This window comes from Rhinolophus sinicus, chromosome 18 (genome assembly GCF_057876585.1).
Source record: "Rhinolophus sinicus isolate RSI-liver-muscle chromosome 18, RSI-T2T, whole genome shotgun sequence".
NCBI lineage: Eukaryota > Metazoa > Chordata > Mammalia > Chiroptera > Rhinolophidae > Rhinolophus > Rhinolophus sinicus.
Window position 1 is genome coordinate 114,362,499 of NC_142518.1, and position 71,554 is coordinate 114,434,052.

General features: G+C 49.7%; 1 protein-coding gene across 1 annotated transcript; it reads right to left on the reverse strand.

The window, feature by feature from the left end:
* Positions 1–23,067: 23,067 nt before the first annotated feature.
* PJA1 (praja ring finger ubiquitin ligase 1) lies at positions 23,068–27,582 on the reverse strand. The gene is made up of 2 exons (XM_019753614.3): positions 27,433–27,582; positions 23,068–25,264 (listed from the first exon to the last, which is right to left on the reverse strand). The coding sequence occupies exon 2, from the start codon at positions 25,201–25,203 to the stop codon at positions 23,503–23,505; it is 1,701 nt and encodes a 566-aa protein (XP_019609173.2). The 5' UTR covers positions 25,204–25,264; positions 27,433–27,582; the 3' UTR covers positions 23,068–23,502.
* Positions 27,583–71,554: the final 43,972 nt, after the last annotated feature.

The following is a 71,554-nucleotide window of genomic DNA, read 5'->3' on the forward strand; positions in this document are numbered from 1 at the left end:
CACAAGGCCCTGGAGGATCTGGCCCTGCTCACCTACCTCATCTTCTGGCCCTGGCCTCTTGTTCAGCGGGCAAACTCCTGCTCACATAGGCGGCTCGGAGGGGTGGCTAAGAGGGTGGGCTCAGGAGCCTGACTTCCTGGACAGGCAAGTCACTTACGTTCTCTGTGCCTTGCTTTCCCTATCTGCAAAATGAGGATAACAACCGTATTATGTCAGAAGGTTCTATTCATCTCATAAGGGAGTAAATTAGATCATGCTTGTAAAGCACTTAGAACAGGGCCTGACACATATTAAGTGCTGTGGAAGTGTTAGCTGTTATTAGCTATTATTCCCCTTTGAGGACCAGCTCAGACATTACCATCCTTGTGAAGCCAACTCCTCCTCTGAGACTAACAGAAGTGGCCCTCTTCTGGGCCCCTAGAGCCCTGGCGAACTTCCATCATGGCACTTGAGACCACCTGCCTACTGCTCGACCTTCCTCCCCTGCTACTTGCTGTCAAGCACTCAGGTCGGTTTGTTTTGCATCACTATCCCCTAGCCCAGGACTTTTCACTGGAGCCTCCAACCACCCTGGTAGTACTGATATCATCTCCATTTTTGCAAATGAAGAAACAGAAGCTCAGAGAGATACGGGGAACCTTCTAAGATCACACAGCTAGAAGTGGACCGAACATGGATTTAAACCCAAGTCTGCCTGATTCCGAACCCATCACCTTTCTCTTTTACCTCACTGCCTCAGGGGAGGGGATCTCAAAGACTTGTCCTAGACGGAAGGATTAAAGGAGCGAGGGGATGCTCTGCCTAGAGGAGCAACGGACAACTCAGGGGCAAGGACAGTCCCTTCCCCCATCTGTTTGAAGCTTACCGGTGCTGGTATGTGAGTTTCAATGGTGGTGCCAGCGCATGTGTTGGACACGTGTGCAATGAGGTCATGCCAGAATGCTAGGGATGGAAACCCGGAGATGAGTCCCTTGGCCTCAGAACCCCCACTTACCTCTGTACAGTCCTCCTGACTTTACCAAATGCTTTCCCATCCCAAGTTGTCACTTGACCAGCCTCACACACCTGGGATGAGTTAGTAATGGCTCAGACGGGGCAGAGACTTACCCCAAGTCGCCCAGCTCAGGAGTGGCAGAGCCGGGATGCCAACACTTCATCAACACGGAAAGTCTTCAACAAGCCTCATTTCCTTCCAGCTGGACATCTGAGGAGAATGAAACTGTGGCTAGGGAGGGTTCTGCCCAAACAAGTGGGTATGAATGCTGTGATGGCTTGGGGGTGGCCCACCTGTACGGAGGAGAAACAAAATAGAAGGTCTCTAAGACTCAGCGTTCTCATCTGCAAATAAGAAAGACACTCCTAACTTCACATGGCAGGTGTAGTCTCAAATGGGATGATATAGGTAAAATAATCAGACAAAGTCCTGGTGCGTGGTAAGCATCCAACGTTGCACCTGAATTTGTGGAATGCTTGGGACAGTGCCAAAGGTATTCCAGGAAGTCAGCCTGTCAAGAAGCAGGGCAGAGCCCCTGACCAATTGTGGGGACTTGAGAAAGGCACGTAACCCCTGTTCCGTCCTGCCTGTCTCGTTTGCATGACGGAGATGATCTCGTTTGCCTGCCCTGCAGAACTGTACATGAGAGTACATGTGTGGAATGACAGTGATTGAGACTTTGAAGCCATACCACCTGGGTTCCAAGCCCAGCTTCTTTACCTGCCAACTGCGTGGTAGTCAACAAGTCATTTAACTTCTCTGTGCCTCGGTTTCTTCCTCCAGAGCTGGTTGCAAAGATTAAATGAGGGAGTACATGTAAAGTGATTCAAACTGCTTCCGGCACAGACGTGCTCTAAGAGTGCTGACGATTATTGTTATTTTCAGATAAAGGACCCAGAGTGCAATGAAATACTGCTCCTCTTCTCCCAAGGCAGCACACCCCCTCCATGAACAAAGACGTTAGTGGCGGCCAGTCAATACAGCCTAATGGGGTTCCTTTCACTCCACTTCCTAAAGGCACAGAATGACCCCTCCAGAGCTGGGGCCCTAGTTGCAGGGGTTGCCGTGCGCAGGCCAGACTTTACCAAGATGCCCCAGACTCTCTCCCAGATTAGGCCAGAACTGTTAAGAGCCACTGCAAAGAGCTTTGCTGGGCTTAGAGAGCTCAGAGCCATGACCTGTCACTGCCTCCCTCCTTGGGGGATCAGTGGTAGGAATTAGGGAATGAATCCCTCTTTCAGGCACCTAACCATGGTCCCCACATCTGCACCAGCCGCAGAGGCTTGGCTCACTGGACCCAGAGGCAGCAGGAGGCAGGGCTGGGTTGAGGGTCAGCCCCTGGGGTCCAGGCTTAGCTGGCTTGAAGTAGACAGTGCCCCCTAAAGTTCCTGTTCTGGGCCCATTTACAATGGGCTTCCTGGACACCCCTTCCCTTTTCCCAGGAGCTTGCTCTAGGCTTTCATAGCTTCTCCCAGCCACGCAGGCCCAGCTAGGCCTTTGGGAACCCGGAGGGAAGCAGAAGCCCAAGTCCTGGCCCCCTTGGGCCAATGCTCCAACTAGGCTCAGGCACTTCTTCCACTCGCAAAGCTGCAGTGGCAAGTAACTGACTCTGCCCTTTCTCTAGCCCCTCCCTATTCTGGCCCCGCCCCGCCCCCAGTGCCTCGTAGAGGAAAATCTGGAGAAGCTGAGGAATTGTTTGTAATTAGTATGTTTTTAAAGGCTTTTCCGTGAGCCTTTAGCAGATTTCTGGGGAGGGCAGCTTGCCAGAGAGCATTGAAATGGAAATCCTGTGTTCTAGCTGGACCCTCTCGAAAAAGAGATTCTTCCCAGAGAAAAGGCCAGAAGCCCCGCCCTCCTCCCCCAGGTCCCCCATGAACTGCTGTGGTCATGGCCCGGCTCAGTGATGTGGGGCGGCTTTGTGGGATTGCATTCCTGTCCACAGGCCCCAGCTCTGCCTCAGGACCCATCGGTTCAGCCCCCACATGAAAGGCTGCTCCACAGGCCCCCAGCTCCCACTCTCCCGCACCCCAACAGCACATCCCTTTACCACCACCCCCTCAGAATAGATCATCAAGTGCTGTCCCCACTCTCCCCAAACAGGAGGCACGGGCCCTGGAATATGGCGGCACCTGCAGGGCAACCTCCTCTGAAGTTACCCAGAGGTCATACATACACGCAGCAATTCTAAGAACTGAACGCTCCCTCCCGCCTGTGCAGCGAGTCCAGTTATTCCTCCAGCAGCCCTGTGAGGAGGTATTGTCCATTGTTACCATTTCACAAATGGGGCCGGGGGATAACTTGCTCAAGGTTCATCAGCTAGCAAAATGTTTAACAGAGTTAGGTCTAAAGCCGAGGTCTGTAGGCTGCCTTCTTCCTCTCCCACACGCTGGCTGACACGCAAGCAGGACCGCTCTGCTGCAATCCTGGGCCTTGTGGTCTGGGATCATTTCCTGTGGCCTGAAGTACTTATTTGCAAGTTGTAAGGACGGCCTGGTTTCTGGAGGCCTCAATGAATGCTTCCAGCTGGGAATTTAACCTTCTCAGACCCAGCTGTGGATCTGGAGCGCTCTCTTAGTTCCCACCCATTTTCCTAGAACCCCAGAGGTAAATCAGTTGTGTCTGGGTGGGGGACAATGGAGGAGTGCTGGTCTGTGACGCACAAGACCTGGTCTGGGGCTCGGCTCTGCCTCCCACTGGCTCTGTGACCTTGGGTGAGTCACTTCACCTCTCTGACCTGAAATCAAGGCTTAGAAAATGTGCTTCCCAGCCTGGCCTCTTGTTTTCATTGGAATATGAATGCTGCTGACCTCCCCTTCCTCAGCTCCTCCAGAACTCAAGGTCCTGGGAGAACTGTGAGGCTGTTGCCTGTGAGGGCTGGCTAGGTAGGCCCTTGGGGACAACGGAAACCACACCCTGCATTGTCCAGATGGGCAAGCTGATGTACAGGGAAGCTAGTGGTAAGGCCAGGATTAAAATCTAGCTCAGTACTAATGGTACCAAGGGTGGTGTGGGAGATTTTAACCTCCTCTAAGCTCCCACCAGCCCCTTCAAGCCATTCCCAATAAAATAGTAATAAATGCATATTTTAAATCCTGCGTGAATAAAAGCATCTTCAGAAAACTTCTCTATTTTCATTGATCTGTAATACCCATCCTCTAAGCAATCACAGTGTTTGCTGGCCCGCAGCGATGTCCAACTTTCCACTACGTCACTGACCTTCAGGCCCTCCTGGAGAAATGCTGGCAGTGACGTGGCAGATGGAGAAACTGAGGCCCAGAGAGGGGGAAGCTCTTTAGAAACCTGGCAGCAGAGCTAGGACCCGAAACCTCTTCTGCCCCTGCAGCCAACGTTTTGGGTTTTTTTCCATGCTCCCCTGTACCCTGCTGCCTCTTGCACCCACGTGCAGGCTCACCCATGTGTGTGCTAATGCAGGCTGACGGCTGCTGGGAGGGTCACACATGGAGCCACACACCGGCCCATTCACTCTGACACATACCCCAGCTGGCTGTCCCCTGACACGTACTCCTCTATCCCCACTCACCAGCACCTACCCACCCCCAACCACCCCCCCACCCCACAGCCCCTCCACCATCCTCGCCCAAATACACAGCCAGTGCCAGACTGAATCACGTGCCCTCCCTGCTGGCTGCCCCTTCCCTCTGTCAATATGACTACCCACAGCTGCGCAGAGAAGAGCGGACTCGCTGGTGTCCAGGGAGGGGTGGGGGGCTCGGTGCCACAGAGCTGTGTGCGTGTGTGTGTGGTGTTTGTACAACTGTAGGCAGGATCCAGAAGTTTTGGTTGGGAGGCCTGTGTCCCAGCCACACCTTAGATAAAGCGAAGCAAAGGGAGGAATCTTTCGAGGTTAGAGAGAGAACAGGGGAGAAAAAGGAGACAGGGCTAAATAGCCTGTGAAAGATAAAGCCAGGAGTGGAGGTCTGGAGGCCTATTCAGGCAGAGGTGGGACCTGTCCTGGAAAAGCCGCCAGGCTGCCATCCAGAAGGTATGTGCTCAGGGCCCACCGCACATTAGCCTGGGCTGGGGTGGGGAAGGGGTGGAAGGGAGGTGGTCTCTGTAGAGCCAGGGGGTGAAGTTGCTGAGCTGAGAGGAGGAGAGGCTGGGGAGGGGCAGTGCGTCTGACCACAGGGGCCTGAGGATGGTAAGTCTCTAGGATTGGGTGCCAACACATGATGACTAGATGAATGAATGAGTTCCTGGATGAATGGGCTCTATCTCCATTGATCATGAAGGAGCCTGGGCCCAAGCCCGCCTCACAGCCAGGGCTGGCTGCGTGAAGAAAGGTTAAAGGAACTGCTGCCTTGACAGAAGAACCTGAGCCCTTGGGCACTGCTAGCAGTGCCAGGCGGCCTGGCACAGTGACACACAGCAGGTGGGACCCAGCTCATCATCTGCCTGGGCTGCAGCGCCCCTCATGGCCATCTACTCTAACCTCCCCCCACACCCATATTTTACATGGGGAAACTGAGACTCAGATTGGGGGATGAATTTTCCAAGATCCTGCAGCGCCTCGGGAGCCAGAGCTCAGCCTCGAGCTAGCTTTTCTCACCTGGTGTGGGCACCCTTCTGTTTCCCCAGCGACCGCCTCTCTGTGTTGTGTCTACAGCAGCACTCTTAGCCGCAGACTCCATGGCTTCTGGGACTACGAGAGCCTCGGGGAAACCAGGAAGGGTGGAGAGAGAATAGAAATGGCAGAGGAACTTCTCTGGGGAATCAGAGCAGGGGCTGCCTGGCCATGAACAGAGACGGTGCAGATAGGAGGGAGACGTCTGCCACAGCGCCCTCGGTCCACCCTGACACTGCCGAGGTCAAGCCAGGTGCCCCTCCCTCCTGAAGGTCCACAGGGCGAGGTATGTGTCCCCACACACACATACACGCACATACACACACAGACCCAGCATACACGTCCCATTCTGTGGCAGAGGCGATGATTATGAAGAGTCTTCATCCCCACACCACCCAGCAGGGCCTGGCATTGCAGCTAGAAGGGACGTACTGGGTGGCTTGGGGGACAAAGGCCCTTGGATCCCACATACCACCAATGGATATTTTTCTTGTTAACACACAATGCTGCTTGCATAACTGGAACTGGCTAGACGCTGTGAGAAATGTTTAGGGTTTGAAAAAAAGCAGGAGGAGGAATAAATAGCCACAAAGCCACAGGGTCCCAGCGGCTGCTTTCCCGAGGACATTCTGCTCCCCCACCCGCCCGCACTCCCATGAATGGGGGTCTGGAAAGGAGGGTAGAACCAGCTCTCACGTCAGCTGCTCAGATTGGGCCTGTCGGCTCACAGGGCTTTCCTCTGTGAATAGAACCCGAGGTTCTCTGTCACCTCTCACCTTTTTGCCCAGCTGGTCTAGCACCCCATTGCCCTCCAGGCCTGGCTTCCCACCAGGTCCAATCTTTAGGCAGGGTCCAAGCGGGGAGAACAGTGATCGGACAACTGTCACGGCCAGGGACTAAGGGATGTCTCCACACACCCTGGTTACATAGTGAAGCCAGCTGTTTCAATTCCACCCTGACCCTGACCCCAGTCTTAGCCCTAATTCCATTAATAAAGTGATCCCTGAGATGGGAGGCAGTGGCTTACGGGCCTGGAAAAGATGGGGGGGGGGGAGGTAAATGATACAAGAAAACCAACTTTATCAGATGATTTGGCCAAAAAGTGGCCAACTTCTTCGTCTCTTCAGCTGGTCCCTCTGCATTGCAGAACATACAGGTATTATTTTTAAACAGAGGGCCAGGATAAAAAGGTAAAGGTAAATGAGCAACGAGAAGATGCCCGCCCTTGGTGGCCCAGGGCCAAGCCATCCATCACTGGGACTGCCTTTTAGGTGGACACTTGTTCCCTGGAGCAAATAGACGTATCGTGAATGGCCCCATGGCATCCCCAATTCTCCCATTCTCAGATTGGAGGTGGGGTTGGGGGTCAGAAACATTGCCTTGCCTAGACCATGCTGCTCTGGGATTTTGCAGACACAGCTTCCTGTCTCTCCGTACCCTGATGCCTTTTCTGGAGCCAAGACTTCCCGGAACTGCCTTTCTTCCTGCTCACCTGTACCCTTCCCATCCCCAGAAAGTCCCCAGCACCTTTCGGGAGTGAGACTCCTTGAATAAAGCCCACTCTAGTCCCCAAGCATCCCCAGTCCAATTCTCGCTCTGCCTGCCTCTGGAAAATGGGTAAGGGGGATCTGGTGACTGGCACGCCTGGGTCCCTAAATGAGAAGCATGTTTGTTTATAGCCAGATGAAATCCATCCGGACTGCCACCCCCTTCTCCTGGCCACGTCTGTGTATACGGCTCAGAAGTTCCTGCCACGGCCTCTGCACCAAGCTGGCTTCTCCTAACCTTCCCAGCCCTGGATCCCTGAGAGGCGGGGCTGAGGCAGCTGCCACATTCAGCGTGGCAGAGCCCCTAGCTCAGTACAAATCAGAAACACATTGGGGGAGCAGACAGGCCGGGGCTGGGGCCCATTAAGGCCAGAGCCCGGCCACACTGTTTGCTGTCTGAGCACAAGGTTTCAGGTCTGCCTCCTGACTGTTTGTTTGTCTCGGAGATGAGAAAGGCCCGAGAAGGCAGCTGACAAGGGCCATGGGGGTGGGGGTGCAGGGAGGCCCTGGCTCTCAGTGCTTCTCCCCACCCTGGGACTCATGGAGTACAGGAGAAGAGAGCTGCCTCATTTCCCTACCCCCACCCCCAAATTCCAAACAGATGTGCAGTCAGATTCTTCCTCTCCTTGGTTGGGGGAAACAAAAGAAATTAAAAATGGGACCCTAGAGACACTATTTTCGGGAGAACCCTAATATAAAAAAGAGATGAAAGGGAGACACAGGAAGGACTTCCGGAGGTGCAGGTGATATGGGAGAGGTGGGGGGCAGCTCACCCCTTCCCCTAAAGACAAGTTCTTAAAGATTCCTATCTGAGGTTGGGCAGTTGTCGGAGGGAGGGGGTGTGCCTGGAAGGATGATTGCTCTGGGAGGTCCCACTGAGTCTCAGATGTAAAGGATCCAAAGATGTCTGCAGACATGAATAGAATCTATATATCTTGATTCACTGAGTCCTGACTTAATCATCAGACACAGAGGCCCAGAGAGGGGAAGGCATTACTCAGGGCTGCACAGCAGATGAGACTTCAGACTAAGTCTAAACGGAGGCCTCCTGACTCCTTGTCCAGTGCTCCTTTCATTTCACACTACCCCCTTTGCTCGTCGTTCTGATTTTGTAGGCAAGCGGACTCCCTCCCCCTCTCAGTCTGTCTCCATCCCACTCAAACCTAGGGTCTGGGCATCGTCTTTGCTGGATCTCTGCGAAGTCTGAAAGCTTTCTCTGGATGTGCTTAGGAACCATGGGCCACTATGAGGAGGTTTTGACTAGTGGCCCCCTGGCTAGGCCAGCTGCAAATACCCACTGTTGGTTGCGGGCAGCGTGGTCAAATGGTGAGCACCTGGCACCTGGGCTTAGGTTGACTGGGCCAGTGGCCTTGTTTCTGGCAACGGTGCTTCCAGCCTGCCCTTAACTAGGCCTTGCCCAGGAGACTAAGAGTCTCATGCTCAGCCCCACACGGCCTCTGCCCAGCTCCTTGCCAAGTCTACCCTAGCCCTCATCTCCATCCATGCCCACCAGAGGCCAGGCTGAGGCTCTCTCTGGATGCCCTCTGGGCTCCTGGCAGCCCTTAGCCAGCAATGTTCCCTAGTACACATACGCATGTACACACGCACACACACTTTGTCTGAGCACACGCATACCGTTTCCAGAAGCATGTGGCGATGGTTGTTCTGCCACTTGGGCCTAGGGACTGGCGAAGCCTCACTCTACCATTAAGAATCCCAGCCGGGCAGGAACCAATGGCACATTGTCCATTCAAAGCCCTTGCCCTAGGGAACTTGGAAACGCCTGACTGTTGGTGTCCGTGCCAATGCTGCCAAGGGTCAAGGCTAAGGAACAGGTTTGGGGAGATAGTGGCCAAGGAGATGAGATTCTCTTTCAGTGTATATTCTCTCCATCTCTCTGTGTCTCTCTGTGTCTCTCTCTGTCTCCCCCTCCCTCCCTCCCCATTTCTCTTTTTTCTTGCAGTAAATTCCAAACAGATGGGCAAGTCTTCTCTCCCACTTCTGAAGTTGCAGGGGAATAGCAGCCATGGGGGAAGCAGAAATCCCTCCCTCCCTCAGAGTGGGTCATCCCAGCCTCGCTGGGTCTCCCGTCCCAGTGCCTCATGCCTCACTGGATCAGGCCAGACATGAAAAACTATTCCCTGCATCCTTTTTGTTCCGAGTCTACTATTGACACGTGTGCTCTCCTCTCTGCAGAGCTGCAGACATAGAGGGGAGGGGGAGGCGGGAGGGGAGCAGGACACAGTTTCTAGGACTCAGCTATCCGCAGGGCCAGACCCAGGCTGCAACCCCATTAGCAGGGGAAGAAGAGCTCCGCTTGTGGGCATGGCTGAGGGTATCAATGGAGTGCTGTGTCTGCCTCTCGGAGCTCTCTAAGCTGAGAGCCAAACATGAACAGAAACGGCAGCCTTTGGAGCAGTCAAGTGCTGCTTCTTGCTTTGCAGCAAGAGCTGGGCCTTGTTATTTGAGCTAGAGACAGAGGGATTTATATGTCTCCATGTAATTTCCCCTTGCAAAGCTGAGGCCCAGAATCCCTGTGTATGGCAGGGCTGGGACGAAGCCTCTCACAGCCAGGGATGGTCCCAGAAAGAGCAGTGGGGACCCGAGTTGGGCCAACCCTCCTGCTTTTCTGGGCTTGCAGGTTCTTATGCCCGCAGCTACAGACACATAGCCATCACCTCGGCCCCTAGGGTTGACTACTAACTTCACCTGACGCTTCACCCAGACTCCTGGCTTGGGGGTCAACATCATCTGCCACCGGTCTCTGCCTTGTAGCCCAGATCCAACAGCCTGGGCCTGTCCTAGAACTGCAAAAGGATGCCGTAAGAGGGGCACAGTCCTGGCTTTCTTCCCTGACAAGTAGGGATAACAATGAAACTAGCACCTTTGGAGTAGTTACCATGTGCCAGGCACTGTTTCAAGAGCTTTCCCTGTATCCTGACACTGAGGAACTCTTAGCATCACTCTCATTTTACAAATGAGGAACCTGAGGCACAAAGAAGTTAAGTAATTTCTCCAAGGCCACACCGCTAGCAAGTGGCAGAACTGGGATTCAGCTCACCATAGAGATCAGGCCCCCAAGAATATAATCACTGTTGCCCTCTCCCCCTCCTGTCAGCCTTCCCCGGATTGCAGTCAAGCCTCCCAACTCCACAGCCTGTGCCTCTGCCTCTAGGATCTGCCTACCAGACTCTCCTCACCAGATACCTGCCTGCCAGTCTGGGCCTCAGCTTCTTGCCATCTGCTGGAACTCTCCTCCATTATCTGCCCCGCCCTGGGCAGGCCTGGCTTTGGAACTGATAACATGGTTACCTCTTCTGGGAATTTAGCACAGTGCTGCCCAATAGAAATCTAACGCAAGCCACATAGAGAATTTGCTAGTAGCAAAGTTCAAAAAGTAAAAGGGAAATTAATTTGAATAATATATTTTATTTCACTCACTATATCCAAAATATTATTGTTTCAATGTCAAAATTATTCATGAGATATTTTACTTTCTCTTTTTCACAGCCAGTCTTCCAGGTCCAGCGTGTGTTTTATATTCTAGCACATCTCAGTTCCTTCGGGCATGGGGAGGTGCACTGTCGGGGAGGGGGAAAGGATACTAAGTAGGGGGTTCGGAGACCTGTTTCTGCTCCTGATGCTGATGCTAAGACACTGGCGAGCTCGAACACCCTACTCCCATACCCCTCCTGTCTCCCTGACATGCCCGTGGTGTCTAGTTATCAATGGAAACGGGGTCCAGAAAGTGACGAGCACTGCCAGAGCCCCTTTTGTCCAGAACCTAAAACTGGCCTCTACTGCCTCTTCTGGAAATATCCCTGGTTAAGGGGAACTGGGCCCTTCATTCCTCATGATCAGTGGATGCTGAGACTTGGCCTTGGACTGTCACAGACGGACTCCTCAATCTGTGCAAATCGAGTCAGGCCATCTTTCCAATAACAGAAGCACTCTGAGTAGAAGTGAGCCCAGCGGTGTCCCAGGCAGTCGGTTCTCACGTTTGTAGAGAACCCAACTGGCTCAGTCTTCATTCATGCATACCCTCTGGTGTTGGTATGTAGCCCATACCAACCAAAAAGGTTTTGATACAAGCTTGAGTTTCTGGAGGTTACACCATGGTGGGGTAGGGGGTGGAGAAATAGGTATATTGAATATGCTTTTATGAACTATACAACCCTTGGGAATTCTGCCACCCACAGCCTCCACTCCCCTACCTCTTGGCCCAGCTCAGAGTCACTGGCCTAAACTGATACCCTATAGCCATTAGAGAAGGGTTTTTACTAGGGTTCTGAGCCTGAGATTTGAAGTGACAAGGGAGTTTCCAAGCGATTTAGACTACTTATAATCCAATTAGAACAAGGTTGGCCTATGAGAATGACTCTTCTACAGAAAATATAGCCTGTTTAAAGTCATCCTTGGAGTCAAGTGACCTTCTTATCACCAAGGTCACATGTCTGTAGAATTGAAATAAGTATTTTACTTCCAGTTCATGAAATGATTTTTCTTTGGTGATTCAAGACTTTCTTTTATGAGGGTGGAATGGGCCAACATGTGTGGCTAGAGGAGCAAAACCTTGCAAACAGGTACCAGAACACAGAAGGGGACATTTTGCTAGGATATTACCCCTGAGAGGATTGTTTCAGACTTCGCCTCAGCTCCTGGCTATAGGAGCTGTGGGCAAGTTTCCTCCCGTCTCTGAGCCTCAACACCCCCAGTCTGTAAGGTGGGATTAGACAGAGCAGGCCCTGCCCCACCCTCCCATGGCCCAGAGCCATTCTGAGGGAGGGCCCCATGCCATAACTAACAGGTGGGAATGGACTTTGTATGCTTCCAAGTGTTGAGCACATGTGAGGGGCTATTTCCCTACTCCGAGGTACAAACATGGAAACCCCTGTGTCCTCTGGCTATCTCCTGAAGGTTCAGTGTCAATGGGGAGGCTCAGAAAATGCTTCGTCTACCATGGCCCAGGGGTGGGTCAGACACTGGGAAGCAACTGGAGCCCAGGAGGGGTGAGAGGCATCCCTGAGTCAGAGGCGAGGCAGGAAGAGGCAAAGGAGTTCAAGATCTTGAATAGGGTCTTAAACAGAATTATTAATAATAATTTAAAGCATATAGTTTCTATGGCATTCTACCTTTAGAGAAAAAGCTTAGTGTAAATATTAATCCTCATAACAACTCTGGAAAGTGAGAACTCTTATTATCTCCATTTGACTGCTGAGAAAGCTGAGGCTCAGAGATAATAAGTCATTTATCTGAAGTCACACAGCTAGTAAATGGCAGAGCCAGAATTTGAATCCTAGGCTGTCTGATAAGAAAGCTATTCTCTGCTCACACCATGCTGCACCTAACACCAGGAGAAGCATGGCTGAGCACATATAATACAGAGTCACGTAGTACTGTCCAGGCACTCTTCTATGTCCCTTATGCGTATTCACTCACTTAATACCCAGTCCAACCCATTGTATAGAAGAGAACGCTGAGGCATAAAGAAGTTAAGTCACTTATCGAAGGCCACCCCGCTGCTAAGTGGCAGAGCTGGGATACGAACCTGGCATCTGCCTCCGGAGCCTGTCATCACTTCCCCATACTGCATTTTTGGCCAGGCCATGTTCCCCAGGTGTTGGCCTGAAGGAGTCACCGGCTGTGAGTCCCTGGGTCACTGGCAGCAGGGCTGGGCCCAGGGCCTCCTCTGCAGGCGGAATCCAGTACTCCTCCCCCAGGAGCGTCAAGCTACCATGCCCACCTTTCAGGAGATCCCGGCCAAGCGGCAGCAAGCTCAGCCTGACAGAGGCAAGGTGGGGTAGTGGAAAGAATGTGGCCTCCTGCATCAGACAAACCTGAGTTGAAATCTTGGCTTTAGAAATTATTTTGTGACCTTGAGCAACTCACCGAACTTCTGGGGATGTCAGTGTCCCACCGCTAAGGGCTGTCGTGAGAAGTAAATGAAATGGCTATGTAGAAACGTGAATTATATACTCTAAAGTGCTCTTGAAGGTTAGTTGTAATTGTTGTTCTATAGGGCTAAGTTCCTCTGCCCAGGCTGTGCCAAAGCGGCGACTAGAAGTGGGCTTTAGAAATGCTAATACCCTGCGTGAGTGACAGGCCGCGGACAATGGAGGCGGGCGCTGTGAATGGGGCAGCCTGGCTTGGGAGCGGGGCTCCCCACGTGGGAGTCGAGTGGGGGAGGGGGCGGGAGCTGGGGGGAAGCCGTTCCCAGCAGAGGGGATCCGCGAGACCTGGCTAATTGGAAGGGGCTGGAGCTGCGGGAGCAGGAAGGGGGAGGGGATTACCTGTGGTCGCCTCTGCCGGGGGCGGGGCTCCCAGGAGGGGTCCTGCCAGGAACGGGGATGGGGGGCTACAGGAGCCTTGGGCATGGGGCCAGGGGTCACAGACCCACTGAGCTGGACACGCAGAGATAAAGAGTGGGGGAGTTGGGAAAGAAGGCCCTGGGCCTGGGCTGGCTGGGGGTGGGGACCGAGCAGGGGGTACTGGGTTGGGCAACTCTGGGCCCAAGCCTGCGCTGGAGGTAGGGAAGATGTGGTAACTAGTTTCTAAACCCAGCTGGAATCCTGATCCCCTTGGGTTGACCTGGGAATCAGCCTCCCAGGTGTGTGTGTGTGTGTGTGTGTGTGTGTGTGTGTGTGTGTGTGTCTGTGTGTGTGATGGGCCGGGGAGAGGGGAGGGAGGAGCTGGGTCCTTAACCTTCTCTTCTTCCCCTCCTCCCCTCCATCTTTTCCCCCTCTTCCTCCCCTCTCAGCCCTCTCCCTTTGCCCTCCCCTCCCCCTGCCCCATGAAGGCTGTTTTTGTTCCTCCTCCTGGCCTAGCCCCCGAGGTGTGCAAACAGGAAGGACCTCTCCCCGGGCAGTGAGTAAGGAGGGAAAAATGAGGTGTTGAAAAGATGACAAGTCGCCCTGTCAGAGCTCACCTTGGCAGGGAGCAGGCGGCAGGGGCCGGCGGGTGGCGGGAGGGGTCCTCCCTGGAAGCCAGCCTGCTGGTGCCCAGGGCCAGGCACGCTGATCCTCAACAAGCAGGCACTGTGTGTGCGTTTGTTTGCTTTAGAAAAGCGCGCCCCCCCATTCCCACCATCAAAGATCCCTTCCTTTCCTTCCCAGTAGGAAGAGTAAAGGCCGCTGGGCCAGCGGTTTAGAGTGTGATTGAAGGGGGCGGGGCAATGGGAGGGGGCTGGGCAGGAGGCCCAAGGCCCTCTTCTAAGCTCCAAACCTTGCATCCTGGAGCCTCCTGGACACCCCCCCTGCATGTCTCAGAAGCTCCTCAAACTCGACATCCTAAACCGAACTCATCAGTGCCACTCTCCCGCCCCTGCATTCTGTCCCTCCTATAGGGTTCCTATCTCAGTAAATCACCTCATCATCCAGTCACCCAAAAGCCCAAATCTTGGGAGTTATCCAAGACTTCCTCACACCCCCAATTGGATCAGTCTGTAATCTGGTCAGTTCTCCTTCTTATCTCTCCAATCTGTCTCTGCTCTCCCTCCCCATTTTAGTTTCATTCATTCATTCATTCATTCATCCATCCATCCATCCACTCATTCAACAATTTTCTAAGCACCTGCTGTGTGCCAGGCATTGTGCGAGCCACTGAGCTCCCTGCTGTCCACCAATGCGACCTGGCTCGTCCCCCCGTGGAGTCTCATGTCAGATATGGCTGCGCTCACTGCAGTGGGATGGGGCTGACCAAAATGCTGCCCTGCAGAGCGTATTCCTTGAGAGCACTGATTCTGGAGCCAGTCTGCCTGGTTTGGGATTCTGGCTCTACCACTTACAGCTGTGTGGCCTTGGGCAAATCACTTAATCTCTCTGTGCTTCGGTTTTCTCACAGGAAAAATGGGGGTGATTGTAGCACCTACTTCATTGGGCTACTCTAAGGATCGAATGTGTCCGCGATTTTAAAGTGCAAGTGCAGTGTTCTATTAACATCATTAATTTTATTATTTAAGAATGGAGTGAGGCAAGGCCTGATGATAGACTAAATTATAGGAGCCCAGAGGGAGGCCTGCCTGGGAGGCAATGGGTTGGATCACAAGAATATGGCAGAAGGTGCTTGCAATGGCCCTGTCAAGAAGTCAGCATGGGAAATCCAGCAGAGTCCTGATTAGCTAGCAGAGGCCTGCCACAGGAAATCGACACGGGATCCAGAAATCCAAAGGGTAGGAAGCAAAGGGTGGCAGAGTACCTACTGTCAGGAAGGCTAGGGTACCAGCCCCAGAGCTGCCACTTCCTAGCTGTGTGACCTTGAGCAGGTCATTTCCCCTTCTGAGCCTAGGTTTCTCAAGGATAGCAGTTAACAAGTATTGAGAGCTTAATAGGCATCAGCACTTTAATTCAAAGGAAACTACTATTACTTAACTCCCATTTTATTTATTTTTTAAATTGAATTTATTGGGGTGAAATTGGTTAGTAAAATGACATAGGTTTCAAGTGTACAATTCTATATGACATCATTTACATATCACATTGTGTGCTCACCACCCAGAATCAGTCCTTCCATCACCATATATTTGACCCCCTTTACCCTCTTTAACTCCCATTTTACAGATGAGAACACTGAGGCACAGAGAGGTTAAGGCACTTGCCCAAGGTCACAGAGCAAATGCAGAGCTGGGACCTTAGAGACGGTATCTTTAGACTAGTGATCAAAGCACCTTCCTTGTCGAGCTATTGTGAAAATTACATGATACACTTCCTGAACTGTTTGGTAGCAGGCTGGCCGGTGGCCCAGGGAGGACTGTCTCTAGCCTGTGGGCTCCAGCTACAGAGGCTGGGCCAGCAAGACAAACGCTGGGTTTCAGGCATCTAATTGGATCTCAGCAGTGCCAGAGTCTCAAGGACAGGTCAGAATCCCCGGTCAGAAACAGGGCTCAAGGTGAAGCCTCATTAGAGGCCAAGGGGCCTCAAACCCTGGAGACTGCATGAGGTCAGTGACTGTCTTAGTCACGTCTAGATTCCCCTGTGTAACCACAAAAGGAAGTGCTTAATAAATATAGGAAGGCAATGCCATTTCTACAGTGTCTCCTACGTACTGCCACTGTCCTAGTCCCTCATGTGTTCTTCACAGCAGTCACACAAGGCTATCATCCCCATTTTACTGATGAAGAAACTGAGGTTCAGAGAGGTAAAGTGACCCACCCAAGGCCCAGAGCTAGTAAGTAGTCGAGCGGCTCTTTGAACGCAGAGAAAAAAACCCAGAAAAGATGAATAGCTCTCCCATCCATGGCAGAGGAAAAAGAGGCATTTGAATGCTCCAATTATATACACACTTCTCTGGTGAGCAAGGGCCTCACCGTTCTACCTCAGGCTGCCCACCGCTGCAGAATCCACACCGGCCAGGGATTTGGGGTCCATCAGATCTGCATGTATGTGTTCTAGGCTTTGGCTGACAACCCTGGGGACTGGGGCCATAGAAGACCCACCCCTGACTCCTCTGCTTAAGAACAAAGAGACCAGCAGGCACTTCTGGCCCCCACAAACCCAGCTGAGCTTCTGGGGGGCCACTCTCTTAGCTGGGAGGACTCTGGGCAAGCCTTGGGCTTTTCTTTCCCTACCGGGAGTGCCCAGCCTGTGAGGGAGGAGTCAACGTGGCAGCCATGTCTAATCAGGCGGGGCCCCATGACACAGAAGCTCCTTCATCTAGGCCTGAGGAGGGGTCAGGCCGGGGCTCATGGAGGGGTGCGGGCAGACACAGAGCCCATGCAGCTGGGACAGCCTACATTCCTCAGCGGGCCTGGAGGGGGTGGGCGTGCACCACAGGAAGCCAAGCCCTTCACCAAGAGGGGTTCAAGCCGCCATCTGTGCACACAGACAGCGGTGAGCAAAGAACTTCGGCCGGCAGAGTCAATTGCACAGAAAAAAATAGCAAACATTTTGCTTCCTCCTCCTCCCCCTCTTGCCCCACTCCGCTTCCAAAGGGAATGTTGGACTCCCTGCTAAGTATTTTTCTCCAAACCGGGCCAGGCATCCGGAGTCGGCCTTGCTAAGTTGCTGAAGAGAGAACGATGTGGGTGTGATGGCGGGGGGAGTCTTTCCATCAGGGACTAGTGGATTTTCTTCTGAGCCCTGCACTCCTGCTGTTCCAGCCCAGAAAAAAAAAAAGCCAGGATAAATGGGAACAACCAAAAACCACCATCCCCTGTTGCTTATATAGCGGATTTTGTCCCCCGTTATTTCACTTGCTCATTGCAACCACCTTATGTCATAGGGATTCTTTGATCCCATTTTATAAATAAGCAAACCAGGCTGGAAAGAGGGCATGCGCCTTGCTCGCCACTCACAGGTAATTAGCATGAAAATTGTTTTGGTGGCAGGTCTTTCCGCCAACCCATGCTGCCTAGGACTAGAGTGGCTGCCAGAGCCTGCCTGGCTTCCCTCAGCAAGAGCCGGCCGGCCTTGGCCTTGAGAGGCTTGAGTCACTGTCCCAGGAACAGTCCAATTTTGTTTTCAGTTTTTCTCCCCATCACCTGCTTGTTGAAGAGAATTTGAGAAATGCCCTCAAAAACGGAAAGCAAACTACAATTACCCATAATCCCCCACTGAGAGAGAACAACTGTTAGATAACATGATGGTAGATTTCCTGATAATCTCTCTATTTTGCATATATACAATCTGGAGGTCTCTTACACATCTGAGATGGTAGTGGATGTGCCCTGGGTGCTGGGCCACCCTCTAGCCCCACCCCATGTCCTCATGACACCAGCTGGGCTGTGATTCCTCTTCTCCCAATCAGGCCTGCTTGATTGCCGCTTCTAAAGTATCTCCTACATATTGCAGTTTCTGATTCCCAGGGGGCCATGCACACATGCCATACTATTCCACATATCCCACCTTTGTTCATTCAGTTCCCTTTGCCTGAGATCTGTGCCCTTCTCCCCACTTCCCTCCTCTCTCTCTCTCTCTCTCTCTCTCTCTCTCTCTCTCTCTCTCTCTCTCTCTCTCTCTCTCGTATACACATGGTTTTAAAAAAATCAAATTAACAAAAACTCCTCCTCCCCCCTGACCTCAGCACATGTTTCTTGAGTATCTTTCCAGAGACATTCTAGGTGCAGGTAGCATGGATGTACATGTGTGTCTTGTGAGCATGCATGGTCACTGTACCCCCTGTCGTATGCCTCCCTTGTGTAACTTCTTGGTTTGTGGACACTGATGGACACTGACATGCTCTCTAGTTTCTTGCCACTACAAACAATGCCACAGTCAACATCCTTGTACAAACAACCTTGTACTTTTGCTCAGGTATGAGAAATTTTAGGGGAATTGCTGGGTCAGACAGTGTGCGGGTTTTAAATGTTAATGCATTTCACTAAAGTGCCCTGCCAACAAACCAAGGGCCCAGCCTCCTCTCCCTCCATCCCTTTCTTTACCTGGCTAATGCCTACTCATGCTTTCCATGTGGCTTCACCCACGATGCCTGCAGCCATCAGCCCCCCTTCCCAGCACAACCAGCAAGATCTTGGTAACCAGGTCACTGCGTGTTTGCCTCCATGCAGCGCCATCCACAGAAGGTTGCAATCCTCTCTTCACAGGTCTGTTTTACACACTAGACTATGAGCCCTTTGAGGGAAGGACGAAGCCTTATTATCTCTCGCAGGCCCCCATCCATACACCACAGGCAGGTCAATAAGTGTGTGTTGAACTAAACTAGTCAGCTTGGAATCCCCAGCTGTGAGTGCAGTGGGCAGGAACTCATTTGCTGAATGCAAGCCTGGTCTGGGCCAAGCAGTGCTCCAGGCTTGGTTCCCTTGGGTCCCTGGAGATCTGTCTTCACGTGCTTAGTGTCCTGTCGCTACTTCCCTTCAGGCTGGCTCCCAGGCCCTGCTTCAGCCGCCCTCTTCCGACTCTACAAGCAGTTACTGTCCCCTATTCCCCAGCTCCTATGGAAGAACCCCTCCAAGGTTGTCTCTTCCTGCTCCCATTTCTTCCACCCAAAGTCCTGGTACCCTGTTGTCTGGGTGCCCCCAGGCTGCTCTCGCCTGGTCTCTCAGAGTGCTGCTGGGATACTGGCAGCTAGTAACCAGAGCACCTGAAGGGGGTCTACCTGGAGGCAGTCTGGTCCTCTAATGCTGAGGACCAGACCCCTACCTGCTCCTCTCCACACCGGGGTTGGGACAGCTGTGGGGAAGACGTCCCTGCTGCTCTCCCCCACCAAGCACACATTCTCTTGTTCTCTTCAGAACTGCCACTACCTTTCCAAACCCCTTCTGGGGTTGATGGGTGGATCTAGTGACATTTCTGAATGTGAAGGGGTCTGGGGAAATCTTATCCCAATGTGAGGGATGAAGAGGCCTCACTAACGTTTGACCGCCATCTTTGGAAAAAGTGAAATCTGGAGGGAGGAAACAGGATGGGAGGCGTGCAGGGGAAAGCAGAAACCTGCAGTGATGTGCCTAGCTGCCAAATCCCATTCTACAGATGTGGATGTCAAGGCAGGCTGAAAGCACTGCTCAGGGGTTCTGGAACCTGGCTTGCTCTGTGCTAGGCCTCATTAAAGGCTGGGGCCAGGTGGCAGATGGACAAGCACCACTTCCTCGCCATAGGCCCTGGGCCTGAGAACAGCCTCTAAACCAGTGGGGACTCAGCAGGACAAACAGAAAAGGGGAGAGAGAGTGATAGGAGGGGTGCCAGGGCCTGTAGAGCCTGGGGATGGGAGTGGGGCTAAGGCTGGGTCCCCTGCACTTTGCTGGGCCAGGCCCCATGACCCCTCCTGGGTTTGCTGAACACACCCCCTGCCCTGAGGCTGCCCGGGGAGAGGAAATCTTCATCTGGTCAAGTGGCCAAGCCCTGGGTGCCTCTGTTGCAGCTTGATCCTTCCACGTTTGTGCCTGGACCTGTGACCTGAAATGTCCTTTCCAGCCGTCAATTCCTCCGATCCTTTGAAAAGTCCTGTTTACATGCCAGCTCCTGAAAACTATTTTCTGATAGCCCCAGCTCCTTCCCTCTCTGGGTCCCATTTCTGTGGTCCTTGGGGTCAGGACTGTGGAAGGACCACAGAAATGGGACCAAGAGGGAAGGAGCTCGGGCTATCAGAAAGGACATTTCAGGTCACAGGTCCAGGCACAAACCTGGAAAGATCTAGCTGCAACAGAGGCCTAAGAAAAAGGAGGTAGTGCCTTACAGCCAGGAAAGACTATAGTGCCAGCAGTGGGGGGGACCACCTCAGGAACCTGGGGTGCTCTCTTGTGAGATGTAGTGGTTTATGCTACCAATCAGTGACCAGGAAACAAGCCCAGTAACCAAGAAGTACAGTGTGGTGGGTGGCACCTTTGCTGACTATGCCAAAAACCATGGCTCCAGGTGCCAATAATGGGTCCACTGCGTTGTAAACAGAAATCTCCTGACCCTTGGCCGTTTGGGATATCTCACATGACTAGGAAAACAGGCACAAAAGTGGGCTATGGTATTGGCCAGCATGCTATTTGGTGTTGCCAGTTACAAACAACAGACACAAACTGTAGTTCGTTTAAGCAAAACAGTTTTATCAGAAAGCTATGGGGGGTGGGCTTGGAAAATTTCGAGGGAGGCTGAAGAACCAGAAACTGGCAGGAAGGAGGGAACTGCGCAGCCAAGGATACAACCACATCCTGCACAGGCGCTTTTGGTCAGCAGCCCTGTCAGCTCGGACCACACCACCACCGTGATCACAGCAGCAGTACAAGAGCAAACGCTTCTTGCCCTCAACTCCTCTGATCTCTTCCCTTCAAACTTTACGTACTGGACACGAATGTCTGACTCTCTTTGCTGAGGTCCCAGGACCAAGTGCGGGCTGCTCAGGGCCTGGGGCCCAGGTCTCCTTCTTTGTGGGTGTCCCTACTCCCGAGAGCCTCGCCTCCAGCAGGACCCTCTGCAGTGACAGTCTTCTCCATCTCCAGCAGGGGGCTGCTATGTAAGAGAGCAGGAAGACGACCGGACCCACGGGTGCGCCTAACCTACCTTCTCGTGTGGTGCACAGCCAAGGTTAACATCAGGCAAACCACCACAACCCTGCCAAACAGGGGCCCTCCAAGGTCGCAGGCTTCGGTGTCTCCACGACAGCTGAGGTGCTGGCAGAAGGCCAAGGGGGAACACAGAATGGCTGTGGGGGACGAAGTTATAAATATATCAGCTTGACCAGGTACAGAAGAAAAAGGACTGTGCCCTCCACCCATGTTTCCATAGTTGCAGTGAGAGAATAATAGTTTTCCTTTTTTTAATTGGAAATCCTTCATTTTACTTATTCTGTTAATATTCATGGAAATACACTGACAGTGTAAAAAAAAATATCAAGCAAATGAATTGTTTCAAGTGAAAAAGAAATCAAAAGCCTCCTTCCTCACTCCTTTTCCCCAATCCCGTCCCTCCCCAGAGGTAACCACTGCCATGTTAGGTACATAGCCTTCTGGACACTTACGCATTTTCATATATTGTTTGGTTTTGTAAGGCTTTATTTTACATAAAGACTGTGCATGTCACCCTACAATATGCTTTTTTAAAAACTGAACATTATGTCTTGGAGATCTTTCTGTGTCAGTACCGGTTTTAACCGCTGCATAGTCAATTCCATACTACCAAAGTACTTAAGTTGGGCTGACGGAGATGCCCCACTTTACAGTTTGAAAGACGGCTACTCCAACCACTCTCCTCAAAGGCTGCTCCGGTTTACATTCACATCAACAGCGGGAGTGTTCCCATTTCTTCTCTTCCTAGCCCAAACGAGATATTATCACAAAGAAAAACGATTGCTTTCTGATGGACACAGTATGTTTTATTGTTGTGTTAATTTCCATGCCACTGATTGTCAGTGAGGTTGAAAATTAACAATATCCAGGCTGCTGGAGCTGAAAACAACTCGCAGAAACTGTTGGGAGGAGCATAAGTGAGTACACTTTGGAGCGCAGTTTGCATGAATATGCTAATTAAACCCTAAGACCCAGAGATTTCATCTCCAGATACTTACCCCCAGAGAAACTCACACAGGTACACAGAGACTTCTGTCAAGTATGTTCATTGCCACAAAATACTAGGAAGAATCTCAATGTCCACCAAGAGGGGCATGGATAAAGAAATTGTGGTAATTCACACAACTGACTATTTAGTATACAGCAGTCAAAATGCATGAAATACATCAACATGTATCAAAATGGCTAACTCTCAAAAACAATGTTGAGTGAAAAAATCCAGGTACAACATACATACAATCAATTACATCCACTTAGAAAACAGAAACTCTATTGGTTAGCTACACACATATATACATATATATATATATACACATATACACACACACACATATGTCTAAAAACGTAGACGAGAAGTAAAACCACCATTTCCTGGGTAGTTCGTACTTCTGTGGAGGAAGGTAAGTATGATGGGTGACAAACTTCTCTTGTGCCTAAAAAACTCTCTTTATTGGAGAGAGAGATCTGAAGCCAATATGGCCAAATGTTAAGGCCTGTTCGCTCTATGTAGGTGGGTACCTATGTATTTTCCGCAGCATTTGTCTGCCATATATTTTTCTGTTCCTCTTGCATCACTGAGTTAAGGTATACAAGCCACACACAGCTTTATTTTTTTACCCATTCCCTCTGGGAGTTTCTGTTTTCTGAAAGGGGATTTTCACTCCTTCACCCCTACACTCAGTGTACATTTACTCCTACCAGTGTTCTTTATTTTTACCGTGCTTTCTTGTTCTTTCTTTCCTTCCCATAGACTGACAGAGTATTCTCTCTTTGGCCTTTGCCCCATAGTAGTTTGATAATCATACACTTTATTCCTACTTTTAGAAATCATTACCCTTAATTTTTTGCTGCTGTCAGAGTCAGCATTTTCGGTGAAACTAAAGTTTTCCTACTATTGGGAGCACCAAAAAAACCTATTTTTGATGCAAATGCAAGGGATCCATCATAAAGGCACTTAGTACCTCCGTCTTAGACAAAACCAGACAATTCCACTATACCATGAAATACCAAAAGAATTTTAATAAGCTTTTACGGCACTGCAATTACAGGAACGTTAACCCATAACATGCAACAGAACTGGTGATGCCTTTTGGACTTATTTAACAGATGAACTTGACGTTACAGTTAACAGCAACATATTCTACTGAAGAAAACGAATGCAACTGATTTCAATGTTCAGGTTAGAAAAGGTATAGTCTTACTGCAATGTCAAGTAGCATTTAGAAAGTTTAGTTTGTCCTTTCTAACCTCTAAAAGACAGTATGATTTTTACTGCAATCGTACACAACTGTTTTCACATTGGAAATGATCACAAGAAATCAACAGGTGTAGATTAATGATTGGATTCATTTCACTTGTTAATTCTGAGGGCTCCTGCAGTGTTGTGGATTTGGGATGGGGAAAATCAGCAGACCAGGAGTAAAGAGCCTTGGTCTTAGAGTGGGGGAGGGAACATGCAGCGGCACACAGGGCAGGTGCCAGACTTCTGGAGCCAGATGGACACACAGGGCTTGTGGAAATAGTGGTGGCATGGCAGCTCTGTCGCCACCTCCCCCTTCACATATTCACTGCAACAGATGGGGCAGCACATTTCTTGGCCCACTGCGCTGTGGTCTTCAGTGACCAGGATCTCGGGAAGAGTGTTGATGCTCTCCTTGCTCGCTGGTGGGTTGGCCACCTCCACGTCCACAGCGAGAGACTCCAAGTGTGCGAGGGCAGTTTCCATTGCCTGGGCCAGGCGTTCTTCGAGTGCCATGTATGTCAGGAACTGCGGATCCACATAAGAAATGGCTTCAGCCACCCCCAACCCATCTGCAAAGCCATCAAAGAGGCTCCAATCCACTTCTAGGTCTTCGCTCACGCTGGAGTCGTCTTCAAGGTTATTGTTGCCATCCAGCATGAAGACCCCAGGCTGCAGAAACTCCTGGCCTGAATCATTCTCGCCCTCACTGCCGCTCTCATTTGCATTGTATTGCAGCCAAGGGGCTTCTCCTCCTTCCGGGGATGCCTGCTCCGCCTCCCGAAGAGATGGTCCTCGGACTTCAAGTTCTTTGCTGCCACTGCTGCCAGGGCTTGCGCGGGCAGCACCATTCACTAGGGCTGGCTCAGGTTCGTGCTCTTCTTTCCCTGGCAGAGTGTCCCAGCTTTCACCGCTGGACGACAGGTTGTGCTCCCGACCCCGATACTTCCGCCGCAAAGCAGCAGTCCACTCTTTGTCACTGTCCGACTCTTCATCACAGTATTTGTAGTAATCGTCGCTGTACGTCCAGAAGTCAGGGTCGGCCATGGTTCGTCGCCGTCTCGGCAGCTTTTCTGGCTTCACTTGTTCATTCCTGGCCTCCCTCTTGTCTTCGGGGTACTTCGGCTCAGAGTGGCCACTTGAACTCTCACCTCTGCCTCTTCTCGCCAGGCCATCTGAAGGGCCTTCATCAGTGCTGGCAGTACCCCTCCACCTGGAAGTACTGTGTGGCATATCGTCATCATCATCAGTATCAAAAAATATTTTTGGTTTCGCGCAGCTGGGACTGGCCAGATTTCTGATTTTGGGCCTCACCACGGGTTCCTCTCCACCCTTTGGGGTGTTTTCCCCACCACCACAAAGACTCACAGGAGCCCTGCTGAGACGCACAGGAAAATTCTGCTCACGTCTCTCCCTCTCCAGGCTGTCGCCTTTTGCGGCCACCTTGCGGCCCACAACAGAGGTCTGAGAAGCCATGCTCTTTTGCTGTAGGAATCCAGCTCTGGCAGAGGGGGCTGGGTCTAGCTTGCTAAGCTGGCCCCTCACATCACGGTTAAAACCAGGCAAGTGAGGGGGCATCCCAACCAAAGACCTTGCCCCTTTCTCTACATCATCTTTAAACTTGCCAGTTTTCCCTCGCACTGGTACTGGTGCTAGTGCCACAGGCCCAGCCCCCTCCTCCTCGCTCTCATCTTCCCGCAAAGAGTCAATAGGTCCATAAGCCATTCCTCTTCTGCTACTCAGAAGCCTATACTCTCTTGGCGGGTACCTGGAGTAGTCCTCATTATCTATATTCAGGCTGCTTCCCGAGTTCTCACTGTCATCCCAACGACGACGAACACTGGACAGTGGCAATCGGCTCCTCTTGGCGGTCTGACTGGGGGCTGGTCTGTGCATTGGGACTTCAGATGTCGTCTTTCTCTGGCTGGAAATCCTTTCCTGCTGGCTCGTGGAGGGCCTGAAATTGACATAAGCATGCCTTCTTCCATACCTCCTGCCTGTGTGGGCCTGATACCCTCCTGCTGCCTTGGGCCCTACAGGCTTGCTAGATTCCTGACCCATTGCTCTGCCTTGGGTGGTTTGCAATACAGCTAGGCTTGAGTGGAAAGGCCCCTGTGCCCCACACACACTCTGGAGATGGGAAAATCCAATCAGTTCAGAAGAAAGTAACAGGGAGATTTAGCTCCAAGTCAGCAGGTAACAAAAAGAATAAGGGGCCTTTAGAATTAATTTCACTTTCTTCCAAGGCCTGTGGTAGCATTCCAGTGACTTGGCAGGTGTAGACCTGGAACACATTTTTGATGTTGGCAAAATGATAACAAAACTGGGTTTATAGGAAAGCCAGACTTAGGGAGAATCTGACAGAAGATGGCGGGAGGCAGGGGTGACTGGATGCTTGGAAGGTGGGTGAAGTACTATGGAATTGTGCCAACATGGAGAGAGGAAAGACCACTGAGGGATTTTTTTTTATGGGGTGTCTGCGTTTTTCTGAGCCCTGCAGACATACAGGAGAATTGCAAATTGGAATAGAATGGAAAATACAGATCGGTGTATGTGCATTGAGTGCCTATGTGTCTGTCAGGAGAAGAGCAGGTGGAAGGGGAAATAGCAATTGTGCAATGGACAGATGCCTGTGTTTGCAGGGGGAAGGGGCAGGTGACTGTGGCATTGGGAAGAGTTCTGTCACAGAATGAGACCCATTCTCGCTGTGGGTATAAAAATGAGAGGTGTGGGTGAGGTGGCTTTAGAGGAGAGGGGTGTGTGTAAATATGAGAGAAAGAGAATGTTCGTGTTTGGTTGTATGTGTGGTGGCTGGAAGTCTGGAGGGACGCCTGGGTTTATGTGTCTGTGGCAGGTAAAGAAGCGTATGGTGGCATCGGACAGGAGTGTCCATGAGTTTGCGTGTGTCCGTCAAAACGGGAGGCAACAATGGGGAAATGTCAGTATGAGCAAATGTCAGTATGAGACAGCAGACAGCACTGGACAGGGATGTATGTGTGACCGGTGGTCGGGTGGCCAGCAATCAAAGAATGTCTGTATGCATGAATGTGGCTAGCGGCGGGGGGGGGGGGGGGCCCGGAGAAGGATTTCTGTGAGTGTGTGCCACAGGGGCCAGCAAAGGAGAGCTGTCTTTGCACACTCGTAGCAGACAGGAGCATTTGGGAGGGGTGTGTAAACACGTGTGGGGGAGCATTTGTATGTAAGGGGTATATGGGAGACAAGCCAACGATCCAAGGATATCCTTAAGTGGGTATGTGGCCGGCAGAGAGAGAGAGAGAGAGAGAGAGAGAGGGCACTGAAGGCTGTGACAGTGTGAGCATGTGTGTCCATGCGTGTATGGGGGAGGGGACGCACAGGAACCTTGAGTATAGGGGCAAGGAGGGGGACTCTAATGAAGGTTTCTGTGTGTATGTGTGCGTGTGCATGTGTGTGTGTGTGTGTGTGTGTAGTCCTTGCATGAGTGCGTTTGTGGGTGTGTGTCCCCAGCTTGCACGCCTGAGAGACACTGGGAGGAGACAGCAGGAGGGTGAGGGGGACAGACAGAGAGGGGGAGGGGGCCGCAATGTCATAAGGAGAGAGGGGAAAACGTTATCAGCTCAAATGGCAGATCCCAACCAATGTGGAAGGGGAAAAAAGAAAGAAAAGGTCGCGTGGGGGTATACTTTTTCCCTGGGAATAATTATTTTCCTGGAAACAATATATTTACCTAAAAATTTTAACAATTTACCATTCAGCAAACCAACTGAACAATGGGGGCAGAAAGGCCACAGAGTGCTCTGCAAAGGGGCAGAGAAGGGAGGAGGGGTGGGGGGAGGAGAAGCAGGGAAAGGTGGGAGACTGCCACGACCACCACTCCTTCTCTAACAGTCATTAAAGCCATTCGACTGCGGGGGTGCTGCGCCACACGAAAGGGGCCGACGGACAGAGGATGGGGCCCCCAAACAGGCCGATGGATGACACAGGCCTCCCTCTGCAGTCAGGTCCCGCGTCCGCCCCACCCCTTCCCGAGGGGCGAGCCGGAAAATCTGTTCGCTAGACCTCCCCGAAATCCTCGCCCCGGTACCCGGTCATTCGCCCCACCGCCACGTCTGGATGAATGGAGGAAACGAACAGCGTTTCACTCACCAGTCCCGTCACACGCGCGCTCTCGGGAGGAGCAGAGCTCGCGGACCTCCGACCGCCACGACCGTCAAAGCCGCTGCTCTGGGTTCTGCTCCTCCCCCGCCAGACAGCAGCGGGCGGGCGGCGACTGCGGCGGCGGAAGTGACGGTAGCGTCAGCTGGAGCCGCCCCCTTGATGTGGCGGGGCGGCAGCTGCTCTAGACAAACCGGGGTGGGCCTAAAGCTTTATTTCATTTTAAATGATGAAATCGTCAAGGATACAGAAAAGGACAGCGAGAAATGTAACCAACAGCCAGCTTTAACAAATGTTAACCATTTAGCCATATTCCCTTCTGTTCTGGATTTTTTTTTTAATAAAACGAAATCTGCAAATTCTTTCTGATTAATTCCAATGTGAAAGTAATTATATTAATATATCATATCCTATGTTATATGTTATGGTTTGTACTGGAAGTATTAAAAATGTGAGACTATATTTAGGATTGCAGTAAGCTTAAATTTTTTTAACCTGGTGGTTCAAGCAGATTGAACTGTTTCCAGTAGAATTTGTTGCTGTTAATCACAAAATCAAGCTTGTCTATCCACAAGAAATGATCAGTCATGAAGCACAACACGGGTTCACATTCTGGTAATTGCACTGCAGTTTAAAAATATTAGTTTCTCTAATATTTGCCACCAATGGAGACTTCCTTATGTTCACATCAACATGAAGTTTTGTTCTTACTGGAAATAAAATGCATAATAGAAGAACAAAAAAAAAATTTAGGGGTAACAACAGAATAGAAATAAGATGTATAACTTTCAAACCATTACAGAAGTAATATGTAGAACAAAGAGAAAAACTCAATCTAACAAAGAGCAGAAATGGGGTGAGAGGCAACCAGACGGGATGTGAAAAAACCCAAGCAAAGCAAAAGGCAGGCAAAAATCCAAATACATCAGTATGTACTATGGATTCACATTGCCTATTAAAAATCAAACTCTCATTTTGTGCGTTTCGTTTTTAGAAACCCAGTTATACACTTTCTATGAATCTCACCTAAAGCAAAAATAGGACTGGAAAATACATACATGCCAGTTAAATACTGGCAGAAATGAAAGAAGGAAGAAGAGAAGGAAGGGACGGAAGGTGGGAGGGAGGAGAAGGAAGAAATTTTAAACAGAAAGAAAAAGAAGGGAAGAAGAAAGAAAGGAAAGAAGGAAGGAAAGAGACTTGTAGTGATGTTAAGATCAGAAAAATTAATAACTCAAAGTAAAAAGCTTTAAAGAGAACAAAATAGGTTGTTTCATTTACCGAGAAGATATAGTCATTCAACTTTATATGCCAAACAATGTAATTTCAAAATATATGAGGCAAACATTGTTAGAAATACAGAGAGATCAGAAAGTCTGCAATTCTAGTAGGAGACTGAAGCACACTTGTTATGGTATAGATAGATCAAATAGACTAATAAATCAGGATACAGAGAGATTTAACGACAAAATTAATAAGCCTGAGTGCAAAAATACTGAGTGCAAAGTATTTTTGCACTCAAGAAAGGATGCATTTTTGTCAAAAAATATTTCAAATATGCCAAACATGCAGAAAAGTAGAGTACAAAAATGCACATTTGCAAGTACCTGTCACACAGATTGAGCAAATTGTCTTTTCTTCAGATCTTCAGGTCCTTCTGTTTTTGAAGCAAAATGTTACAGTTGAAGCCCTCACTTTATCCTATTCATCTTACTTCTTTCCCCAAAATGGTATCATAATAACTATATCCTTTTGCAGCTTAAATTTTCACTTATTTTTTGTAAATTTAGCAATTTCCTACATTGAAATCTAGGTAATTCATTTTTAACTGCTGAATACTATTGTATCAATTTTCCAATATGATTTTACCATAATATATTATTGTAGGGAATTCTGTTGCATGATTATCCAATTTCTTTATCTCTTTCTTATCTGATAGACTTGGGCAATTTCTGTTGTGTGCAATTATAGGTGAGGATTTAATGAACATCCTAGCACATAGCTCTTGTAGCCATATGGAAGCGTTTCTCTGGGGCAGTTCTGATATATTGATCCCTTACCCTCCAGGGAAGATGGACCTGGCTTCATTCAGCTGCTGCCCTGGAGTCTATTGCCTCTGGTACAAATATTAGCATTTTTAACATGTGCTCTGATGTGAAAAGGATTGGGAAAAAACTGCTCTAGCATATGCATGTTGAAGTGGAGTTTTTGGGTCAAAGGGTATGTAGTAGTATCTATGCTGTGTAACAAATTGCCCCCAAATTTAGCAGCTTAAAACAACAAACATTCATTATATTACAATTACTGTGAGTCAGAAATCTATGAATGGCTTAGCTGGGTACCTCTGGTTCACAGTCTCTCATGAGGTTGCACTCAAGCTGTCAACGGGGGCTGCAGTCTCACTTGCAGCCTCAGTTGGGGTGGGATGTCCACATCCAAACTCTTACGTGGCTGTTGGCAGGCCTCAGAGACTCTGGGTGATGAACACACAATGGGATTTATAGATGATGTAATACAGAATTGTACACCTGAAATCTATGTAATTTTACTAACAATTGTCACCCCAATAAATTTAATAAAAAAAAAAAGAAAAAAAAAAAGCTCAATCATGTGCAGCCCTACGTAATACATAGAAACAAACACAGGGAGGGAGCCAAAATGGGGAGACAAAGAAACGTCCCAAATAAAAGAACAGAACAAAGCTCCAGTAAAAGAACTGAGGGAAATGGAGACAAGCAATCTATCAGACACAGTGTTCCAAACACTGGTTCTAAGGATGCTCAATGATCTCAGGGAGAACTTCAACAGAGAGATAGGAAGCATAAAAGTGGAGATGGAAACCATGAAAAAGAACCAGTCAGAAATAAAGGATACAATAACAGAAATAAAGACTATATTACAGGGAATCCACAGTAGATTAGATGAAGCAGAGGATCCAACCAGTGATGGTAGAAGATAAGGTAGCAGAAAACACCCGACCAGAACAGCAAAAAGAAAAAAGAATCCAAAAAATTGAGGAGAGTTTAAGGGGCCTCTGGAACAATATCAAGTGTACCGGAATTCGCATTATAGGGGTACCAGAAGGAGAAGAGAGAAAGCAAGGAATTTGAAAACCTGTTTGAAGAAATAATGACTGAAAGCTTTCCTAACCTGGCAAAGGAAAAAGACATACAAGCCCAGGAAGCGCAAAGTCCCAAACAATATGAACTCAAAGAAGCCGACACCAAGACACATCATAATTAAAATGCCAAAGGTTAAAGACAAAGCAAGAATCTTGTCACCCCAATAAATTTAATAAAATAAAATTTAAAAAAAAGAAAAAAGAAATGTACATAAAGACTAGCAGTAAAAAAAAAAAAAAAGAAAAAAAGAATCTTAAAAGCAGCAAGAGAAAGGCAGTTAGTTACCTACAAGGGAGCTCCCATAAGACTGTCAGCTGATTTCTCAACAGGAACTTTGCAGGCCAGAAGGGAGTGGCAGGAAACATTCCAAGTGATGAAAAGCAACGACATACAACCAAGATTACTCTATCCAGCAAGGCTGTCATTTAGAATTGAAGGACAGATAAGGAGCTTCCCAGACAAGAAAAAGCTGAAGGAGTTCATCACAACCAAACCAGTATTACAAGGAATCTTCGAGGGACTTCTTTAAGAAGGGAGGGGGGTTAAGGATGAGTAAAAGGGGAAGGGATTAAGAAATATAAATTGGTTGTTACACAGTAGTCATGGGAATGTAGGGTATAGCATAAGGAATATAGTCAATAATATTGTAATAACTAGGTATGGTGCCAGATAGGTACTAGATCTATCAGTGTGATAGATGGCAATGGGGTTGGAGGCAGGGTGAAAAAGGTGAATTGGTAGTTAATACAGCATGACGAATATAATCAACAATGTTGTAAAGATCATGTAAGGTGCCAGAAGGGCACTGGACTTATCAAGGGGATCACTTCATAGACTGTATCCAATGCGCTATACACCTGAAGCTGGAGTAGAATAATATGGAATGTCAACTATAACTAAATACATAGATATATATAGTCACAGGAAGTGGTGAACAGCAAAAAGAAGATAGTTGATGGTATTGTAACAGCTATATAAGATGTCAGAGGGGTAGTAGCTTGAGGGGTGAGTCATCTCTTTATGAGGGGTTTAAAGGTCTAACTAGTATGTTGCTTTGTACACCTGAAACTAATTTTTAAAAAAACGCAATCATGTGGTTGCTGTCAGGCTTCGATTCCTTGCCATGTAGGTCTATCCATAGACTTCCTGAGTCTCCTCACAACATGGCAGCTGGTGAGAGAGTGCGCCGGAGAGCACCCAAGATGGAAGACATAGTCCTTTTATGACTTAAGCACAGAAGTGACATCCCAACGCTTTTGCTTTATCCTATTTATTAAAAGCGTGCCATGGATTTTGTCCATTTCATCTGTTATCAAATTTGTAGGCATAGAGTTGTTCATGTCTTTTTTTTTTTAATTTTATAGTTTAGTGGTTGCCAGAGGGTAAAGGGGGTGGGGGGTGGGGGGTGGGAGATGAGGGTAAGGGGGATCGAACACATGGTGATGGAAGGAGAACTGACTCTGGGTGATGAACACACAATGGGATTTATAGATGATGTAATACAGAATTGTACACCTGAAATCTATGTAATTTTACTAACAAGAGTTGTTCATGTCTTTATTATCCTTTTAATATCCATGGGATTGGTAGTGATGCCTCCTTTCTAATTTCTGATATTAGTAACTTTGTCTGCCCTCTTTTTTTCTTTGTCAGCCTGGCTAGACACTTACCAACCTTACTAATATTTTTCAAAGAATCAGCTTTTGGTGTCTTTAATATTCTCTATTGCTCTGTTTTCAATTTCACATATTTCTGATCTTTTATTATTTCTTTTCTACTGCTTACTTTGGCTTTAAATTGCTTTTCTTTTTCTAGTTTACAAAGATAGATGCTTAGATTATTGATTTTAGATCTTTCTTCTTTTCTAATAGGCATTCAATGCTATAAATTTCCCTCTAAGCACTTCTTTTGCTGCATTCCACAAATTTTGGTAAGTTATAGTTTCACTTTCATTTATTTCAAAATACTTTTTAAAATATCTCTTGAGACGTCTTAATCCATATGTTGTATAGTAGTGTGTTGTTTAATCTCCAAATATTTTGAAATTTTACCATCTGTCTTCCTCTTATTGATTTCTAGTTTAATTCCACCGTGGTCTGAGAGGACACTTGGTATGATATTTATTCTTTTAAATTTGTTAAGGTGTGTTTTATGGCCCAGGGTGCGGTCTATCTTGGTGAATGTTCCATATGAGCTTGAGAAGAATGTGTTTCTGCTGTTGCTGGATGCAGTAGTCTATAGATGTCAATTATATCTAGGTGATTGATGGTCCTGTTCAGTTCAACTATGTTCTTACTGATTTTCTGCCTGCTGGATCTGTCAATTACTGACAAAGGGGTGTTGAAGTCTCCCAACTATAATAGTGGATTTATCTATTTTTCCTTGTAGCTCTACCACTTTTTGCCTCACATATTTTGATGCTCTGTTGTCAGGTAGGTACACATTAAGGATTATTATGTCTTCTTGGAGAATTGACCCCTTTCATCATTATGTAATGAGCCTATTTATACCTGATAATTTTCCTTGTTCCGAAATCTGCTTTGTCTGGAATTAACATAGCTATTACAGCTTTCTTTTTATTAATATTAGGATGTATATTTTCCTCTATCCATTTACTTTTATCTGTGTCTTTTAGTTGGCTCTTTAAAAAAAAAATCCGTTCTGATAGTCTCTGCCTTTTAATTGGTGTAGTTAGACCATTCACATTTAAAGTGATTATTGATATAGTTGGATTAATATCCACCATATTTGTAACTGTTTCCTATTCATTGCTCTTATTCTTTGTTCCTCTCTCTTTTTTGTCTTCCACTCTTTTTCTGCCATCTCTGATTTTAAATGAGCATGTTATATGATTCCATTTTCTCTCCTCTCTTAAAATTTCAATAATATTTCTCATTTTTACATTTTTCAGTGGTTACCCTAGAGTTTCCAATATACATTTACAGCTAATCCAAGCCCACTTGCAAATGACACTACATACTGGTTCATGGGTAGTGCAAGTATTTTGTAAAGGAATATTCCAGTTTTTTCCTCCTGTCCCTTATAGCATTGCTGATGTTCATTTCACATATGCATAAGTTACAATCATCCAACACATTGTTGTTACTATTTTGCTGAACATTTTTTTGTTAGATCAGTTAAGAATAAGAAAAAAACCGAAGATTTTATTTTATTTATACTTTCATTTACTCCTTCTCAAATGTTCTTCCTTTCTTTTGTGTGTGACCTATATCATTTTTCTTCTTTCTGAAGAACTTCTTTTAACATTTCTTCAAAGCAGATCTCAGAAGTGACACCCTAACACTTTTATCATATTTTATTAAAGGGAATTACTAGTTCTAGCCCACACTCAAGGGGAGGCAATTACACAAGGGCAGGAATTCCAGGAGGTGGGGGGGGTCATTGGGGCAGGAGGGGTAGGAGTATTTCAGTGTCAATAGATACTATTGCCAATCCACTTTCCAAAGTGTTCGCACCAATTTTTTTCCACCCAGAATTTATTCACATCAGTTTTCTGTACACTCCACCACTTTTTTAAAAGATTGTTTTCTTTATTGGGGAAGGCGAACAGGACTTTATTGGGGAACAGTGTGTACTTCCAGGACTTTTTCCAAGGCAAGTTGTTGTCCTTTTGATCTCGGTTGTGGAGGGCGCAGCTCAGCTCCAGGTCCAGTTGCCGTTGTTAGTTGCAGGGGGCCCATTCCTTGCGGGAGTTAAACCAGCAACCTTGTGGTTGAGAGGACGTGCTCCAGCCAATTGAGCCATCCGGGAGTTCAGCGGCAGTTCAGCTCAAGGTGCCGTGTTCAATCTTAGTTGCAGGGGGTGGAACCCACCATCCTTTGCCGGAGTCAAGGAATTGAACCGGCAACGTTGTGGTTGAGAGCCCACCGGCCCATGTGGGAATCGAACAGGCAGCCTTCAACATTAGGAGCACGGAGCTCCAACCGCCTGAGCCACTGGGCTGGCCCCACTCCACCACTCTTGATATATTCAGACTTTAAAATTGTTGCCAATCTGATGGCTATGTAAAATTGCTGTTTGACTTTGCTTTCCCCTAAACTACTACAGAAGTCAAGCATCTTCTTGCATTTGTTGTTTAGATTTCCTCTTGTCTGAATTGTTTGTTCATGTATTTCGTCCATTTTTCTGTCGGAGTGGTTTTTCTTATTATTGTTGACTTTTAGGAATTATTTATATATTCTGGATACCAGATGTCAGTTATATTTGTACAGTTGTAAATATCTTCTTCTAGTTGATGTTTTCTTTAAATGGAAATATGAAATTATAAAAGTACTAAAATAAATGACAGGCTGTTTGGGAATTTTTTTTTTCTTTTTTTCTTTTTTTATTAAATTTATTGGGGTGACAATTGTTAGTAAAATTACATAGATTCCAGGTGTACAATTCTGTATTACATCATCTATAAATCCCATTGTGTGTTCATCACCCAGAGTCAGTTCTTCTGTTTGGGAATTTTGTTTGTTTGTTTGTTTTGGTATAATCCTGAAGTAGAGAAGATCGCTATAAATTTGACAAAATATACAGGAGCAAAAATAATAAAAGCCTCAACTACATAAAAACAAAATCTTCTGGCAGGCCAAAACATACTAAATAAACAATTCTAAGTAAAGTAAAAAGAAAAGAAAACCTGGGGAAAATATTTGCTGCTAATTTCATAGACAAAGGGTTCATTTCCCAAATACATGAAGAGTTCCTATAAATCAATAAATGATCAACAAAGCAATTTTAAAATGAGGAAAGGATATGAATAGACATTATGTGGGCAAAAATACAGATGACACTTAAACACATAAGATGCTCAAGCTCGTTAACAAAAATAAAATTAGGTAGCATTTCACCTCTTAGACTGACCTATATGAAAAAGCTTCATAACACATGGGGTGGGGGGGGGTGTGGAGCTTCGGGCATCCTCTAACATTGCTAGGGGGAGGTAGGTAAATTGTTAGAGCTTCTGTAGTGGGCAAGTTGGCAACGTCTATCAAAATTACTAATGCACATACTTTTTGACACAGAAAGTCTACTTCTAGGAATCTACTTACACAGATACTTCCAAATGGTTGAAATGAAATATGTGCAGTTATATTCATTGCACCATTGTTTTTAAATTAGTTTCAGGTGTACAAAACAATGCAATAGTTAGACATTTATACCCCTCACAAAGTGATAAACCCCCACCCCCAATCCTCTACCCCTCTGACACCCTATATAGCTGTCACAGTTCCACTGACTCTATTTCTTATGCTGTGCTCCACATCCTGTGAATATATATATATATATATATATATATATATATATATATATATATATATTTGATATTCATTATTATTCTATACCATTGTTTTTAATATTAAAAGACCAGAAAGAACCTAAATGTTGATCACAAGGAAAATGAATAATTGCTATGGTGGAAAACCTACTACAGAGTAGCTAAGAAGCAGAATCTAAATCTCCATGCACCACAATGGGCACATCTGATAAACAATGTTGAATGAAAAAAATAAGCTTTAAGAGGATATGCACAGTACAATAGCATTTATCTATGCTTTTAAAATACATATAGGGCATGCATGTTAAGGACTGCTCCATCTTCCCAGAGACTTGTTCATCTCATCAGTAAGAAATGACTCTCCTTGTCTCTAATAAGGCCTTTGGTGTTAAGGTCAAAATCTTGTCAGTAATCCTGCCACCCAATCTTCTTCTGATAAGATTTTGCTCTGGTATCTTTTTATTCATCTCTTATTTAAAATATTTTAAGGTAATATAATTACACACAAATCTCTATATAATTTTGGATACACTCATAACAGAAATCCTATGTGCATGCTTTAAAAAGTCTTTACTTTGATATTTCCCTGTCTCCCTCCTCTACCCATATAACCTATATCAGTAACCTAGTATTATATTATTATTCACACTTGTAGAATCATATACAGATGTATGTTTACTTATGTGTCTGTATGTACATGTGCAATACATGCGTGGGTTTTTCTTTGTCCTTTTTTATTAAAATGGGATCACATATATACTCTTCCACTTCTTGCTATTTTCATTTAATAACACCCTCTGAAATCAACTGGTATGACTCTAATTACTAATTTTCAATGGCTGTCCAGTATTGCATGATGTGGAGATGCCATAATCTATTCAGCCATCAACCTATTGATAGATAATTACAATTTTCAGGGTTTTTTTTAATACTATGAACAATGCTGCAAAAGTACAATTGCTAGGTCAAAAGATGTATATCTTTTTAATTTTAGTCGATGGTGCCCAATTGCTTTCTCCAAAGGCTGGAGCCCTTCGCACTCCCACCAGCAATGTGTGACCCTGCACTGTGGCTAACTTGACTGAACCTGGAGCAGAGGTTCTTGACCCATGCTGGGCCAGTTGGACTCCTCTCCAAGGTATTTGAAACTCAAAAGGAGACATGGAAACTGGGAAAGTTGGAAATGAGTCATATTCACATCAATTCTGAAAAACAGCCCATTATCTTTCAAATACAGCCTTACTCTTTGCCCAAAGACTTGAATTCTGTTGCTTGCAACCAAAAGAAACTTACAAAGCCTGGTCACAGACTGAGCCCTAAACCTGGTCACAAACTCAGCCTTGATCCCAGCTATAGATTCAGCACTGATCCAGGCCACAGACTCAGTCCTCACCTGAGTCAAAGACTAAGGGCCATTCCAGAGTTCACTGACCTCTGCTTGTTATTTCTTGGCTGGTGGTTGCAAGGGAGGCCAGGTAAGCCAGTGGATACATTTGAGCCAAACATATCCATAGCTGGGACTCAGTTAAGCCCTCTTTGTGGCAACTAATACTGATGACTTTGGAGACAGAGGGGAATTCCTTGAGAAGAACAATTGGTAAAGTCTAAGTCAGAGATTTTTAGGGGCCTCTGGATTGAAGGCAATAATGTATCAAAAGGGACCCATGTGTGGGAGGAGGTCCGAGGTTTGGTTTGTGGAGGCGGAGAATGAGAACAGTGATCTCTGAGCCTGGCTCAGGAAACGAGGACAGAGTGAGATGGGGGCAGAGGCACAGGTATCTGGAGTTGGATGGGGCTGGACCAAGTCCCCTGCTAGAGCCTGGGAAAGACAGAGATCCTATGCCCCAGGATGAGCTAAGAGAGGTTGCCATGGAGAAAGGCCCAAGCAGCCTGCAGCCCAGAGGCCTCCTCTTTTGTCTCTCCCAACCATCTCACAACACCTGGACCATTGAGGTGGGCCTCCACGCTCCTCTCTTCCTTGTCCTGACTTCCCACAGGCCCCGAAGCCACCTGCCTCCTCCTCCTTCCCTGCAATCTCCCAGGCCCTTCATCTTTTCTCCTGGCTTGGCTTCCCACTGCATGTCTCCTGCTGAGTTTCAGGGATGAGGACTGTCTACTGTGGGGCACAGCTCCCTTCTCTTCTCCCCAGAGCCAGGAGGCTCTTGCCAAGATCTGGTCCCAGCCTCACCCCAAAGATCTCTGGCAGGAATCAGGCAGAACTTGCTGGGTTTGGGGCTGGAGGGGCAAGCCCAGACTGTGGGGAGGGACTAACATTTGTCAAACACCTACCATATGCCAGGCACTTTACATACACTCTCTGATTTCATCTGCACAGCAAGGTGGTGAGGTAGCAATTTTTATGTTCAGGTGGGGAGGTTGAGGCTCAGAGATTATAAGGGTTTGTTCAAGGCTACTTAGCTAGAGGTGGCAGAGCTTGACTTTGGAGACAGGACTGTCAATTCTAAAACTAGCTACTTCCAGGCCTACGGTGACAAGAATGTGGTGGCCTCAGTTCCCAACTAAGAGGGGGGCCTACCAGGTAGGGAGTTCCCTGGTGGAGGCCTAGAGAAGCTTACTAGATCCACGGCTGAGCTCTTTGCCCTGAGATGCAGGGAAGGAGTAGACAGGCCTAAGCTAGAGAGGCAGAGAACAGGCTCCCCTCACCCCTACCCCCTGCCTCTGCTCAGGCAGCCCTGGGCCACTCTCTTTCCATAGGGTTTCCCCTCAACCCTTGGTGCCTCTATGCTTCTTCCATCAACAGGAAGAAAAGGGAGCCAGCTAAGGGTGCTGGGATATGGCGGGGAGTGGGGTGAGAGGGGTACAGGTGGGGAGGGAACAGGGATAGGCAGAGCCAAAAGGCCAGGACACACTTCGTTCACAGGCAAGAACTTGGGCCTGAGCCTGGGCGAATCCCTTCTCCTCTCTAGGCCTCCCATCCTGGCAATGGAGAGATTATATTAGATAATGGCTGAAACCCATGCCACCTATGCCAGTGTGTGTATGCTGGGGCCTTCCTGGGCAGGGCAGTGCTGTGGCCGTGTCAGTGGGGGGAGATTTGCCCACAGAACATGACTGGAGGAGTGGTAAGGGCAGGAGCTAGGGTGAGCCTGGAAGACATCAATTGCTGGCATGGGAATAGCTCCTTGGGGCTCTGCCTGGGAGCCAAGCCCTGTCCCTGGCTGCCCCACTCACAATAGAAGGGTGGAGGACAAGCAAATGGGGATCTGAGGTTATGGAAAATATGCCCTTTGAAAAGAAGAACAGTAGGGACAGTGCAAGAAGGCTAGAAAGAACTATAAACACTGCTGGTTGCCCTCAGGGGGAGAGAAAATGGCTCCTCCAAAAATAAATACATGATCAGTCTTCCACAGAGGCAAAACGCACTAAGTGGCCTGATAACCCTGCCTGCAGTGTGACCCTGAAGAATTCTTCTTCCTCTCTGGGCCTCAGTGTTTCCATCTACACACTGAGCATCTGGGCCTAAATGCCCTCCAAGGGCTCTGACAGCTCTCATATTGCAGAATCTTCTGTATGTTGGCCCTGAGTGAAGCCCCCTGAGTCCAGCCCTGCCTCAGACACTGAGTGGTGAGTTGATCAGCTGTGGAAGTCAGAGTAACATTGGGAGTTTGGAGTCATCCTAGGAGCCAACACAGACTCCTTACCATGGCCTAGAGGCTTGAATTCATTGGGGCCCCGCCCATCTTTTCAATCTCCCCTCTTCCCACCTCTGTTGTGCCTGCCCAGCCCAGGTTCCACTGACTTTCTTTCCTGCCTGGAACATCCCAGACTCCCTGTTCCTTCAGCACCTCCACACCTGCTGTTTACCATGCTGGAATGCAGTTCTCCTGCTCTTTGCTGACAAAGCCTTCCTGCCGATCTTAGCTGAAATGTCACCTCTTCCAGGAAGTCTTTCTTCCTGGCTCCCTAGTGTAGGCCAGCTCCTACTCTGGCCCAGTCTCGTAGCATCATGGTGCTCGTCACAATGGTATTACTTGTTCCATGATTTTTTTCATATCTGCCTCTCCTCTCAAATACTATAAGCTCTGAGAGGCCAGGGGCGTTGTTTATCTTGTTCACACGACCACCTCTGGTGGGAAACTTTCAACCAACAAATATTTCTTGAAAAAAATTCCTAGCAGCTACCATGCATCATAGACCTACTGGGGGGCCGACACAGACATACAGGGTCTCATGTGGCTTTGCATCACTGTTCCTCCTCATTTCTTAGGCAAGGTGATGGGCGGGCAGAGAGATGACAGCTTTTGTTGTGCCAGAAGATTTTGTCCTGGACTAGTCAGCCAGGCTGGGCGGAGTTGGGCCTGGCAAGCAGGTCAGCCTGCTTCATGCCTCCTTTTTCGCCTGCCACCGCTCTTCAGAGAGGAGCAGCAGCTGTGGCCTCTCTTCATGTTCCCATAGCAACCAGCGCTTACCTCCGGCTCACACTGCTTCCTAATTGCCTGATTGCGCATCTTCTCCCCCGCCAGCTCGGGAGCTTCTTGAGAGCTGGGTCCATGGTGGGCTTTGCTCACCATTGTGTGCTCTAGGCTCAGTGAATATTAGTTAAATGCACAAAAATGAATGCATGACCACCCATGCACATGGGTTTTTAAAAGCTTTCCTCACAAACAAGGCACCTGGCATCCTGTAGTGGCTAGGGGGAGGGGGACTGGAGGACTGAAGCTCCTCAGCTCACCTCTGCTGAGTGGAGTGGGTGGCTGGCCCCCCTTCTCCTCTCTCCACCGTTGCCTGGGGAAGCTCTTTAGAAAACAGGCCAGGCAGTCAGCATGGTCATCGCTGTTGGCAGGAGGAGGATGCTGGAGACTGTGTGACACCTGCCCCCATGCACATGCACACGTGCACACACGTGTTCCCTCTCCACCTCCTTCTGCGGGAAGCCATCTCAAGTGGCCAGCTTTTGCTTTGAGAATTACCAGAAACAATTGAGTTTCCTATTCACTCCTAGTGCCCTGTTCACAATCTCATCAGTCGGCCCCTTTCCCTCTCCATTCCCATTGCAACCATCTTAATCCACCTCGACATCATCTTCCACCTGAGCTCTTCCAACAGCCTCTTCCCCGCCCCCACTCCTGTCTGTTTTGCTTCCTCCTCCCTCCCCATCTCCCACAGCATAGACAGAATGAGGGTCCCAAACAGAAGTCAGCCCATGTTATTCCCAGCCAGCCTCACTATAAAAGTAGGTGCTGACATCATTTTTGTGGCCTGATGAGGGTCTGTCCAAGCCACTGAGGCTGCTAGATGGCGGATGGGGGGGGCGGGTGGGTGAGGCAGAGTTACCAGTCCATTAGTTGAGTCCTTAAATGTTTGTTGCCTTAAATGTTTGCCTCTAGACCAGGCACAGAGCTAGTGAGCCCTGAGTGCACAGGATGGGACCAACATAACTTCCTACCCTAGTGGAAGGGATAGTAAAAAAAAATGCAGTTTGAGGTGCACTTTGTACAGGGTGCTATGAGAAGGCACAGAGAAGTGTGCTTATGCAGAACCATGGGTCTGGGTCTCTATTTCTCTCTGTCTCCCTGTCTCTCACAGGGGAAGGGACATTTCAGCTGGGCTTTCTATCCAAAATTTTAGGCTGTGAGCAACAGAAACCATCTCTGATTAACTGAAGAGAAAAGGGAATTTGTGGGATTGAGGGATAGGCTATAGGGAGCTTACAGAATCAAGGAAAAGGCTAGAGAACCAGGTTGAGAAATAGATGTAAGCAAAAGCAGCATTTGGGAACATGCGGAAAGCAGGAATGGTTTGATCAGGACGCTGCCACTGAAATGGATGAAGGCTGTTTCCTCTTTTTTCATACTGCTTGCTCCAGATTTGAGGTTCAAAGACAGTGTCCAGTGACCAAGCTGAGTCCCATGTCTTCCCCTTGGCTAGACTGTGCTGGGGAGAGAGAGGCTATGTCCCTTTGGCTTCCATCGTAGGAAGTTGACACATGGACTTCCTGTTTCACCAACCTCACCCACAGTGAGGCAGAGACAATTCATTTAAAGGAAACAAGAGTCTAAGGAATGGAGAGGGATGAGTGCTGCAGAGCCACACACCAGCGAATGTCTACTCCCTGCCTGATGACAGGAAAAATGGGGAGGAGGGTCCAGCCAGAGAGAAGCAAATGGGCAAAGAGCCAAAGCCTGCTGTACTTGAGGCAGGGGGGCAGCATCATGATACTGGAGTGTGAGAGGGGGACGGTGAAGCCCCCAGGTGATGAGACAGGAGTAGGGAAAAGACACACTGCAGTATGCCCTTTGGAACGGGCCGTGGGGAGCCAGCCTCTGGAGGGGAATGGGGTGGCTGACTACAGGGCATTTTAGGACCTTTATGATTGAAACCAAGGGTCCTTATGACTTTGATTAAATTTAGCTTTAAATCCTAGCTCTAGAAATCACCTCTCTCTCTCTCTCTCTCTCTCTCTCTCTCTCTCTCTCTCTCTCTCTCTCCCCTCCCCCACTCAGAGACCTAGTGTCTCCCCTGGATACTCAGCAGCCCCCAAGGCAGCAGAAGACAGTAGCCCGGACCTGACTAATGGTCGCCAGGTTCAGACCTCTGGCAGGATCAAGAGAACACCTTGACCTCAGTTATGTTCTGGTTCCTGAGCCCTGAGGTAGAATGCTCCCCTAGCGACTTTCTCTTGAGACCAGACAGAGGGAAGCTGGAGCAGACCTCAGAGCTCTCCTCAAGACCTGAAGAAATGATTCATTACCCTCACCTCACCTCCGACCAATCAGCTCTCAGCACGACCCCGAACCCCTAACCCACCTGTCTTTTATTTACTTATTTATTTGTTATTATTATCATCATTATTATTAGCTTCAGGTGTACGAAACAATGTCATAGTTAGACATTCACAATAATTGACTCTATTCCCTATGCTGTACTCTACCTGTCTTGTGATTTTGCCCCATAGCATCTGTAACCTACATACCATTGGGGAGTTTGGGCTTTTGAGCATTGGGTTCCCATTCTCCTGGGTGGCGCCATTCATCAATAAAATAGCCAATATTTCTCCACAGCACTTCTCGGTGTTTAGTGTCTGGTTCTGCTGGTGCCACGTGCACGAACTCTTTCTGTTCTGTAACAAATGTACAAATAAAGAGAGGTGTGTAACAGTGTGGGTATATTCCAGTAACTGTAAGTAGTTAGGTATGACTGAAATGCATGTTTTCTGGGGGGAGCGAAAAAATGTAAAGACAGATAGCAGAGGCCAGATGACAAAGGGCCTCAGGTGTCAGGTGAAGGAAGCTGGACTTGATCTGCCTGGCAGCGGGGAGCCGTCAAAGAGTTGAAAGCTCTTCCTGTTTGATAACACTCTGAAGGTGTCAAGAATGGGTCAGAGATGGCAAAACTGGAGATGGGGAGACCAGCAAGGAACACTTCCAGGCAAGAGATGGTGAGGCCTGAATTCCAGCATCAGTTATGGACAGAGAGGACATGACAAATTCAAGAGAAATTCAGGATCTAAAGTCCATAGACGTGTGAGGCGAGGGAGGGTGAGGAGTAAGAGATGACTGGGGTAGGGCTCAGGAAGACAAAGAAGGTTGGGAGAAGGAGTTTGCACTTTCCCTATGGTCTTCAAGATGACCAGCTAACTCTCTCAATATGCATTCATTCAATAGTCAATGCCAGCCTAGCCTTATATGCATGTGCCAGGCACTTGGGGAGGGAGGGGAGAGGGAGAGGGAGAGGGAGAGGGAGAGGGAGAGGGAGAGGGAGAGGGAGAGGGAGAGGGAGAGGGAGAGGGAGAGGGAGAGGGAGAGGGAGAGGGAGAGGGAGAGGGAGAGGGAGAGGAAAGGGAGAGAGAGAGAGAGACCCTTAATGGACCCTCTTATACTCTGCTGGTGCAAGCATAAACTAATATAATTGCTGTGGAAAACAATCTAGAAATGTTTCACTGTTTTAAACATGCGTACCTTGCCATGTTCACTTTTGGAAATTTATCCTGAAGACATCATTTAACAAGTGTTTAGAGATAGACATGTACAAGGATGTCACAACATTGTTTACAAGAGTGAAAAACTGGAAACAACCTCAACGACCATCAGTAGGGAACTGGTTAAATAAATGGCAATTCACACATCTGTCCCATATGGCAGCTTGCTTCAGGACCAGACAGACCCAGTCAGCGGAGGAGAGGGAAAAAGCTTTAATTTTGAGTGAAGTTTGGGGTTTCTATGGTGACACTGGACTGTATGTGTTGATTCCTCAGACTAAAATCTGAAAATGGCTGAAAAAGTTATGGATCTTCAGGAGATTTCAACCAAGAAGTCAAGGAGAAGTATGTCACTGAGAGAGTTGAGGGAGAAAATCCTGTTGTGTTCTGCTTGTGGCATTCAACCTGTTTACTAGAAGTTAAAGTAACAATGATCTCTGGGGAGTGAGGCTGGAGGGAGGAGGCCTGTCTTTTACTGAATACTTTAAACACTCTGGCATTGTTGGAATGTTTTACAATGTATGCAGATCACAGAAGTAAAAAGTCAGCAGAAACAATGAACAATGAAGACACTTACACTTGTGGAGTGGGGGTGGGGCATACTGACAAGCTGCATAGCCCCAGAGCCTCTGAAACATGTTGGGCCCCATACCTCTGTGTCACCAGGCCTGTCCTATGCACTGAAGGACGTTTAGCAGCATCCCCGGCTTTTACCTATTAGATGTCAGTAGCAACCCCTGCCCCAAATTGTGACAACCAAAAGGTGTCTCCAGGCATTGTCAAATGTCCCCCGAGGGAGCAAAATGGCCTCCTGTGTGAGAACCACCACTGTAGAGGGGTTTTCAGAATACACAGGTATCTTCGGAGCCTCTGGGCCTGGTTGCTTCATTAATCCATCTCCTAAATGAACCTCTGCCAGCACCTCTCCATGGCTCCGTTGGTCTGGGAGTCAGGAGATGTGGCTTGATATTGGATCGGCCACTTACTAGCTATGTGACCACTGTAAAGGCAGATCTCTGTGAAGTAGGGAGCACAGCCCTGGAATGTGGCAGGCACTCAGTTATTATTAATTCCATTTTAGAGTTGGGCCAAGTGACAAGGTGGGCTCAGTAGAGGTGCCAAGTGAGGCACCCCTTACATCTCGTTACACAAAAAGGGATGGTGTGAGGAATCTCACTCCAACCCCATCAACCTCAACACCGAAACCCCCCCACACACACACAGTTGAAGCACCTTTATCAATGGGGGGTAACCTTCTCCTGGGTCTTTATGGAAAAATAAATAAATTGTATATTCTTAGTCTTCCCTTTCTTCCACAAACATACAATGCTATCTATGCACACTCTTTTGTAGTTCCTGTTTTTTTCACTTAACAATGTATCTTGTCAATTGTTCTGTTCCATAGATAGACACCTTCCTCAGTCTATTTACATGGACTATTCTCCTGGGTGTGTCTACCATCATTTATTTTACCAGTCCCTTATTTGTGAGCACCAGCTACATGCAATCTTTTGCTATTGTAAACAATACCTAAACATAGTTTTTAATCCATCTATTTGTTTCAGCCTTCTTTGCCTTCACTCTAGTACAAGCCACCACTTTTACTGGACTCAGACAAATCACTTTCTAATTCTTCAGCCCAAATCGTCTCTTGCTCTCTCTTCACGCAACAGCCAGAGTGACATTTCCAAAACACAACTTTGATCATGTCATTCCACTGCTTAAAACCCTTCCATGGCTTTCCCATGCTTTATGGTAAAGACAATGACCTCCATGATGGCCTGTGAAGCCTTATCTAGGCTCCCCTGCCCAGCCTCCATCCTTGCCTTGACCCACTCTGCCTCCCCCTTCTCCACTGTGCTCCTGCTGGCCGCCATCCAGTTCTTCTTTTGCACATGTTGTTCCCTCTGCTCTCCTCTTCACCTGGTTCATTTCTCTTTGTCCTGGTCTCAGCTTACCTGCTCCTCAGGGAAGTCTGCCCTGACCTCCCCGCAGGTCAGAGCCCAGTATTTTAGGATCTCATCAGCACCTTATCCCTGGCCTTCATAACCGTGACCCAGCTGTCATTTCACATTTATTTGTCTGATATTTTTATTCATATCTGGCTCCCCATGCCCCCACTCCCACCCCAGGGATTATGAGATTCATGGTGGTAGGGGTCTTGCCTGTCTTTGCTTCTCATGAAGCTCCTGCATCCAGGGAGATTGTTGACTGAAATAACGAAAGAGTGAGGCAAACACAGGGCCAAACAGAGAACCTGACATGGAGTAGGTGCTCAATAAACACTGCTTTCCTCCTTGCTTCCACTGTCACCTCTTTGCTCTGGAGCCAATCCACGCACACTACTCAACAATGCTGCTCTCTAACCATGAAACCTCAGCCCTTGCCCGGGGCTCCCTCTCCTTCACTGACCTCATTTGATGGTTGATGGTTCCTTCTGCATGGAAATCCGCTCTTTTGTCTTGGCCCTAAGCCCAGGATACACCTGCCCTGAACACTTCCTCACTACCATCTCTTCCTCTGTCCACCTCTGACATGTTTGGGTTTCTCAGGTTCCATCTGAAGCCCCTTTGCTTCTCATTCTATATACTGTCTCTTTAGCCATCTCGTAGCTTTCACCATCATGTATGTGCCAACTATGAGTCTCCTGCCCAGGTTTCTGTAAGATGCCTCAGGATCCTGTATTATTGCCATCCCTGCCCTGAGAATGTAAATGGAGCCAGAGCACAGCAACTGTGTCTGTTTGCTTACTACGGTCTCCCCAGCCCCTAAAGCAGTTCTTGGCACACGGTAGTCACCTAATAAATATTGTCAAGTGCGTGAATGCAGGGGCCCCATACTAGGACAAGACAGCTGCCTCCTCCAGATGGGGCCTGTTTCTTGGCAGGGCAGTGGGGCAGAGAGAGGGGCTGGGTGCTAGGTGCCAGGTCTTGGCCTTGTACTCAGAATAAGGGGGAGCACAGAGTTCCAGGCAGGACTCGCACCCAGGAGCTAACGTCATGTCCAGCTGTGTTGCCTTAAGGGGAGCTTGTGACCAGCCATGGTCTGTGGCACTATTGTCCAAGGGAAGGAGGGCATCGGCCTAGGCCCCACTAACCAGGACAGGGAGCTGAGGTAGAATACTCACACCACTTGGAGAAGGGATCAGGCCACCCTGCTCTCCAGCCCAGAGCCTTCCTGACAAAGGTCAGGGCTGGGGTGGGGGTGGGGGGGCAAATTGAGAAGCAGAGGAATCCTGCTTGTAGCCTTGATGCTGCCTATGGTACCACCTCTTACGACAGTCTGAGTGAAGGCCAGGGCCCTCCTCTTTGCCATGAGAACTGCACGAAAGCACATCATGTTCTAGGTCAGAGCTGAGGAGGCCCTTTGAGACCACCCATTCCACCCACCTCATGGTCCTGGTAGAAAAACTGAGGCTGAGATTAAGGTAGAGACTGTCCTCTAGTTATTAACGAGCAGGCGGGGGTGTCTGGCTTATCTCTTGGCCTTGGGCCTGCTCGGTCCTACAGAGTTGACAGTCTCTTCCTGCTTACATTCTAGAGGGGAGAGGCAGATTGCAATTTGAAAAAAGAATACAAACGAATAAATAAGTAAAATATGGAGTATGAAAGAGGGTGATAAGTGTTATGGAGAAAAAGAAAGCAGTTCAGGGGGATTGGGAGGGTGGTGGGAGGTGCAATTTTAGAGGCAGTGCTCAGGGAAGGCTTTCTGGAGAAGGCGGCGTTGGGAACAAACCCACAGGAGGTGAATGAGTGAACCAGTGCTCTTTACACAGTGTCTCAGGACATACAGGACTGGGCTTCAACCTCAGACTGGCTTCCCCCAGGGCCGCCGTGGGAGGGCTTCCTGGGAGACTGCCATATGGATATTGCTCCGGTCACGGGACCAGGCATAGGCATATGTTCTCTCCCAAACCTGCAGCTGGGCACAAACCCAAAGGCCTATGATAGCCTGGGCCAGATCATGAGAATAGTAACAGTAGTAATAATAACAATACGTGTACCATTATCCTGCACTGAGCACTTACCATGTGCCAGGAGCTCTCGCAAGCACTCTACGTGTTATCTCATTTCATCCTCAAAATGACCCTATGAGGTAGGTGCTATATTTCTGCCCCTTTGAAGATGACAAAATGGAGGCTTAGAGCAGTTATAGAACGTGCCCGAATGAGCAGCAGCAGCAGGCTTGCATCCTAGGTATTCAGGCTCCAGAGAAGGTTTTAGCAGTTTAGTCTGGAACAGTCGATTGGAAGCAGAGGGCAGATTACATGCTCTCTCCGGTTCTCTGCAGCCGTCCAGGGCCAGGCAGCTCAGTGGGAGTTGAAGATCCATGGGGTAGGGCTGTTTGAGGAGGCCTCCATGGGGAACGTGGGGTTTATCTCCACTGGGACATTAGCTCTATGAATGCAGCCCTTGTCTCCTTGCCCCACTGCTCTATGACCAGTGCCTGGCACATAGTAGGTGATCGATACAGAGTGGACTGAATGAGCAGATGAAAGAATGAATGAATAGTCCACTCTTGCTTACCAAAGGCCAGCCCAGCCACAGAAACTGCTATCCTTCCAGACAGACCATCTGGACTTCTAGCTCCTTGAGGATGTGAGGCGAGGAAAGTCCTGGAAGGACAAGGACAAAGAGAGACACTGCTGGGGCCAGGGGCTGGTCAGAGCCCCAAGTTAAGAACTGGAAAGATGATGGGAATGCGTGCAGAGAGGCCACCACTTGTGAGCACAGACTTTACATATACCGGTGACCTCGTTGCATCCTGCCCACAGCTCCAGGAGTCAGGGACTGCTACCATCCCTAACAGACAGGTGAGGAAACTGAGGCGCAGAACAGTAAATGACTTGCCTAGATGACACAAGCATTGTGGAGTGGAGCTGGGTTTGAACTTACAGGGATTGGCAAAGCAGGCTGCTTGCTTGGCATGATGCCTGGCTGGGGTACAATCAGAAGATCCCTCCCCTTTGTTGTGTCCCCTCCCCCACTCCCATCTCCCAATTTCCTTTGTAATGCAGTTACCTGCAATTATCCACCTGGGAGCCAGGCCCTCTCTCTTTGGTGTTCCTAAGAGATAGGGGCTCCCTATTCCTGAGAACTTGGGGTCCCTCCAGTTACTACTCATGGAGGTGGACCTTCCACCTCTCCAAGTCTCAGTTTCTTCCTCTGTGAACTGGGGATAGTGTCACCTGTCCCATGGGGTTGTTGTAAAGATTAATTGAAATGACACAGGGGAAGACACTGGACTCCAGGCAAGCTAGGAACAGGGAGAGATGGTCATCATAAGCTACCCCATTATAGCTTACACAATATATTTCCATTAATTTCTAGGGTCTCCTTTATTTGCACAACCATCCTGCTGGGATGGGCTATTGGCCCACTTCATGAATAAGAAAATTATTTAGCCGGTCAAAAGCATGTCATCAGGAAGTCACAATGCAAGGATTCAAAGCTGGGAGTCACATGGCCAGCCCTCCTTTGCCCTCCTGTGTCAGGTCTCGGGGAGATGGTGGTGGTCTCATCCTGATCACCTGCTCCAAGGCTAGGCTCGGTGCACTGTGGCTCTCTTTGAGGCCACAGCTTCACAAGGAACATTCCGGTCAGGCCCCCTCACTCCTCAGTGGCCACAGTGAGAAAAGGAAAATGGCTGGAGCACCTTGGGGGAGGAGGAGCCATTGGGCAGTCACGATAAGGACTGGAAAGGGCGCGGCAGGTCAGCAAGTTCAAGGCCATCAAAACCGTGTCTTCGGCCATCGTCGGAGGTGCCCTACAGGAGAAGCCTCAACGCCACCCTGCCCCATCATGGTGTCATAGCACTCATCCACCATCACGGCTCTGCCTCGTGCCCACAGCTTTGCGGCACGGTAGGTAGGCTCGTTTCTTTGCACAGAGCCTGTCGCTTCTTTGCTGTGGCCTGTAAAGTCTTATCTTTGATGGTCTGCTAAGTTTTTACAAAGTGTCCAGGTATAGACTTATTTTTATTGTTTCTGCTCAGTCCTTGAAGTGAGTGTCTTTTCTCCCTGAGAACTGGTACTTGCAATTCTGGGCAATTCTCAGCTACTGTCTCTCAAGTGTTGCCTTTTCCTCATTTGCTCCCCGTTCATTATCTGTGTGGACATGAGACAAGCTGGAGCCTCTGGTGCCCTCTTCATGACTTACTTGCTCTTTCAAAGTTTGGGTCCCTATGCTGGTGTGAAGCCCCCAGTTCTAGCCTCCTGTTCACTACCTCTTTCCATGACTGGGTCCAGACTACAGCTCTCCCATTGATTGAGGTTTCCTTTTTTTATTTCAATGACCATATTTTTATTTCAAAGATCTCTAATTGATTTTCTTTTCATATCTCTCTTCCTGCTTTTATTGAATCATATCTCATCCTTTTAAGGAATATCATGCCTTAATTTATCTCTGTGAGCATCCCAGACATGCTTATTTTCAAAATCTGTCAGCCTGCTCTCCAAAACTTCATCTGGAGTAAATTTATTTGCTGATTGTAGATTTTGTTGGCTCTCTCTGAGCGTTAGATTTCTTTATGTGTTTTGGAATGTTGGGTTGCAGCCTCATTTGGAGAGGGCAAGTTGGTGTTGTTTTCCTTGTGTTTATGTTTCATTGTCTGTCTCTTTCCCTCTGTGCTACCCCTCCCTCCATGTCCGGTGGTTTTGTGGTTGCCTCCACTTGCCGCCTAGACCCCCAATCCAGAATCAGGTGTTATAATGGCAGCTCAGTGCTCTGCCCTAGGGCAGGTCAGGGGTCTCTTGCTCCAACCTGGGGCCCTTGGGGCTTGGTTCACTTCCTGGTCATGAGGCTGGGTCCGCTCCCCCTCCCAGCTCCCCAAGGCCTGGCCCCGGCTGCCTTGTAGGCAGAACTCCCAGCAGCAGCTGGAGTTTCCAGCTCTTACTGAGAGAACCCTCTCCCACTTCCCGCTGGCTTCCATAGTGAGCCTGGCTCTGGCCTCCCACCCTGTGGTGCGCTTGGAGCACCACAGGAGCTCAGTTCTGGGCACCCCCAGCCCTGACCACCTGCACGCTGACCTGGAGCTGGCAGGCTGCAGCAGTGCGTGCTGGTATCTTTGTTTTTGAGCTGGACTGTTTTGGGGGTTTTCTCATCACTTTTCCCTCTGGGTTTGGTACAAAGGGATCTGTGACTACATTCACTGGAAGTGTACTCTTCATTCTAGTGCGTGTACTCTAGTATCACAATCATAAATTATTTAACAATCCCCTAGTGTTGGACTTTTAGCTTGTTTTCCATTTGGGGCTAATGCAAACAAGAAGGCAATAAACATCCTTCATGTACTCATCTAATTCCTAATGCAAACTTGCTGGATCAAAGTGTAGAGCCATGTTTCAAATGGATACATGTTTCATTTCATATGTAGCACCCCAGCCACCACCACTGCCACCGCAATACACTGTCACCAGGATCTGGCTTGTTGAGCAGAGCTAAAAGGGCCCTGGAAATAAATGAGCCCGTGCTTTTGCAAACTCTCACTTGGTGCACCTGGCTGAGGCCTTCTCAGACCACTTCTTCCCTGTTCCCGGGTCTTCTGGAACCCCAGCTCCTTCCCAGGTTATTTCAGTTCATCCGTACAACATCACGATGGGCTAGGGTGATATTATCCGCATTTTGCCGAGGAGGAAGCTGCGGCTCCAAGAGGTAGGATGACCAGCTAAGCGACCACTGATAGGAAGGGGTCCGCATGCAGCTGAGGAGAAGCAACAGTGCCCGCCCCCTCTCCCCCAAGTCCACTGAGCTGTGGAGGGGAGGCCTCCAGGCATTTTGGAATTTGGCCCCCTCCATTCGGCCATGGCATGCAGGGTTTGTGGGCAATATCTAGATGTCTGAGCTTAAGCCCTCCAGGGCAGCCTCCACCCTCGGGAAGTGCTGGCTTTGCCACTGGGCTGGGCCACTCACGACTTCAGCGGCCATGGGCTCCTCCTCCTCCTCTAGTTCTTCAACAGGAGGCAGCCGGGTACATTGAAGAGCACATGGCTCTGGACTCCGATAGGCCTGGCTTTAAACGCCAGCTCTGCCACTTACCTGCTGCTTGAGCGCAGGCAAGTCACTTCTCTCTGGGCCTCGGTTTCTCCATCTGTTAAGTGGGGATGACAAGGCCTCCCTTAGAGAGGCATCATTAAGATGAGAGGAAGTCTTGTGTGCCTGGCCCCTAAAAGACACGCATGTAGATTGTTTCCGGCAAGGGTGAAAGGTCACTTCTCCAAGCTTGCCCAGCCAGTCAGCTGGGGCTTGATATGGTGTCCTGACTCCATATCCAGAGATCTTCCCAGTGCAAGAGCCCTAGCCTCCCTCGGGCACGTGTTTCGTTGCCCTGTCCCACTATGTACCCTCTTGCCCATAGCCTAGGGCAGGAGCCTGCAAAGAGTTCTCCTCTGCTCTCTCAGAAAGCAAAAGGGGGCTTCTGGGGGGCAGTTAGGGCTTGGGTCTGCATTGGGAATTCCTGAGAGTGCCCAGAGAACTTCAGAGTCAGGAGTACATCCACTCCCTGTGTCCTGGAGCGAGGGATGGGGGCATACCCCAAGCACTCCGCAGACGGGACTCTGAGAAAGCCAGCCTCAGGCCCACAGTGGCCTAGGATGGAAGCCCTGGCTGAGTGAGGGTCTTCCTTTGCTCAGTGCTGTGGCACACGGAGGTCTTTGATCATGGGCTCAACGTGAACACATGGAGTGCCAGAGAGCAGAGATGAGGCAGGGGCAATTGCAGCCCCAAATGCCCACAGCCATCACAGCTTAAAAAGTGGATCTCAAGACAGGCAGAAAGACTCTATCACTGGAACCTAGCAAGATTAGAACTGAAGACCCATCTCCCCCCAGCCCGGGTCACTGGCGCACGCCTGAGGGGCTCCGGCCAGTTGTCTTAAGGCGTCTCTGCTCATTCCTGACCGGCTGGTTCTCCTCCAGCTCTGCCAGGCCCACTGCTCTTCTTACATTTCCCATACTTCCTGCATGAGCACACCCACCCCCTGTGCTGGTAATAATCGTCAGAGCCAAGGTTAACTGAGTGCTTACTCTGTGCCAGGCACTGTTCTAAGCATTGCACATGTGTTAGTCTATTTAATCTTCACAGCAATCCAGTGAGTTTGGCATCTCTATGATCCCATGTTCAGACAAGAAAGTGAGGTCTGGAGAGGTTTGGGAACTTGCCTAGGGTTGCCCAAAGCACTCTTTTTATAGCTAGTTACTGTGTTTACCTCCTTTCTTCCTACTGCTCATGGCACACCTTTACTGGAATATCCCACAGCACCTCAAACCCACCATGGAAAAACTGCGCTGGTGTCTCCCCTGCACCCACACCCAACCTCAGACCCCCTCCTCCTTCTCCCAGAGCCTTGTCTCCCCTGGAGGCTGTCCCATACATGAGAACCCTAGGCATTAGCTCACATCCCTTCTCCTACCCCCTGTAACACCTGGAGGGTCTTCAGTCCCACCCATTTGAATTTCTTAAAGCTCTCTCCTCTTTTTCTCCTTCCTCAGGATTCCTTCCCTCTTTCAGGTCTTCTTTGTCTCATGCTTCTGGTCTCATCTTCTCCCTCCCAATCTAGCTTCCACACTGCCACCAGGAGAGCCCATGGCCCTTCCTCACTTGAAATCCTCCCATGGCTCCCCATAGCCAGATTCCTTATCCTAACATTCAAGGTCCCCCACAGTTGGAGCTCAGACTATCTGTCATGTGGGGTGTCAGGCAGGGTCTCAGCTCCCGCTCCCCACATAAGAACGCAGGATACGGTGAAGCCAAAAAGGAACACCCATGGAGCCATAGATAAGGGTGTCATATCGCTATATTCTCACTGGCAGCTGGGTTGGAGACACAGGAAGCAGGAGCCACACGATCCACAACCTGCCGTCTGCTCTCTGCAAACCAACCCCCTTGCTAACTGCAATCCGCCCTTGCTATCGTAGCCACGGCAGTTATATCAGTGGCCAATGGCTAACTGGTTACAGCTGATGGCCAACCAATCACAGCTGATGGCCATCTACTACCCAAGTCAGCACCTTTCCATGGGAGGCCGAGAGCCTGGAAACTGCTCTCAGGGACTCTGTCCCCACACTGTCTGTTGAGCTTTGTCCTTTGCTCTCCCATCCACTCCCTCTGGCCAGTGTGGCCTCCATGCTGTCCTTCCAATGTACCTTTCCATGCCTTGACATCCTGTCATTGGTGTACCCAATCACATCCCCCCATGCCTCCACACTGCTGGAATACTCCCTTCATTCCCATCCATCTATCCTCAATGTCCTTCCTGAAGCCCTAGTCGGAATGTCACCTCTGTGAAGCCCTCCTGGCCTCCCCTGTTGGCCATGTTCTTTGCTATTTCTGGACTACAGTAGTGTGATGGGAGGTCGGGAGAGACCACGGGATTTGGAGACAAAACTGGGGCTGACTCCTGCCTCTGGGCTGTTGGACATCTGGGGAAGCCCTTTAAACACACTATGCCTCAGTTTCGTTGCTTAGAAATGTAGCCAAGAATATCTCTCGTCTCGGTTGTGAGGGCTGAATAAGAGATGATGGGCACAGGATGAACAGGCCACGTGAGAGCCCTTCTCCTTTTCTTAACAGCACTCCATGCCCACAGGTCTCTGGTCTACAACACACAGCCAAGGGTGCTTCAAGCATCACCCACCCCCAAGAGACTTTCTCCCTCTTCATTTTCCTCCCATCCCAGCATCCAGTGGTCCTGGGGAATCCACAGTGCAGGAAAGCCTGGCAGGGAACCCCCTTGCCAGACAGTCTCAGTTTGGGGCTTGATGTACAGGTTTTCTGAAGGTCTGTGCCATCGCATCGTACAGGTGATAGTGGTGGTTCCAGGCTCCACTGGGCATCCGGGCTTCTAGTGGTCATATAGGCGGGCCTGGGAGGCCAAGCACAGGCCTCCATCTTTTGTTGTCTGTGGAGGTGTCATGCATGGTCTTCTGTCCCAAGAAAGGACGCTTTACCTGAACATTACTGGGCTCTAGGAACAAGGTGTGAGCTCTAGACCTGGAAAACCTGTCCGTAAAGGACACCTGGACACCTTGTTCCTGAATTTATTGACCATCAATCTTCTTGGCTTTGTCCCCTGGACCATGGGTCTAAGAACAGAGGGGTCATTTTTGGGTTTGGACACACAATCTGTACTTTTCCCTGTGCTTCTCCTTTCACAAGCTGATCAATGGTCACCCTGGGACCCTTGTCACTGGGTTTAGGGACATGGCCAGGGGACGGAGTGCTGACACCACTCAACTAAGCCCAACAGGACAGAGAATAAATGAACCTTAGGTATGGACGGGTCATCATCAGTTACAAGTCACATTCCTTGATTCAGAGACTCACACAGTAGGGCAGCTGCATCTACTCAGTCCCCTTACATTGAAGCAAAATGGGGGCAAGGGACTGAACTGAGATCACGCAACAAGACACTGGCAGACCCCGTCTCCAGACTCCCAGTCTAGGGCCCTTCCTACCACACCCACAGCCTTATATGAAGAAGTGGTGATAACTGGTGGGAGAAGCTGGAGGTGGGGGCTGCAGGAGGCGGGGACTTGAGGGGAGGAATGTGGAAGTGGAAAGTCGCTGAGAAGCAAAGCCCCCAGTGCTGAGTGGCAGCCCACCCTGGAGACATCAGCCTAGCTATCAAGCTGCTTCCATTGCTAAGGATTAGCACAAACATCCCCCAGCTGGGGGCCTCCCTGCTGGCCAGCTGTGCAGGATTTGGGTGGCGCGCCCCAGATGCGGGAGGCCCCAGGCTGGAGACTGGACTTTCTCTCTAGTGATGTTGTGTGCTCCCCCAGCATGTAGAGGGCATGGGCCAGCCTCTGGCTCATCTCTGCTGTCAGGCCCAGTGAAGGACAGTCAACACTCCTGGCTGATCAAAGGCACTCCCACCCTCTAGCCCCAGGAGCGCCAGGAAAGAAGGGGAGTGGGGAGAGCCCAGATGCCATCCTGCCATACTTTGAAGTCCCAGTGCATTCTGGGAAGGGACTACTTTGGAGTGGGACCTCTAGAACACAAACATAACAAAAATTCCTGACATGTGTTATGATGGAGGCAGGAGAGCCAAGTCCTAACACCTTTGGCCAGTCCCTTCACCTCTCTGGGCTGTGGCCTCCACAGCTGGGCCAGCTGGACTCTAGAGAATAAAAGCCAGGCCAGCTCCATCCTCCCATGACTCTGTGATTTTCTCTTCCTTCCCTTTGAGGTCAAGTGGGCAGGGAGGCTCAGGGCAGGCTAGTGTAGTCTGGCACCCAGGACACGGTGGGTGGGAAACCTGGGAATGGAGGCAATTCATTCATTCATTTACTCATTCATCCATCATTGAATACCTACTGTGTGCCTTAGCCTGAAGGGTTGGAAATAGGGTACCCTAATGTGTTGCTCCTTGACCCAAAGTACCTGGATTCTGAATTGGTACAACCCTCATTGTGCATTGAGTCTGTCCTAGAGCTAAGACAGGGACACTGGCTCTTAACTTTCATCTGACAGGGGTTATACCCAACAGGGGTTTTGGTTGAATCTGACTTTAGCTAAGTTAAACTGAGAAAGGATCTAATGGAAGACTTTGAGATAGCTCACAGTCTGGTTGGGGGAGGTGGAGAACCAACCTCAGAGGAAAGGCAGACACCCAGTGAGGCAGCGAAAAATGTTACAGAGCCAAGGGTCACTCAGGCCAGTACGTATATTGCCTCTGACACTGTTCCTCCGACATGCCCCCTTCCCGCCAGTTAAGGCTGAAATTGGGAATCATTTCTTAAATGTCCCTGCTTCTTTATATGGGGAGCAACTGATTGGCTGTTAGAGGGGGTAGAGGGAACTCTTTGAGCTTCTGGTCTTCTCCCCTCACAGACTCCCCTCCCTGCTTGCCTTTTCTCCAACTATTACACCTCAGACCCAAGCTGACTTTGTTTTCTAATTGAGCAAGCCATTGGGGTTCTCCCAACACCTCAAGAACCCCCAGGCTTTCTGAACTCACCATGTCTCCAAACAACTTCTTTTTCCTCTCTATGTGTGTCCTTTAGGCTCACATCTGGAGAGGCCAAGATCGCCATCTCCCTCAGCATTCCTAATCACCTTGAGCCTGACCCCAGGCTCATTCATGAGCTAATTCATGTGCATGAGCATGTGACGTCATCAGAGGATAAACCGTGAAAGTGGGGTACCAAAACTCTCTGCCACTTGCTGAGAAGGGCACCTGCTAGTGGAACAGTATGGCCCAGACTCGCCACTGTCCCCAGGAGAGTCAGTCAGAAGGGAACTGGTTTGCTCAAAGCCCCAAGTGTTGGGAGAGCCTAGTACCAGCCTGCCAAGGAGCCGGGCTGTGCAGGCGTCTGACCAGGCTGGACATGGAACCAAGCTGGGGACCTACTGGTGCTGACCCCCTCTCATAGCTGTTCTGTAAACCCTCCCATCAGATGCCAAGGGGATGTCCTATCCTCCACGTGGCTCACTTAGAAGGCAATGCCCTCTGAAGGTGGGGTCGTGGGAGAAAAGCAAAACTGGCCTTGGGACATTAGGGACATTATGTAACTTGCTCAAGGTTATATAGATGATAATGAGAAGAACGTGAATGCCCAGGTCCTCGGTGGGACAACAAATTGCTCTGGTGAGGACCACATTATACCGACTCCCCCAGATAGCTCTTAGGATCTTAGAGATTAGCAGTCCAGCCCTCCCCCACACATGCTCTCAGTCATATACACCCAGAACACACATGGGAAATTGAGGCTTGAGGAAGAACAGGAGAATGCCAAAGATTGGGAAGCCACTCAGTGGGTTCAGAAGCCAGATATCTGGGCTCCTCTGTGTCCAGGCCCAGCTGCATCCCTGTCCTTGTTACCTTGTAACCCAGCCAGAGCAGCTATTACTACCTGCTCCCCTATTTATCCTGTCCTCAAGCTTGGCAGTCAGGACCCAGCCTCTTGCTGGAGAAGCCCGCCACCCATCTCCTGAGCACAGAGCACATTAGCATCAACCAGTGTCCCCAAGCTACCCCTGATGGAAGAGCCACCCCACTTCTGGGCCACTTCCGGGCCACTTCCTTCTCTTTTTTGATAGCATGTGTGATGAAGCTATTGGGACCAAAAAGAATTGTGAAAAGAGGTAGGTAGGTCCAGGCAACGCAGCCCTGGCCACTAATGGAAGAGGCAGCTCTTACCCCCTTCCACCGAAGCCTTGGAATCCAGAACTATAAAGGCCCTCAGGACAAAACAAAAGGAAGCTCAGTCATTAAGTGGCCTGTCCCCAGCGCCTGTTGCAGATGCCTGGCTGGCTGGCAAGGAAGGAGGCCAGCAGAGGACTGATGCTAACCATCCCTCACATCTAGATGGCCCTGTCACTCAGCACTAACTGGCTTCCCACCCCTCCTCTCATCTCAGACACACATAAGGACAATTATCCCCATTAGCCAGATAGAGGAAGGCTCAGACAGCACAGGAAATCTGCCCAAGGATGCCCACCAAGTCAGTAGTGGTGTTCAGTGCCATTCTGCCTCCCAAGATTCCATGTGCCATGCACATTTCCTTAGCTTTCTGCCCCGCCTCTCCCCAGGCCTGGGGCTCCCGGATCTCTGAAGTTGTCAGGGGGCAAAGGGCTGGGTGTGCAGGTTGGGAGGGACTGTAAGAGGGCAGGGCTGGGGGTGGGGGAGCGTGCTGGGGGCCCACATGACAAACAGGAGCAAATCTATCCCCGTCCCAAGTTTCCCTCATTGGGCTCTCAAGCTGAAGAACTGTCTTTAGCATTTCTTGTAGAGCAGATCTGCTGGCAACAAATTCTCTTAGCTTTCTTTCCTTCCTCTGAGAATATCTTTATCTACTTCGTTCCCGAATGATATTTTCACTGGACATTGAATTCTGAGATGACAGGTCTTTTCTTCTGGGATTTTAAAAATACTGTGGCATCTCCTTGTGGCCTCCGTATCACAGGTAAGGACTCCACCATCCTGTACACCCAGGTGTCTTCTGACTCCACGGGCCCGTTCAAAAGGAGGCAGGGTGTGGGGGCAAAGAACTCTGGGCGCTGGGAGCTGAACCGCAGCTCCAACACCTCCGAGCTGAGTGACACTGGACTAATCCCTCCAGCGCTCTGAGCCTCAGCTTTGACATTGTTGCCATGAGAATATGGGATGGGATAGTCACACTAAGGGACTGTCTTGTGGCCTTGACATTCTCCGGGTCTCTGGGAATTATCAAGTGTCCAGGATGGCAAGCTCCTGCTGGAGAGGACAGACGGACCCTACAGAGACACCCTGTGGCTCTGCCTGTCCATGGGGGCGGTGACTTGGGTCCTGTACCTCTTGCTCCCGCCACTCCTGCCTGCCCTGGCCCAGGCTGGTCCACTGAGGCAGGGAGGGCTCTCAGGGTGTTTCTGACTTCTCAGCCTGGCTCCCCAATCTTGATCTACTAGGGAAAGCCCCTCATTCCCCCTCTCCTGGGACATTGCAAGGTCTCTGCCCAGTGGGCATGAGACAACAGCTAGGACCACCCCATATCTCCCGCCTACCCTCCAATACACTCCAGCTGCTCGGTTCCCCAAGAGGCTGCTATGCTCTGTCCTGCCTCCATCTTGTTTTCTCTGCCTGGGATATCCTTTCTCCCTTGTCTATGTGGCAAGGTCTTACAGAAGCAATACTAGCTCTTTACTTCACCTGTCTATGCCTCAGTTTTCTCACCTGTAACTTGGGGATAATAACCATGCCTACCTCATAAAGTTGTTGTGAGGATTAAATGAGCTACTCCCTGTGAAATGCTTTGAACAATGTTTGGCCCATTGTAAGTACTCCATAAACACGAGCTCATTACTATAATTATCATCGACAGTATTATACTGTAGTGATTAAGTGCACAGATCTCAGAAGCAGCCTGTGCTCAAATCCCGGCTCCAGCACTAGCTGTGTCACCTCAATGAAGTCACTTAACCTCTATGTGTTTCAGTTTTCTCACCTTTCAAAGGAGGATAATAATAGCCCCACCTCAGACGGTTGTCACGCGTATCAACTGAAACAACACATATGAACATTTAGCACAGACATTGTAAGCGTCCCCCAGTTCCTGCATGTCAACTAAATTCCAGGGATGGTCCAGGACCTCCCAGCCTTCCACCTAAAGCTCAAGCAGCACGTTCCCCTGGGCCTGTCTGGGATGGACTTTGTTCTGCACTAGAGCTCTAGATTCTAGTCCTGGCTCTGCCCCTTGACTTTCTGGGTGACCTTGGATGAGTCCCTTTTCCTTTCTGGGCCTCATTTTTCCATCCAGAGCAGGAAAAGTATGGCCCAGGTGGTCTGTAAGGTATGTCCCAGATGTTCAAATCCTAATATTGCTCCCCATGACCATCCCAGGGCGGAGCTAGCTCAGTGCCTGGCATTAAACATGTGATGAATCCAATCAGCCTGAAGTGGACTGATTCCAGAAACACAGACAAACGGCCTGACCCAGTCCATCCCAGGCTGCCTGTCTGCCCTGTGGCCCAGGCTTTAGCCATCGCTGGCTGCCCAGTTCCTCAACCTCTGTAACTTAGGGGTCCGGGGCAGAATCTGCCTTGTGCCTGGAGGCTGGAGTGCTGAAGCCCAAGAAGGAATGTTCTGGGTTTATTTTGGTCCTCTAAATTGCAAGGCCAGAGGCTCTAATTTAGCTCTCCCTGCCTGTAGTGGGAGCCCAGGCTGGGGTGGCCTGCCTCGGCTGCCAAGCATGAGCCCCACAGCAGCCCACAGCCCAACCTCAGAGCTGCCTGTGGCCGGCCCTGCATAGCAACACCCCACACAACAAAGGACCCTTAACCCCCTCCTCTACCGTGTTTCCCTGAAAATAAGACCGGGTCTTAGATTAATTTGTGTTCCAACATGACGCATTAGGGCTTGTGTTCAGGGGATGTCATCCTGAAAAGTCATGCTAGGGCTTATTTTCCGGTTAGGTCTTATTTTCGGGGAAACACGCTAGTGGCGACCATGATGGGGGCCCAGAACGGGGTGTAGGGTGGCTTTCAGAACACTAGGATGGCATGGAAAGTCCCTGTGCCCATGCTGGGCACCGTCCCTATGGGTGGGGCCCCATGGGCTGCCCACTCTGAGGAAGACCAGACTGAGAAGAAGTGTGGCCAATGGGAACTAAGGCCTAGGGCTTGGAGGGCCACTGGCCTTTGAGGAAAGGGCCAGCTGTTTTCCATCTTCGCTGAGGGAGATGAAACAGGCGGGAAAAACAGTGAGGAGGACTGATGGTTCAAAAGACTCACCTTCTGTCCTAGGCAACTGTGGAGAGGTGACTGGACCTCCAGCCACCGCCTTCAACCTTCCGTTCAAGTTAAGGCCCTTCACAATGTGGTCCTAACCTACCTTTCTACCTCACTCCCCTACACCTCTCCCCATCCCACCCACCCTACAATATGGCCACCCAAGCTGCTGGGTGTCCCCCAGACTCTCTCATGCTCTTTCATGCCTCCATTTTGTTTCCTTTGCTTGAGAAATCCTTTCTCTCTTGTCTGTTTGGCGAAGTCTTCCTTATCATTTGAAGCCCCAGCTCAAATGTTCCCCATTCTGATACAAAGTGAACTCTTCCTTCTTTTGTGCTTCCACAGTGTTACCACCAGACCTTCAGACCTTTATTCATTCAACCAACATTTATTGAGCACCTACTATAAGCCGAACCCTGTTCTGGGCACCAGAGTACAATGGTATAAACAATAAGTCACAGACCCTGCCCTCATGGAGCTTACATGCGGGGAGACAGATAACAACTAAGCAGAAAACCAAATGTGAAGTCCCTGAACACTACTGACACATGCCAAACATAAAAGAAAACAAGTCAATAGAAGAAAAAATAACTGGGCCACAGAGGTGGGGATGTCACTAGATTAGATTAGATCACATTAGATGGGGGTGTCAGGGAATGCCTCTCTGCAGGGGTGACATTTACAAGTTGTCGTGAATGACAAGCAGCCAGCTATGCAAATGTGGAGGGGAAGTTCTTGGCACACTGGGTCTTTCAAACACTTTTTCTATTGAGGTATAATTTACATCTGGTCAAGTGCACTGATCTTAAGTGTTACAGCTCCATGAATTTTTACGTACGTATCAACCTATGGGACCAGCACCCAGACAGAGCCATAGAACATTGCCAGCACTCCAGAAGGCACTCTCTGGCCTCTTCCCAATCAGCAATGCCCCTCCTGTGCCAAGGGGTAACTGCCCTGTCCCTATACTCCACTTGGAGACGGAGGCAGGGCAGGGGTCATTCTCCACTTCACGTTTGTGGGAACCGAGGCTCAGAGAAGTGAGTTAAGCAAGGTCATGTAGCCTGGCTCGCCTAACATTCATTGAACAAATCATTATGGAGCAGCAGATCAGGACCAGGCAATGGGCAACCACTACTACTATCACTTCCAGTTAAGGATGTAAAGCTATTCCCTGTACAGGCTTCCAGAAGTGGATATTCCTCATATATGACCATCTGAAGCTGGGCAGTAGCCTAACCTCTTAAACTTTCTCTTGCATAAGCATCACCTAAGGAACTTATTAAAATGCAGATTCCAACTCAGCTGGTTGGGGGTGGGGTTGGAGACTGCATTTCTTCCAAGCTCCCAGAGACCACATTTGGAGGAGCCCTTGCGGGGACTGACTACTAGGGAGAGCTCCCATTATTGAAAAGCCAAGGTCAGCCCCTATGCTAAGTGGCTCCTATGCATTATCCCAACAAATCCTTGCAACAGTCCCGGAGGATATGTATTGTGATTCCTATTTTACAGATGGCCAAGCTGAGGCTCAGAGAACTTAAGTGACTTTCCAAAGGTCATGTAGCTTGGAAGTGGTAGAGACAGGATTTTAACTCAGGCCAGGCTGGCTCCCAGCCCCCATTTTTTCCCATTCGGGCAAACAGCCTCCCTGTGGCCTGGTATCCCCTAGAGGATGTCTGTCCCACTGAGAAAGGACTGCAATGCAGCACTAAAACAAATTGACAGCAAAAACCATTCCCAGGGCACAGCTCTTTACAGTGTCCAAAGCATTTTCCTGGCCACCACGGGCCTGGTAAGTGAGCAGTTGAAGCTGATGAGGACTGAGGTAACTGTAAGAGTGGGTGTGAGTTCAGGCAGGAGGATGGCGGAAGGTCCTTTGGCTGCCCAGGCCTAGCCTCCCAAGGGATGGCACTTTGGTGGTGCCCCGTGACCCAGGAGATGTTCCTCATCCCTGTAGGCTCAGGACTCCATCAAGGCTGCCATGTCCATGGCCACTAACTGCCACTGGCCCAAAGCCCAAGATTCTGAGGTCTCATCCAGAGGGTCCATCTATGTGCTTGGAGCAAAGCATCAAATCATCAAGGAGACGCTGTGTTCTCATTGGTTTCTTATCCATAAGGTAAGCCCATAGCCAAGGCAGAGATAGCCTGGTGCTCCATGGCTCAGGGCCACTCTGGCCCAGCCAGACCTGAAGGCACTGTCACACCTCCCAGCTCCCTGATCACCCCCATTTTCATCCCCAACTTGGCCCATGGAAACCTTTTTTCACACAGTACATAATACAATGAACGTGTACTGCCTTCTTGGGTCTTTCCTAGGTTTCCTAACCTAGGACTATACACCTGTGGGGTATCTGAGAGATGGGTTTCTGGGGCTAAAATTATAGGCCAGACTGTGTGTGGATGTGTTTTCTGGGGTGGCTATCCACAGCTTTCACCGTTCATGCACTCATTTAGCCAATATTGATTGAATGTCGTCTCTGTGCAGGGCCCTGAGTTGGGCACTAGAGGTACAGTGATGAGTGAAACAGACATTCCTGCCTCTAGGGAGCTTCTAGTCCAGGAGCAGTCAGTGAATGAGTAAGCCAATACAAATATTCCACATAAGGACAGATAATGATGCTGGGGCCCAGGCTCCGTCTAGTCCAGCGTCATTCACTCCAGAAATTGGCACTGCTAACATTTTTGAAGGGATGTCTGAGACCCAGACCAGGGCATGCCCAAGGTCAATCAGAGAATCAGGGGCAGAAACCAAAACAGACCCCCAGGGTTTATGGCGGTCAGGGTAGGACACTGACCACCAGATGCACATAGTGCTGAAATGAGCACGAGGCCATTGGAGGTGCAGAATACAACGATCACTTGGAGCTGGATCGCTGGGCCTGATACCTCTTCTTTGTGGCCAACAAAGCCACTCCCACCTTCATCCCTATTCTTAATGTATCCATTTCCAGTGCAGACTGCCTATGGGAGACCCTCATCCCACAGCCCTCTCACCCCACAGGCAGCTGTTCTCCTTCTAGCCTGCTGGGTGGGCTCTGGACCTTCCTGGGGCCTCACTCCCTGAGAAGGTCCAGCTGGCGGACCCAGCTGGGGGTTTGAGGGAGGATGGGGCCCATCTGGAGGGGTGTTGAAGTGAGCCAGAGGGGCCAGCAGGGAGGGAGAGTCCCTTGGGAACAGGGCCTGGGGTGGGAGAACTCTCAGAATGGCACACAAAGAAGAAAAGAACATTGATTGGTCACCTTCACTGTCCCCGCCTCCAACTGTTTTTGAATCTGCGTGAATCTCTCCCGTTTCCAAAGGCTCTTGGCTGGCAACTGACCACCCTCCCTGCCCATCTCCGTAACACCATTCTCTCTCTTCTCCAGTGGTTCCTGTGGCCCAGGCCCCGGGAGACGTGAGGGAAAGGGGAGGAGTGGACCTGTCATTGAAGAAGTCCTCTCTCTGCTTGGAAGGCCTTCAGTCTCATAGGGGAGACAAAGCCCAGATGGGTGGCGCTTTGGGTCTTTTGAGGAGGGACAGAGTAAGTCTGTGGGTGGTAGGGCTGTGAGAGTAAGGAAAGGACTCGCAGAGGAGACATGGAGAAAAGGGGAAAGGTGCTCTGGGCAGAAGTCCCTCTCAGGCCACTGGGGACTGGTCTGTTCTGCTCAAATCCCCATGTGATGCTCAAGCTCCTTCTCCCATGCTTCATCCCAACGCTGGATCAGCCTCTGCCGTCCTAGTTCCCTAGGTGGGGAGCTCATTCACTCTCAAGAGAGAGAGCCATCATCTCAGGATAGCCCTAACTCTAAGAAAGGTCTTTCTTGAATTGCACTGAACTTCATTTCCTCGTGCTTCTGCCCAAGGTCACAGTGCTGCCTCCTGGGGCCTCCTAGACTCTGTCTTCTTCCTCTGCTCTTGAATAGTCCCTTAGAGGTGTGAAGCATCCCCAGCACCAAAACCCCTGAGTCCTCTCCAATCAAGCCACACAGCTCCTTCAATTGTTCCTCATGAGACCCCAGCTTGAGCTTCTTCCCCTGCCTGCTTTTGCCGCCCTGGCCATGCTCCATTGTTCTGGGGCTCCTTTACCATGTGGGGCTAAGAGCTGACACCATATTCCATGTGAGTTTGTCACCTCCTTGTTTTAGAAACTTCTATGCCCTTTACGGATGCAGCAGAAGGCTGCTTGGATTTATTTGGGAGCAGACCTCCTCACTCTGCTTCTTGCCCTCTCACCTGTTTTCCCTCGGCCAGCATGCATCTGGGGAGTGGGTTTTAGGATCCCAGAGTAAGAACTGACATTTCCCCCTGCCATATTTACTTTGTAAACTTCAGCCCCTCCTTGTCTGTCAGGAATTTTTTGAAAACAGACTCTGAAAGCTGATGAAATTAGCTCTCGCCTCCAGTTGGGCCTATGCCATAAACCTGATAAGAGAGCAGCTATGTATGTGAATTTGTCCTAAAAGACCTTGTCAAACTCCTTCAAGTGAGACATCAGCCTCCCCCCTCACACACACACACACACACACACACACACACACACACACACACACACACTGCCCAGTGTCCCCAGAAGCCTGAAGGAAGTACCGACTACATCCAGGAGTTGATGGTGGACCCATGGACAGAAGGGGCAAGATATAAGTCACTCTGCCTAGCCCACGCTCAGCCAGCCAGCCTTTCTGGTGGCTCATTGGAGGCTCTGAGTGTGATAAGGGTGCTGCAGAGAGTATCTGAAGACATTAGTCACTGCCTCTACCCTCTGGGAGCTTCCAATCTTGCCAGGAGAAAGACCAGATGGGCTCCTAAGGCAGTGCACTAGGCTGAATAAGGTCTCCCAAAGATATCAGGTCCCAATCTCTGGAACCTGTGTTACCTGATTTGGGAAAAGGGGTCTTTGCAGATGTGACTTAAGTTGATGATATTGAGATGAGGGGATGATGCCGGATCATCTGAGTGGGCCCTCACATTATGAGAAGGAGGCATCCTTATAAGAGGGGGGACGATGAAGATCTGACAGATAGAAAAAGAGGAAAACGCCATGTGACCACAAGGCAGAGAATGGAGTGGTGCAGTCACCTGCCAAGGAACGCCGGCAGTCACCAGAAGCTGGCAGAGACAAGAAACAGTTTCCCCTAGAGCCTCCAGAGGGAGCATGGTCCTGCCGACACCTTGATTTCAGCCCAGTCATACTAATTTCAGACTTCTGGCCTCCAGAACTGTGTGAAAATTCATCTGTATTGTTTTAAACCACTGAGCTTGTGGTACTTGGTTACAGCAGCCTCAGGAAATGAATGCAGTCAGTGAGGGAGACCAGCAGGCAAGTGAGGAGCCCAAGCCATGGAAGGCCGGGAAACTGGTGGCTAGAAATCTCGGGCAAGGCTTCCCGGAAGAGTAGGCCTGGGGCTGGGGCCATGACAGTGAGGTAGGAAGAGATAGGCAGAGGGACACACAGGCTGTGGAAATGGGCAGGTGTGGGGGCAGAGCCCCAGAAAGTAGTTTCCAGGCTCTCGGCCTCACATAGACAGGTGCTGGCTCAGGTAGTAAATGGTCATCAACTGTGATTGGATGGCCATCAGCTGTGGCTAGTTGGCTGTCAGCTGTAACCAGTGAGCCATTGGCCACAATATAACTGCTGTGGCTACGCTAGAAGAGAGAAGAGAAAGAGAGAATGGGGGCTAGCAAGAAGATGGCGGCTGGGCTGGCAAGCGTGGATGGTGGTTTGCGGACAGTGTGGATCCAGCCTCCAGTGAGAGTATAGTGCCGCCAGAGAGAATATAGTGGTATGACTCCCCTACCTATGGCTCCGTGGGTGTTCCTTTTTGGCCTCACCATCTCCTGCGTTCTTGTATGGGGAGCGGGAGCAGAGACCCCGCAGGCCTCCCTGCATGACAGCAGGTCAGGCCTGGATGACCAGAGGACACTGCAGCTGCCGAAGGGAAGGGGGCTGGAGTGTGTGTATATGTGTGTGTGTGTGTGCGCGCGTGTGTGTTGTGTGTGTGTGTGTGTGAGTGAGAGAGAGAGAGAGAGAGAGAGAGAGAGAGAGAGAGAGAGAGAGAGCGACAACGCCACATCCTGCCAACTTGCCACTTCACCTTCCTCCCAGGGAGAGGCAAGCACCACCCTCCATCAGCAGGCAGGTGGCCCTTCGCTGGAAAAAGCCTAAACATGGGGTGAGACAGAGCTGCTTCCAGGCCCAGCACCCCCACGTACCAGTGTCCTACTCAGTAAATGGCCATATGAATACTGGCATCATTTCCAAGGACATTTTCTCATTTTCCAGCTTCTCTTTGTTGCCTCTATTCTTCTCTCCTATCTGATGTTTATAGGAAAGAATGGGCTGCTGCTTTTTACACGAAGGTACCCAAGGTGAGTTGGGAATGCTACCCCCCCAACTCACCCCATGCCCTCTAGATGTGGTACAGGTTGGGCAACAGAATAGGCTACTGTGACTGCTTAATGTAGGCCAGTGCCCTCCCCGCTGGCCTCCAGAGCCCGGAAGCCAGGGCAGGTGGCCCTCCTCCCCAGAGGGCCTGGTTTTCCTTTGCAGCTCCTCTCTCCTTAACCCTGCCAGCCCAGCTCCCAGGCAGCGGCGCGAAGCTGGACTTGGCTATTTATAACATGGGATGTGATAAACACTTTGAAGAGATATTTCCCAATAGACCAAATTCGGCGGAGATTATATAAGCAATTAGATCTGAGCACTCTGCTATCTTCTTGCACTGAAGCCGCCAAAAACATGTGCAAGCAAGTCTTTCTTTATAGCACACATTTATACTTCACAAGGACATAATTGAAAGGTTTCAGGTGGGCAAGCTAAGCCTCCCTCCCCATCGTACCACCTACCGGCACCCTCCAGTGCCACGTAGGGTGGAAGGGTCCTCGGGCCTCTCCTTCTCAGCCAGCTGTGTGATTCTGAGCAATTCCCACAGCTCTCTCGCTTTCTGTGCACCTGGGTTTCCCCTTCTGTACAATGGGGACACTAACACCTGGCCCACAGGCTGGCATGAGAATTCGGTGACAAAGTGAAAGCTCTCAGCTTGGCCTCCAGTGGACACTCCAGATATTTTAAATCCCTTTTCCCTCTGTGGTCCACACTGGGTAAAGAATTTGGCTCCTGGTTCATCTGGCCTCTCCTCCTTCACCCCACCTCCCTTCCACACCACACTCTCCCCCCCCCCAAGTGCTAATGCTTGCTTTCTAATTTATTGGGTTGTTAATGGGCCTGAAAAGTGGTAATTGTCTCTCGCCAAGGGTGAAAGCTATCTACTCTCAGACTAGGCTCATGCCTCACCCTTCTTCCTGGCCCAAGTGCCAAGGCCCATTGATCTCCAGAGCTGGCCCTTCCCACCGCGTTAGAATCTTTTGTCTGTAAAAATGCCCAGGACCAACTCCCAAAGCCTGAGAGCTGGCAGCCCCTGGAGCCCAGCCCTCACTCCTCTGGCTGTCATAACCTGGCACACATGAGCCCAGCAGGCCTGCCTGCCCACTTTGTCCAGGGGAACTGGGCAGAACGATGACTGTCAGAACCTGAAGTAGCCCAGGAGCAGAGAGGAGGCCCGGCCCCAATTGCAACCCCTTCCCCCTAGAGCAGGGGTGTCCAAACTGCGGCCCGTGGGCCAACTGTGGCCCATGATCCATTGTTAATTGGCCCGCGGCAAATTCCAAAAATACATTTAGTCTACTTAAATAAACCAGGTGAGGCAATACGTACTTCACCTCGAGTGAGTGGCCCAGCTGTTTCTGTATTTTACCGCATATGGCCCTTGGTGAAAAACGTTGAGAAAAGTTTGGACACCCCTGATCTAGAGCTTGGCTACTCTCTTCACACACCCTAAGCTCCTGCCACGCCCAGCCACTCACTCGACTCTTCCCACCTGCAGGCCTTGACCTGTGCTTTTTTCTCGTCCTCCGCTCCCTGTCCGTGCCAGATTCCCCACTCATCGCTCAGATCCCAGTCCAAGTATGTCCTACTCTGTGAAGGAAACCTTGTCCAAGGCCTCACTCCCAGGGACTTGTGTGTCATCCCTTCCTGATATCAATGAGAGCAGCGGCTCTGGGTTCTCTCCGGTCCCCACGGCCAGCCTAGAGCCTCAAACTGAGGAGGTGCTTTGGGGCAGTTTGCTCAGTGCAATGGAATCGAACAGTAGCATCAGAGTGGTTGGAGGGCCCTCTGACTGCGTTTGACTCCATGCTCTCCATTGCCTGTTTCTTCCATAGAAAGGAACCCCCCACTTCCCTGGTCAGTCTCTGCTTGGTCTTGGAGGAGGAAGCTCCACTGGCCTCACTGCCCCCTGTACTGACCACTCTGATGCTACTGTTCAATTCCATTGCACTGAGCAAAATGCCCCAAAGCACCTTCCTCTGGTCTTGGAGTTAAGTAATGAGTTCTTAAAAGGACATCTTATGAGAACAGCACACACAGAAACCAGGTTCAAATGACTGCAGCATAGTTATAGGTTAGTCATTAGGAAGAATTCCCAGATGCTAAGGACTGAGAAACAAGAAACTGGTAGAGGAAGCATTGTCTAAAGACTTGATAGCTGAGCTGACACCTGTATGGCATGAAGGAATCAGCCATGACAAGAACTGGAGGAAGAGTGTTCCAGACAGAGCGAGCAGCAAGTGCAAAGGTCCTGAGGCAGGAATGAGCTTCGTGGGGTCAAGGCACAGAATTGATGAGAGCAGTTGGAACAGAGGGAATAATAACGTGATTTCAGAGGAAGCCGGAGGAGTCAGCAGGGGCAGGCTATGGAGAGCCTTGTGAGCCCTGGGTAAGGACCTCACATTTTACTCTGAGTGACATGGGAATCCCTGGGAGTGTTTTGAGCAGGGAAGTGACATGACTGACTTAGGACTGTAGCAGATCACTGGACTTCGGAGTGAGTAACAGTTGGCAGGGGACAGAAATAGACACAGGCAGACACAGTGATTCAGGCAAGAGGTCATAGTGGCCTAGGGTGGGGGTGGCAGTGGAGATGTGGGGAAATGGTCAGATCTAGCATCTATTTAGAGATGAAAATGGCAGGACTTGCTAATGAATTGGAATAAGAAAGAACACGTACTTGGCATCTATTATATGTGCAGCTATCATCTCCCTGAATCGTCCTGGCTGCCTGTTAGATTGAAGAGGGAACTTAGGCCCAGAGAGGGAAGTGGCTTGCCCAAAGTCACCCAGCAGGGAAGTGGTACACTGGAACTTGGAGCCAGGTCTGTGTGATTCCGCAATGTGTGTACTTTCCCAGACACCGTTACGCAGCAGGCCTAGGCTAGGCCAGGCTTTGGATCCCGCCTTTTAGGGATCACTTCCCTGAAGAGGAGTCTGCTGCTACTGGTATGTTCTAACCCTGGCCTTGAGCCCCGCTCTGCCCACCTCACTGTCCTCCCTCAGGCCTAAGAGCAGCTGCTTGTGCAGCTGTAGGGGGAGCAGCCTTAGCATGTTCATGTGTAGAATGCAGGAACAGCCTATTGCCTCTATGGTGGCGTGAGGACTAAATGAGACATGAGACGAAGTGTCCAAAGCTCTTTGCCCAGCGCCTGGCATGCTTCCCCCACTTCCCTCTTAGCTGCTGGCTCTACCCCCGGGGGCCAAGATGCCAGCAGGCTGCCCTGGCACTCCCTTCCACACCCCAGCCCCCACTCAGAGCCAGCACCCTAAGGCAGGGAGGGCCCAGTCGGTCTCTGTCTCTCCTGTTCTTACTGTCCGTTCCTCAGGGCCCAGACAGATGGGATGAGTCCTGTCATGCCGAAAGGATGCAGAAAAAAGAAAAGCTCATTTCCTCTGGCATAAAGCTTTTTATCCCCACCACAAACAAACTAACTGACACTCACTCTGTGCTCCGCCCCCCCCACTCGCAAGCCCCTCTGGGGAGACCAGGAGCAAAAGATCCGCTCCATCTCCGCCTTCCATCCCGAGCCTCCAGTTCTCCTCCCACAAGACTTAGGAATGTTCACCACTGAAAGGAAGTGTGGGCTGGCTCTAGCACATCACTTTCATGGTACCCTGGAGAAACTGAGGCACAGAGAGACGGGCCTTGGCCAAGGGAACATGGCTAGCCAATGGCGGGGCCAGCCAGAAATGAAGTCTTCATTAGCAGAAGTTGCTTTTGCTTCCAGAGCATGCCTATGCCCCAGCCAGGGTATGCTCTGCTACCCAAGGGTCCGGGCAAGGGAGCCTGGGGGTGTCTATGTTCAGAATCTCTCAGAAGCCCCTGTCCCTAGGACACCACATTCCATCTTGGGTCACCCCAGAGGACAGGCTCGCTCCCCAAGCTGGGTGGACCCAGGGCCCAGAAATGCACGCCTGCTGCCACCCTCTTGCATCAGCCAACCACCTCCTTCTCTGGGGACTGCCTCTCTCCAGGTTACCCAGCACACCCATTCTGCCCTTTCCTGGCAGCCCCATCAATGACCCCAACTGAGGCCCCCTCCCAATCCAGCCAGGAAGTGCAGGAGGGCACACAGAGGCCATGAGGAAACTCGTGCTGAGCCGGCCCTTAGGGACCTCACATTGGCGAGCAAGAAAGGGGCCATGGCCTCTGGGGGTGAGGGAGCCAGTGCGGGATTATGGGCTCCTGGCTTGG

Bases quoted from the DNA above. Each gene is read 5' to 3' on its own strand.
- PJA1 (XM_019753614.3), bottom strand. From the start codon at position 25,203: ATGCACAGACCAGCCCCCAGTCAGACCGCCAAGAGGAGCCGATTGCCA.